A 72,089-nucleotide genomic window follows, 5' to 3' on the forward strand; every position below is an offset into this window, starting at 1 on the left:
TCCGACGCGTTCTTTGGTCTAGGCCAATCTTTCACGGCCTCTACCTTCGATGGATCTACTGCAACTCCGTCTTTCGATATGATGTGCCCGAGGAACGCCACTTGTGAGAGCCAAAACTCGCATTTCTTGAACTTCGCGTAGAGTTGGTGCTCCTTCAATCGCGTCAAAATTATCCTCAAGTGTTCCTCGTGCTCCACTTCATCCTTGGAGTAAATTAAAATGTCGTCGATGAACACAACGACGAATTTATCCAAGTAGTCCTTGAAGACCCTATTCATTAAGTCCATAAACGCGGCTGGCGCGTTAGTAAGACCAAAAGACATAACCAAGAACTCATAATGTCCATAACGAGTCCTAAAGGCTGTCTTGGGGATATCTTCTCCCTTTACCTTGAGCTGATGATACCCAGACCGTAGATCGATCTTAGAAAATACAGTCGTGCCTCGGAGTTGATCAAACAAATCATCAATCCGAGGTAGCGGGTATTTGTTCTTAATTGTTACTTTATTCAGCTCTCGGTAGTCTATGCACATGCGCATACTTCCGTCCTTCTTTTTCACGAATAGTACCGGAGCTCCCCATGGTGAATGGCTTGGCCTAATGAAACCCAAGTCTAGGAGTTCTTGTAGCTGCGTCTTTAACTCCTTGAGTTCCGTAGGTGCCATCCGGTATGGTGCCTTAGAGATAGGCTCGGTGCCCGGTACTAATTCTATCGTGAAGTCTATTTCTCTAGTTGGCGGCAATCCTGGCAAGTCATCGGGGAAAACTTCTGGAAATTCTTGTATGACTCGAACATCTCCAACTTTGAGTGAAGTCTCCTTCTCCACATTCGTGATGTTGGCTAAGAATGCTTGGCATCCTTTCTCCATCATTCTCTGAGCTTTGAGAGATGACACTAACGGTGTGCGTAGTCCTGAAGCTTGTCCCATGAAGCACAGTTTCTGGCCGTCAGGAGTATCGAATGTCACCTTCTTGCGTCTGCAGTCGATCGTTGCGCCATGCCGTGCTAGCCAATCCATGCCTAGTATGACGTCGAAGTCTTTGATCACCAGCTCTATCAGGTCTCCTTCTAGTTCCTTGTCCTCAATCTTGATTGGTACGCCTCGTACAATTCGTGATGATAGAACTATTTTGCCCGAAGGCAACTCGGTTGCAAACCTAGTTCTAAATCTTTCACTAGGTTTGTCTAGTTTATCTATCATTCCTAACGAAATATACGAATGGGTGGCTCCCGAATCAAATAATACATGACATAATTTATTGAGGATGGAAACCTGACCTGTGACCACCTTGTTGCTAGCATCCGCCTCTCCTTGGGTTAAAGCAAAAACCCGAGCAGGAACCATCTTTTCGTCCTTCTTTCCTTCCGGCTTTTGCTGAGGACAGTCTCTTTTACGATGCCCTTCTTGACCACAGTTGAAACACTCCTTGGTGTTGGCACGGCATTCTCCGGGGTGCTTCTTCTGACATTTGGCACATGGCGGGTATTCCACGTAGCCCGACCTATTTCCCCCATTACTTGGTCGTGCCCTTTTATTGTTGTCGGCTTGCTTGTTGTCAGGATGCCTTCTCTTCTGTCCGTTACCGTTGTTGTTGGACTGACTGTTGCTGGACTGATTGTTGTTCCGACTGGCCTGAGGTTGGCTCTGCTGCCTAGGTTCCGGCTTGCTGGCTTCTTCTTTGCTCACGTTGGCTTGCAACCTTTCTACTTCAATTGCCGTCTCAAGAACGTCGGCATATGAAGTGTTTCCCGGGTTTGCTAGTTTAACCCCCATCTCGATCTTCGGGCGAAGTCCTCTAACAAACTTGTTCACCCTTAGATAGTCGGTTGGAACCAACTCTGCTGCGAACTTCGCTAAGCGATCGAACTGACGAGCATATTCCGCCACTGTTAAATTCTCTTGCTTCAGATTGGTGAACTCCTCAACTCTCGTAGCAAGCACTGCTGAATTGTAGTACTTCTTGTGGAAGAGCTCCACAAATCGGGTCCACGTCATGGTGGCAGCATCGTGGGATTGCTGGACCAAGTCCCACCATATCCTGGCATCTTTCTTGAGCAAAGATGAGACGCAGGATATGCGGTCTGCATTACTAAGGTTCATGTGGGCTAGGATCGGCTCCACATTCCTTAGCCATTCTTCTGCTTCAAAGGGGTCCGTAGTCCCTTCGAAGTTCGGAGCGTGCTGCTTGCGGAACCTCTCGTACACTGGCTCCATGTGCTGAACAGGATAAGGAGCGTAGTTCGTCATAGGCCATCCCCCATACGGACCAACTTGTTGGGGTGCTGGGGCCATTGGCTGTGGCTGCGGCTGCGGCTGTGGCGGAGGCTGAGGCTGAGATTGAGCCTGTTGGCGTTGTTGCTGCAGAAGTTCCTCGACTTGCTGTCGTAGTCTGGCAATCTCTGCAGTGTTGTCAGCTGGCTGTGCCGGTGCGTTGCGGCGAGCAGTAACACGTACTCTCCTTCGGCGAACGGTAGGGATCGCATTGGTCGCTGGAACATCGTTGGAAGCGTTCCCGTTGGTGCGAGCAGATCTTCGGAGAGACATCGTAGCAGAGTTCTAACAGTTAAAAGAAACATGTTAGAACTTTTTCCTAATAGGCTCTAAGGCAAAAACTTATTCTAAAACAAACATATCTCGGACCTATTTATTATGACTTTTTATGAAAAATTATATAGGTCTTTATTTATTATTAGAGTGGGTTTCTATACTTAGAAAAACAAGTCATATTTATTTTCTAAGTGTGTTTCTAATCATCCTATATGACTTAATTCTCAGGCTCGAAACTTATCTTTGTTCCAAAGTTAACCATATTGAGGGAGGGCTGGGATCAGTAAAATCGTTCCCAACTACTAAGGCCCCCTAACTCTCAACAAGGAAACCAGGTTCATTGATTCGTATCCACCCTCACCGAACTCAGTCATTATTCATTTTATTTAGTATTTATTATGATTGTGAAAAAAAATTTCAAACTCACACATGATATTCAAATAGCATGTTTATTCATTTGGAAAACAATTTCACTTATTACAATCATAACATAAAAGTAAATAAAACAAATAAAAACTACTAATCTAAAAATCGGGATCTTCTACATCCGATCCGTCATCTAACATATCATCATCTATAGCCTCATAGTCATCATTATCATGAGCATCAAAATGTCCTCTAGGAAGGTTTGTGAGAATCCTATTCTTTTGCTCCTTGGTGAATTGAAATTCAAATTTTGCGGTGAACCTAACTAAGAGGAAATAGTATCTCATTGCTAATGGTGATTCATCCTCATCATTCATTTCTTCCCATATTTCTTCTAAGGCTGCTATTACAGGATGGAAATCTTTAAACAACCTAATCACTAATACATATTGTTCTGTTGATCTTAGCATTATTTGTTTAGTCTCTTGAAGGCCACCTATTGCTTGGTGAAACAAAAGCAACCTTCGTGTAATCCTTTCTAAGGCTCCTACGGTGTTTCTTGGCTCCCTTATTCTTTTTAAGGCCTTAATGGCTCGGATATCTTGGTAGGTTAAAGCTCCATTCATTTTTAACTGAAACATAAACACTAAAGTTGTTAGCTATACACATAGACAAAGTAACTTGTAACTTGTAACTTAAACACTTACTTGGCGGTCCGATTCGGAGCTTTGAGCATGTGTATCGAGGAGAACTTCATGCGAAGGAACCGTTTGCTCTGATACCAACTGTAATGACCCACTAATCTAGACTAATTGGACCATTATCGAAACTATACATAAAAACTTACATTTTACGAAAATACCATAATTTATTGAGTAACTTGAAAATAAGAGTTATTTACAAAAAAACGAATACTAAGAAGGATTTTGGGATCCCATTGTCTTTAAAATAAAATAAGATTTAAAATAAAAGACATTACATAATAATGCGGAAAATACATGTAAAACCATAAAAAAAAACATAAAAGGAGACTACATCCTCGAATCGATAACGCTCGGCCCCTTGACTCCATTCATCATCGATACACATCCTCCAAGCGTCACGAATCTTACCACCTCTAAACTTATTTTCCTGCACATAAACAGAAAGGAGTGAGCCTAATGCCCAGTAAGGAAAATCTAACACAAAGTCACATACATAATTTCATAAGAAAACATAAGGACTTAACACAATACATATAACATACACTTATTATAATGGCCATTATTACTTGGGGTCCCATAGACTAAACAAGCATATGCCCATGGGGTTAATGGGGTCCTACTAGCTAAGTAGGTCATATGCCCATAACCCATTTGGGGTCTTGTTAGTCATATGGGTCATATGCCCAAGTCAACATACACATATACATATCATAACACTTTTAATAACATAAACATATAGATAACATAAGCACATAACATATTAATTCTAGCCTATTTTCCTTACCAAAGTTACCGGGATAAAATGGACTGAGTTAGGACTTTTGGAACACTCCTAAAACCACAATGAACAAGGGTGAGTCTAAAGAAAGGAGATGAAATGAAAGAGAATAGGAAGACTAAACCATTAAATGAAAATATGCTTACCACCACTTAAGTGCTTAAGAACTTGGATTCCCTAACCAAAAATAAGAATAAGGTTAGGGGACTGAGTAGAAGGTTTTGAGAAAGAAATAACATAGAACACAGAAAGGACTAGAGTTTTGGGTTTACCTCAAAGATTGCAAGATCAATCTAACATCCACCGAAATACTATAGCACTCACTTACTTCCCAAGTGTTTGATAAGCTTATGATGTTTAAGCTTATAGTTTTTCCCCAAACCAAGTGTTTACACTCTCTCACTCACTTAACACTAGCAGCCTCTGAACTTAGAGCAAATGGTGAATAATGGCTGGGTACTAGGTCCTATTTATAGAGTTTGGGAATGAAAATATCTTGATTTTACTTGAATAAAAATAATGGCTTTTAAGTGAAAATCATTTGAATAATCGTTCAGCAGAGGCTGAAGACTCGTTCAGAAGATGCTGGACTGTTGAAGGCGTTTGAATGGCTGAAGGGAAAAGAATTCAAATGAATTTGAAAACATGCTGGTGGAGGCGATATATCGCCCCCTATAGGCGATATATCGCCTGGACCTTTGTTCCCGAGGCGACCGTGCATCGATTCGTGTTTTCCGTATCTACGTGCTGCGACATATCGCCCCCTATATCTGCGATATATCGGCATACGCAGAATATTTAAACACGAGTTTACACATTTTTAGCTAAGTTTGAATGGACTAAACAGCCTTGACTAAGCCCTCAACGTGCTCAAAGCTGCTGACTGACCCTATACATTCAAACTTTTACCCTTATTTAATTTAATCCTCAAAAATACTAAATCCTTAATTACCATTCAAAACATGTGCTTAAAATCCTATTGGTTGATGTCTAAACCTTATAATATAATAATATATTCCTTAATATCAGACACATTAATCAAACCTTAGGTTATACTTAATATTCTTAAACTATAGGTTAAACTTAGAAAATCTATAAGTACTACTATGAGTGTCCAAATAACTCCCGGTCTGAACCAAAAATCCAAAGTAACAATGATAACACTAAACATACTATAATACTACTAAACAATTAGCTAAGTAAAGTTCTTGGACTCTACATAGCTAGACATATAGTAAGATAGAAAAAATAAACAATAAAAACCTATTTTTTGGGACGATGACTTTGAACTATCGGCACCATATCGTTCGCCCGCTGTTGTCGCATTTCATTAATCTATGCTGGTGTATATGGCGAAGTGTTCAGCTACAAAAAATATAAAGTACAATATATTATTTAATTATTATTATTTGATTATATCGACTTTAATAATAAATAAACCGTAAACTTTTTATAAATTTATATATATACATACTTCTTTCTTCAAGTAACGTCTAGGTATATTCATATCATTTCCTATGTATATGAAAAATTAAACAATAAAACTATATAAGCATACGAAAAATTGGCCAGCATTTCCCTTATATTAGTAACCTAAACATCTATCAATCTAATCAAATAAGCATAACACAATACAAATATAATAATAGAATACATAATTCTAGACAAAATCGAGCAGCATTTCCCGTATAATAGTGATCTAACCATCTGTGAACAATAAGCCAAACAAATAAAACAACACACAATAAGTTTCTTCCTTATAGCTCCACAGTACATAAACATATTTTCCAGAACCTACTTCCCTAAAACACACAATTCTCAACCTTCTGTTATCACTGCAACACACAATTTTAATCTCATAACCTATTTCACTATGGATGAATATTTAAGATATTCAAACTTTTCTAACAAAAGTTTAATAATACTAAAACAAGAAATAAGATAATGTAATTACGTCTTGCAATTAATAGTCCTTGCTAGCAAATTTACTTCACTTTTGCAATGCGCGCACTATGTTATTAATTAAATAATAAAATATTAGTAAATCAATAAAAAAATATAACTATATATAAATAACCTACTTAAATGTTAATAAAGATTACAAATATATATAATTTTCTAATTAAATAATAATATAAATTAAAAAAATTTATAAACATATTAACTTGAATTATTATTTAGTATGTAAAATTAATTTAATTTTTATTTTGGACAAAGTTATTAAATACATTTTAGCAAAACATATTTACATATATATACTTAACAAACATTAAAAATTAATTAAAAATATATTATTTTCGGAATAAATAGTAAATAAAAATTTATAAATAGTAAATAATGTGGTAACATGTTAAAATTAAACAATGTAATATCTCAAATATACATAAAAAATATTTTTCATACTTTAAACTAATATTTCTAATAAAACCCACAAAAACTATAAAAAAAAATAAGCACAAAAACAATTTTTTCAACCATTATAACTACAATACATTGTTTAATCTTGAAATCATACCTCAAATATGCTTTAAATCCACTTTGATGAGCCAAAAATCACCCAAAACCGCAACTATCATAAAACCTAAAATCTCAATATCAATCCCTTAATATTTAGAGAAAATAAGCATAAAAATTATCCTAACTATTATACAACACTTATAAATGATAAAATCATACCTCAAATGGAATTTTATGGAATAAAATTGGCCAAAATCGTCAAAGAGAACCCGAAAAATCGCCTGAAAGCACCTCCTCTCCGCCTCTTCGCTTCGTGTGTATGCTCTCGGGGAAGAAGATGAAAAAGGGCTAAGTAATATAGTAGGGGAGGCCTTTAACGTCTCCCCTGGGAAGATGCGCCTAGCCTCTAACGTCTCCCCTTGGGAGACGTCCATTGTGGCACGTCTTCCCAGGGGAGACGTTAGAGTCTAGGCACGTCTTCCCAGGGGAGACGTTAAAAGTCTTCCCTTATTTATATTCGACCCAATTTCTGATATTTAAAAAAAATAAAAAATTATATCATATTTTTAAGTATAACGTCTCCCACCACTTTTGATGACTTACCTAGCTAGTCATCAATACAAACTTTTAATGACTTACACCTCTAGGCTTTAAATATCACTGAATACTTTTAATGACTTACACCATTGGTTTAAGTTATTATAGAGAGTCATTACATGTCAATTTTGTTGTAGTGTGGAAATCAAATATGTAAAAGGGTGAACATTGTGATTACTTGTGGAGATAGTTAATCACTTTAAGATGTCACACCATTGCACCTCAGCATGCAGTGTGAGCTCGAAGGTAAAGGTTCCATCCGAAGGATAGCTTCGAAAGTCTGATAGATGAGGATGCGACATTATTGTTACGCTGAGTTCGAAACATCCTGTAGGCTCAAAATTGCGTTGAAGCAATAACGTGTTCACGGTTATAAATCCCTATAATTGTGGGCTTAGTTGAAACTGTGTGTAAATAACCCTATTTTTAAGGATATTTATTTAATTAATACATTTAATTGTATTTTAATATATTATGTTGTATTTCAAATTCAAATGAGATATATCTTGTAACTTCCCTAGAATTAAGGGAAGAATATTAAATAAACCACATGTCTATAAATAATTTGGTTTTGTCATTTAGTATTTTAGGCACAAATTTGTAGTTAGAGCTCTGTGCGATTGCCTTTAAATCTTTAAACACATGCTACTTATTCAATAAAAGTGACTCGTGGACATAGGTACATGCTACAAAAATGATAGTAAAATATAGGGTGCATCTACAGTGCGACCAATTTACCAGTGCACCCATTTTGGGATTTCGACACTTAAATAATTTTTTTTTGTAATGGTGTACATTGTAGTCATTTTTAAGACATTTTGTAAAATTTTACGAAACAGTTTGTTGTATGCGTGTCTATTTTTTTGTATGCGCTTGTAAAATTCAATTGTTTGAATTTTGTTTTCGGTGCTGTAAAACACAAGGATGTTGCATACCGCTATAGGTAAAATCCAATATCAGGTCCCACATAATTCAATTTAATTATTATTATTATTATGGGTATCATCAATAACCAATTAGAAGGTCACACCTATTATATTCTTAGACAACTTAAAATACCAAATAACAACGAAAAAAAATCACCGGTCCCAAATTCTCTGTCCCCTTTATGTCTCACCAAACACTATACTATAAAAGTAATTTTCTCTCTCTCACCGTATAATTATAATTTTTTTAATCAAATTAATTTCTCATGTAAATATCTCTATGCATAACTTGTGAATGATGCAAGAAATATTATGACTTCACTGCATATAAAATCTTCCATTCAAATATGTTTATACTTTTGACATATGTTGAATATATAGCTTCAATTTGTTTTACAAGATTAAAATTATTAGAAGGTCTCAACACAAATTATATAGATAAGTTGTCTCCCTAGACTCCGGGAAACGTCGTCCTTATCAGGCGACTGTTTAGCTAGCCTGGGTCGACTTTTGAAGCCAATCTCCACCATCTTCATCGTTCCTGAAAAGGTCCCTGCACTGGTTTTTTTTCTCAACTTTTTGTGGTCGTGAGTCCCTCAGTCTGCTTTTTAGGTTGAAATCAGTTGCTTCATTTTTTTTAATGGCTGTAGCTTCTTCTTCAACTTTTAGTTTTTTTTTTGAAAAAAAATTTATATATGCGACACCCCACCACATAACAATGTGGCCTACTATTAGAACCAATGAGCTTTCAAAATTTATGGGCGCATGTCCAAGAAGTCTCTAGACAATATACTTCTCATTGGAGTGCTATGTCTAGCTAACTACAAATCTCCCACATCTCAACAATAGATGAGACGTATTCTTCTATATATACATGTGTAAAGGGAAGAAACTAAGTACAACATACTCTTTCCCAATCCAAGGAAAGCACTAATAATTAATCTCCATGGAGATCCAACTACCCTCTTTCCCAATCCTCTTGATCTCCTTCCTCTTTTTGTTTATGGTGCTTACCAAACTACTGAAAACAACCAAAACCAGCTCATTAAAACTTCCCCCAGGGCCATGGAAATTACCCCTTGTAGGAAACATACCCCACCTTCTTGGCTCTTCCCTACTCCATCATAAACTCAGAGACTTAGCCAAGAAACATGGCCCCCTGATGTACCTAAGAGTTGGAACAGTTCCCACCATAATAGCTTCATCTGCAGACTATGCCAAAGAGATCATGAGAACCCACGACAACGTTTTCGCATCTAGGCCACAGATTCTTTATTCCCAGATCATACTATATGATTACTCAGACATTGGTTTTTGTCCATATGGTGAATATTGGAGGCAAGTGAGGAAGATGTTTGTGCATGAGCTTTTCAGCCCACCAAGAATTGAGTCCTTTTTCAAGCCTATTAGAAAAGAAGGGTTGCTTAGTTTTGTGGAATGGATTCGTTTGAATGATGGGTTGGCTATCAATCTCACTGACAAGGTCAATTTGGCGTTTTGTAGCATCTTTTCTAGGGTTACTTGTGGTCAGTCAAAGGTGGATAATGAAGAGATCTTGTCTGTGTTGATGGGGACTATGGAGGTGTCACTAGGGTTTGAACTTACCGATTATTTTCCTTCTGTGAGTTTTTTTGGCCATATTAGTCGATCTAAGCCAAAACTCATGAAGCTGCGAGAAAGGTCATCGAGGATATTTGATAAAGTCATTCAAGAACACCAAGAGAAAAAGTCAACGGAGTTAAGTGCTGGCCAGCGTGGCGATGAGGAAGAAGATATGATTGATGTTCTTCTCAAGCATTACAACAATGGTGACCGTGGATATTCCTTGACGTTGGACAATCTTAAGGCAATAATTTGGGTAAGTTACTTATCTATTTCAAAACTCAGTTCCAAAAGTTAAGTCAGAATTAACTTTTTAATTAAATGCATTAAGTGTTTATTCCTTGATATTCGATCATTTATAGCATCCAAATAATTCCACAACCGAAAACAAAAACATCATTCAAATAAACTTGTAGCACGACAATTTTTTTTTTTTTTTATGTATTACTCTAAATTATTTTAAATTTTTGAAAAATACTAAATATTCTAAATTACTATAATATACAAAATTATTAAAAAAAATATTAAATCTGTTCACAGGTGCATCTCTTATTAGCACCAAAAACAGTCCTGATAGACATAAATTTTTGGTGCGGGTGTAAGAAATACCCGCACGGGTGCAACTTTTTTTTTCTTAGAAGTGATTGGTTGAAAAGGATACCGACTAAGCATTATCATAAGCTTGTTTGTATTTATAGCAAAGATATGTTCACTTCAAATATACACCAAAACATTGCATACAATGATGAGACAGTTTAATATAGTTAATTATATTTATTAAAACTGAGACTCATTATTTTAAAAAGCAGTAACATATCAATGTGTTTTAATATTTATGTTTATATTTTGAATACACATTACTCTTTTTTTTTTTTTTTAATGTGGCTTCCAAATAGCTAACATGTCAACATCTCTCTCCTTTAGGCTTTTAGCCTTCTCTCATAATTGTGGATTATTCTTCTTTCTCTACTCTCTTCCTACTCTTCAACAACAATATTTTAATTTCTTCTTTATTTTATTTTATATTTTCTTTAAAATTTAATCTTTTGAAATCAAGAGAAGCTTCGACATTTAAACATCTGTAGAATTTCTTCAGAAACCCAGAAACTTCTATTTCTTAAAGAAGCCAAAAAGAAAAAATATACTTATAAAAATCCTTATTCAATTTCTCTGCTTAAATAAAGGAGATGATAAGATATATTTAGGTACACTATAATTAAAGTATTCCACAAAATTAATACCATGAACGTTTACGCCCGTGACACATAATTACTTATATATATATATATATATATATATATGGAAGGCTAGTAAATAGTTTTCGGCTTAATTTTGTTAAGACTATATATATTATAATTATTTAAAATATTCTATTAATTTTTATAAAATTTTAAATAATTTAAGATATCAAAAATTAATATTTAAATATATTATTTTCTACATCTATAAAATAATAATAAATGTTGGGTTGTGTAAATTATTGAGTAACTAAAAGAGTTAGTTGCATTTGCACCATACAAATACCTTCAATATATATGTGGTATTGGTTATTCAGTTTAAACATTATCACTTGAAGCACGTGTTCATTATTGTCTAGTAGTGCACAGTCTTGTCTTTTCAAACTTCCCAAAGATTAATATATATGTATATATTTGGTGTTACGTCAAGTGTTGAAAAATTAATCAATTTCATAGTTACACTGCTATAGATTAGAATATAATTTTTTTAAGTCGGTCAAGTAAGATATAAATTCTACATGTATTGTAGTGATTTACAAATTTCTTAATTAATTTCCAAACTAAAAAGAAAATTGTCTTTATTACCTAATAATAATTATTTGAAAATTATAATAATATATTATGTTATATCTTAAAAGTTTTAAGATAATTTAATTATGTAATTAATGATACAGAAGGTTTTAATTAATGTATATATAATCTTTCAGGACATCTATAGTGGTGGAATTGAGACATCATCCACAACAATCGAATGGGCAATGTCTGAAATGATGAAGAATCCAACGATAATGAAAAAAGCACAAGATGAGATTAGAGAAGTCTTTAGCAAGAAAGGGTCATCCATTGATGAAACAAAGCTTAGTGAAATGACATACTTGAAATCAATTGTTAAAGAAACCATGAGATTACACCCTTCTCTTCCTTTGTTAGTTCCAAGAGAAAGCCAACATGAGTGTGAAATTAATGAGTTTCAGATACCTACCAAAACCAGAGCCATAGTTAATGTATGGGCAATTGCAAGAGATCCTAAGTATTGGACTGAGCCTGACAGTTTTATACCAGAAAGGTGGCTAAATAGCTCTATTGACTCAAAGGGTAACCATTTTGAGTATCTTCCATTCGGTGCTGGGAGGAGAATATGTCTAGGTATATCAATTGGTCTCGTGAGTGTGGAGTTTACTCTTGCATTGTTGCTATACCATTTCAATTGGAAACTCCCAAATGGAATGAAACATGAAGATATTGACATGACTGAGTCGTTTGGTGCAACACTGAAAAGAAAAAATCATCTAGACTTGATTCCTTCACCTATAATAATTAATGATCACATGTGGAGTTAGGTGAAGCTAGCCATATATATCATGAATGTTTTACTAGTTTGCTTGTGTTGGTTTTTTATTATTGTTAAATATTTCTTGTTATTTCTTAGTATATCACCTGTTTAATTAGTAGCAATTGAAAAACTAAATAGCAACTATGTAATCTCAAGTTGGGTTATTGGAAGATTAAAGCATTTTTTGTTTTAATGAGAACTATGTAAAACTATGTGTCTATTATCTAATGTATGTAAACCTTTACTATATATATCTACTAGTAATATATAGAAGAAAAAAAAAAGATAATTGGTCATTCCATCAACAATTTTGTCACTTTATGTACTCTTTTTCATTCATTGCTTTATAAAAACAGAAACAAACCCCAACCCCATCAAAAATAAAAAATCTACACAAAAATTTAAAAAAAAAAAAACCATGTATAAGCTTTATAAACATATTATATTCATCAATTTAACTTTAAATATGAAAAAAATGAAAAAAAAAACTCACCAAAATGGATCAAGTAAGTTGGAGGCAGCGCTGGTGTGGATGGTTTTCGCATAGAGAATTTTTTTTAGAAATTTTTAGGCCAAATGGAAATTGGGGATGAAGCTGTGTATTATTGGGATCTAACAGTGTTTGCATCAGTGCCTAACTGACGCTAATTTAAGGTTTGCATCAGTGGGGCACTACTGCTAATGTCCCCGTTAACAGCGTCATATTGCCACTAACGCAAATTTTCCCCATTAACGCCGCCAATGTTAGTACTGACGCAAATGCCCTTGTATTTATGGCAGTGCCCAACTGACACAAAAATGGCATTTTGTTGTAGTGTTATTTTTTTCTCGAAAAAATAATATAATAAAGAAAGCATGATGTTTGTGTATATAAAATATAAACACAACTTTTTAAGTGTAAATGTTTTATGTATTTGTCATATAAAAAAACTATAATTTTCATTATTTTGTGTTTGTTATATTCTTGAAAAAAAACTGATCTAATGATAAAATAGCAATATTTTAAAAAAAAAATACCAAGTATATTATTTTATAAAATTTATTATTATGGCTGAAGGTGAGTTTATTGTTGATAAAATTTGAGGTGAGGATACCATTTCTTAACAATTTATAAGATGGGGGTTTTGTTTGTGGTTGTTGAAAAACGAGTATAAAAAAACCAGTATTTAAACCAGAGGAAAATATATGAAATATGAGATTTTTTTGTATAACTTTGATAAATATGGATTTTTTTTTCCTTAAGTTGTATGACATAATTTATTTGTTTATTTTTTATGGAATTTTCCCCCATATTTTTATAATTTTATTAAAATATACCATATACTTAATATAAAACTTCAATATTGATTTTTCTTAATTACTTTTAGGGATATTTTTATTATTAAAAATGAAAATATTACAGATGAAGATAATACTGAAGTATCTGATATTTCATATCAAAAAGATTTTATGGAGAATAATTCAGAGAAAGTAGTATGACTAATGTTAATAGTAATCTATTTTTAAGACCCCATACTAGAACAATTGAACCATTAAGCAGAGAAAATTTCCCTAGACAACCAGTATATCCTTATAGTTACCAAGGAAAACCTAAGTATAAGAGTAGTAGGGGTGAGCATCTAAACCGAAAAACCGCGGCGACCGACCACACCGCACCATACTACCCCGCAAACTGCGGTGTTAAAAGTGGAATGGTTCGGTATGGTTTGTATCTTAGCTAAACCGCACTGTATAGTGCGGTGCATGGTTTGGCAGTGTGAAATTTTGGTTTGCACCACACCGCACCGTATACTTACAAATATGTTAAAAAAAATTAAACTTTACATGTATACCAATTTTTAGTAACCCGATATGAAACTAGGAGCCCACTTAAATTAAGGTATAACCTTATTCTCTAACACATCATACACAACAACAACTCCTTCCTCTCTCATCTCATTTGCGCCTCCTCCCTATCACCATCTGTATCTCACACATTTTTTAACACACTTACACCGTGGAAAACCACCCAAACCACACCGCAAAAAATGGTTTGGTTTGGTCGGTTTGGTGCAACAAAATCACACCGCACAGTGTGTTCTAGCTACTTAACCGCACTTGTGGCATGGTGTATTAAAAAATGTTCAAATTGCCCAAACCACACCGTGCATACCCCTAAAGAGTAGAGGTCAGAGAGAACCAGGACATTTAAGTATAAATTGTAATATTAATAAATAATGAAATATAACAAATATTAACCCTCAACTATGGAATTCAGTAATAATGAGTTGGAAGGCTGAAATAATAAGAGAATATATAAAAAATGAGCATAATCACACTAGAAAAGAAATGTATGCTTATTTAGAAAATTATTTAGGAGAAACAGTAAAAGCAATGTCAGTTTCAATTTTATTGTTTTTTAGTGATTCGTCTCTGTTTATTTTTTCACTATCTTATCTTGTATAAGATTTTGTGATTTAGCTAACTTATTTATCTCACAATCTTTACTAGAAATATGATAAGTATGGTAGTGATTAGAAAAATATTTCCTATTGTTATCAAATAAGCAATATTTTTCAATTATATTATTTGTATCTATTTTCATAAATTAATTTTATATTATTAAACTTAATAAAAACTGGACTTCTTTTCTTTTTAAAAATTGTAAGCTTGACCGAGAAAACCTCATAATATGTACAAGATTTCAAGGAAAATTAATACATAATACTAGCATAAGATTCAACTTTAAAATAGAAAATGTAATAGAAACTCTTCAAAGTAAAGGAATAAAAATGATAAAAACTCCCGAATACTCTTCACAACTATTAGAAGGAATAGAATGGGATGTAAAATTAAAAGAAAATATAAGCATTCCCACCAATGGAAGTATATATCAAAATAATAATAGACTTAGTATTTTATTTTCAGATTATGGAGAACAAAGTAACAAAGAAGAATTAGAAGATGATGAAAAAGATAATATGGATAAAAATATAGATGAATTTAAAAATCAAATATTAATCATCAGAGAAAAATTTTAAAATGAAAATATTACTAAAGAAAATAATACTAAAGTACCTGATATTTCATATCAAAAAGATTTTATGGAGAATAGTTCATGAGAAAGTAGTATGACTAATGCTAATAGTAATCTACTCACTATGTCTAATAAATTTATTTTTTAATAATTCATCAATATGATCTTTAAAATCTTCTATGTCTAAAGGATTAAATTTTAGTGCTTGACAAGTTATTTATAATCTGGATTTTTTATTAATAATTTACATATTGGGTTATCATTTTATTTAAAAATTTTCATACTATCTCCAATATTTCCTTGTTTTTGTAGTTTATATATTAAATGTTTTATATCGTTACTAAATATTAAGTCGTATAATTCTTTTCATGTTATTATTTCTCTATCTAGTTTTATTGCTTTTATTATATCTACTAATTCATTTTCTTCTATTAAATCTTTGCATGATCCTAATATTTTACAGTTACATTGGTTGTTTTCTAAATTACTAGGATAGCCTACACTTCCGCAACTACTCTGATTGAATGGGTATAATACTAGCCATTTTATAAATATTAGCATAGTCTTTAGTAATGTTAATGCCTCCGTTTTGTTTTAATAGAAAATCTAATCCTGTAATAATATCTATATTATTCATTTTTAAGTCTCTAAGCATATTGGGCATGATTGATATTCGTTGCTATAATCATTACAATTAATAAATAATCAAAATTTATAAGTGTCAAGATAATATTTATATTCAAAAGTATTTGTATCCATTTGTTGGGCTATTCTTGGTGTATTGTTGGGCTATTCTTGGTGTACTAGATGTTTTCCAATATTTTCTAAGTATTAGTGTACTATCCATTACTATGGAACTACATCTTGTCACTACAGGAAAAAGGGGTATTAGCGACGACTTTTTTCGTCGCTAGAAGGGACATTGTCGTCGCTAGAGGCTTTAGCGATGACATGGTCATCGCTATTTGTTGTCGCTAAAGCCCCGTTGCTAATTGTTTTTTATTAGCGACGATTATGGAAATGTCGTTGCTAGAGCCCCGCAGATTTCTTCGCTGGAGGGCTTCATTTTACCGTATTTGCATTTGCTCTAGCGACGACTTCTGGAAAATGTCGTCGCTAGAGCCCCGTATTCTCACTTTTTTTCCCTTTATTTTTTATTTAGTTTTCTTTTTTTATATAATTATTATATATTTATTTGATCTTTTTTATTGAAACATAAATAAATCTAATTAAATTTAATAATCATAAAATATTATAAATATAATTGTTATCCCCGTTTCCTTCCGGGCGCCCGGGTCCACGCCTCAAGCCCGCAGGCCGCCCGAATGAGTTTGGGCCTAGCCCAGACCCGTTTGGTAAAGAGTAAAATAGACGTTAGCAGCCCAAGTCTAGATGAGGCCCAAAGGGCATCCGGAGAGTGTCATCCGGGATGGTCATACGGGAGAGGGTATGAGCGTGGCTTCCGGTAATGACAATCAGGATTGCAGTGGATGATTTCGGAGCCTGGTAAATGGTCTGGGATCCTGGTGGAATAGTTCAAGCACCTAGTAAACGTTCTGCGCCCCCAGTAAATGATCTGGGCCCCTGGTAAACGGGACCTTGACGAACGGAGGGGGACGTGGGTAAACGAACCCAGGCCGATCGTCCGAGGTTGGCAAGGTAAAGCGTCCGTGACCCTAACTTCGTCCCATGACCCACGCTTCACCTGCAGAAAAGGCTACCTTGGAATTGCATGTCGTTAGTTCAGACCTGCGCTACCATTACTCTGACCGATCTTGTCCCCTGAATTTGCCTCGTAACCCGAGATGCCCATACCAAAGCCCTAACTTGTCGGATGACAGATGTGAGATGTCGGATGGCACAGTGGGCTCAGATTAGTGTATTTTCTATGTTTTAATCCTTTGTATTGGGCTTCCATTAGAGAAGCCAGCAATATTTATACCCTTGTTGGGCCCAGGTCAGCCCGGATCAAGTCCAGTGTACCCGTAAACCTATAAATACAGGTAGTGGGGCATTGGGTAAGGGGGACCTCTGGCTGGTAAATAGTTACTCTGCTGAAACTTGTAGAAAACTCCATTGTTATAGATTCTCTAAGCTCTAATACTATTTTCTCGTGGACTAAGGCTCATTAACGCCCCAACCACGTAAAAACCTTGTCCTTATTCCATAAATCCCTAAGCTCTCTAATCTTATATTATTAAGGTTTCTGAAAAACTCAATAAACATTTTGGTTCTTTAATTGAGAGCCTGAGAAAGCTAGAATTGATCTTGAACATCTGCAACAATGGTGAACACAAGACACACGACTTTCGACCCTACTAACCAAGAATCGGGCAATGGAGAGCCAATGCCCAACTGGCCTCTTCCTCGGAGTCCACCTGAGAACGCTCCCCATCAGATGTCCCAGCCCGACGAGTCGCAGAACTATGAAGGTGGAGCGAAATATGAGGAGGACTACTATGAAGAAGAGGGAAATGAGGGGGAATACCACGACCTAGAGCCTGAGGATCCCGAGATCCCAGAAGGAGTGAACCCTAACCAGTAGGATCCGGAGGTGACCAAACTGAGGCAGCAAGTTCTGGACCAAGAAGCCAGGATTACTGAGCAGAAGGAGGCTACTCGGCGGATGCAAAAGTCCCTCCAAGCCTTACAAGCTTTCATAGCCGCCCAGGGTTCGACGGCTAATTCCCCAGTTGTCCTGCCTCCGGGAACGCAATCGCCAGCTCCGCAGGTCAGAAATGGCGCCCCTGAGGACGCGAGCCCGATCCTTCCTCAGGGACAAGAACCCGAGCAAGGCCCGGGATACCCGGACCGAGAGAAGAGGAAAAACGTTCCCATCCCGAAAGTCGGGACCCGTCCCCGGCTGCTCCATAGGAAAGAGAAGGTGCATGTTCCAGGACAGGGCCGCCTGATCAATCTGCAAGGGGTGTGGCCACAGGGTACCAGGCCCCGGTATGCCCTAGGGCAGGCCGGACGGGAACGGGCTTTACATCCCAGCGCTTCAGTGAACAAAAGCCGCCGGGGCGCCCAAATAACAACGAACATCACGCCCTATGCTCTGGGGACGATATGTCCTGGGTAGACCTGCGTGACGGGCTGAATGCTCGAAAGGAGCGAGCCCGCAATGAAAAGATCCGCCCCCGAGATGGCAACCTTAGAAATAACCTCAACGACAGGAGGAACGAGAGGGTTCCCTTAAAAGATGGTGTGGCCAGGAAGCTCATGGAGCAGTTGGCTGCCTTGAAAAAGGTCACGGACCGCCTGGTCCGAAAACAGGAAGGAGCAGACACCGATTCTGACGAAGAGGATAAGGAGCCCTGCGCGAGGTACATTCTGGGCGCCGTGCTCCCCAAGGGATTCAAGATGTCAAGTCTAATCGCCTACACCGGGAACACCAACCCCCGGGATTATTTGTCCCAGTATAACCGATTAATGACCGTGGCCCATGTCAGCGACGACAGCAAGTGCCTCTATTTTTCAATCACTCTAGGCGGACCTGCAGAAGAATGGTGGAAGAGACTCAAGCCGGGATCCATCCAATTCTAGTCAGGACTACAGTCGATGTTTCACAAACAATTTATGGCCGCCATGAGAATGGACATGAAAATCAGTGCCCTCGCCAATATTAAACAGCTCCCCAAGGAGACATTAAGAGCCTACATCCAGCGTTTCACTGAAGAGGCCTCCAAGACCAAGGTGGACGATGGGCAGCGCCTGGTGGCGCTGCAATCTGAGATTCAGGCCGGATCACCCCTCAGGGACAATATGCAGCGTAGCAAGGCGGCTACCCTAGAAGATTTCATAAGGAGGGCCTAAGGATTTATCAACTGGGAAGAGGCCCAAATCCAGGCGTTCGGATGGCAGCCGACACCTCAGCCTAATGCCCAAGCATTTCTGGGATACGGGGTGCAGTTTCCGGCACAGCAATACGTCACTCCCCCGCTTGCACTAGGATCGGCAACCGCGCCTGGGATGACCTTCGCCATGCCCACAGTATATGGCCCTGCCTCTTCGGGGTATGTCCCGGCCCAATCCACCCCTTTTTCTGGATATGGAGTTGCACCAATCAGGTACAACGCTACCCCTTTCGAAGCTCAGTCGTCCCAGGCAGGAGGAACTGAGGCGAGTGTGAACCCCTCCCGGGGGAAAAGATCCGACACGGGCCAAAACCGGTCTAAGCCGGATAAGAAGGGAAAGAGGGGCTACGAGCCCCAATAATCGGAGTACACCAACCTAGTAGACACTAGGGAGAACATCTTCCTGGCCACAGAGAGAGCGGTTCATTACCGGAACCCAGCCCCCATGTTCATAGGAGGAAGGAATCCGAGAGATACTAGCAAATGGTGCGTCTACCATAACGAGGTGGACCACACGACCGAAGAATGCCGACAACTTAAGGATGAGATCAAAAATTTAATCAAGTTAGGGCATCTCCACCAGTGGATCAGAATGCCCATGGGAGTTCCGAGCTTGTCAGCAGTCCCCGGACGATCCACGACCCCAAGTGCACCTGGAGCGTATCCGCCTCAGGGAGGGTACGCAAAGGGCCTGGCAGCGTAGGCCCCTCAAGGGGTCCCCGCTGTGCAAGTACCTGGGCCTGGAATGCCCTATCCGTCCGGGACCGCACCCCCCCCCCCCCCCCGAGTAGATGGCCATATGGCCACCATCTCCGGTGGACCTCATCTAGGAGGGCCGTCCCGGAACGATAAAAAACACTACCTTAGCAAGCTCGACCACGATCAAGAGGTATACGCTCTGGTCCAGGCCCTGGCTCAGCGCCCGAAGCTGATGAACCTCCCTATCACCTGCACGGAAGACAACGCCCGTAACGTCCATTTCCCGCACCATGACCCTCTAGTCATAGATGCCCAGATCGCCAATAAATTAGTGTCCCGAGTACTGGTGGATGATGGAATCTCCGTCAACATTATGTTCAAGCCCACCTTCATGGCGATTGGCTTAACCGAAACAGATCTGGCCTCATGCCCAACCCAGATCTACGGCTTCAACGGGGACGCAATGTTCCCTGTGGGAAAAGTCCAGTTGCCCGTAACTTTGGGGAATGAGATGCAATGCTTGTTCAAGTTCCGTATGTTTGTAGCAGTTGACTGTCCCACTGCTTATAATATCATTTTTGTTCGGCCCGCATTTGTCGAGTTCGGGGCTATCACCTCCATCCATCACCTATGCATGAAGTTCCCTTGCGATAACAGAGTAGGAACAGTTCGGGGAGATCAGAAGAGCGCCCGAAAATGCTACCACGTGTCCGCCCGCCCTATCTACATGGTCCGGGAAGAACCCCACGAGGGAGCCGTTGACCAGGTTCCACCTCCTCCAGTTGGAAGGATTGTTCGGGAGGAGGACGAGCTGGACCCGTGGATAGGAGACGACCGCATTGTGGAACTCATGGACGAGATTGAAGAGGTATGCATCAGTGACACCGACCCGACTAGTGTAATCCAAGTCAGGAAGAATTTGACGGCAGAGGTCTGGGCTGCAATCATCGCCCAGGTAAAGGAGAACCAGGATGTCCTAGCCTGGTCTCATTCGGATATGATGGGATCGACCGCAACATCATCTTCCATGCCACGAACATCGACAAAGATGCAACCCCAGTCCGGCAAAAACGAAGGTCCCTAGGAACGGAAAAGGGAGAGGCCCTCAAGCTAGAAGTTGAAAAGCTGTCTTCGATCAACTTCATCCGTGAAGCTGTATATCCCGTATGGCTGGCCAACCCAGTTCTAGTACCAAAACAGAACGGGACCTAGATGACATGCATCGATTTCATGGATCTCAACAAGTCTTGCCCCAAAGATTGCTTCCCGCTTCCTCAGATAGATCAGATGGTGGATGCGACATCTGGGTACGAGATCTCTATGCATGTAGCAGACCAGAAGCATACCAGTTTCCAGACTGACAAAGGGGTATACTGCTACATCATCATGCCTTTCGGGCTCAAAAATGCCGGAGCCACCTATCAGAGGTTAGTCAACAGAATGTTTCGGGCCCAGCTGGGACAGAACATGGAGGTTTATATTGACAACATGCTAGTCAAATCCAAAACCTCCGGCAAACATTCTGGCGACTTGGCCGAGGCCTTCGCGGTCATTCGAAGGTATGGGATGAAGCTGAATCCCAAAAAATGCACTTTCGGCGTGGCATCCGGGAAGTTCCTGGGGTTCATAGTGAGTTTCCAGGGGAAAGAAGCCAATTCGGACAAGATTAAGGCACTGGTTGAAATGCCCTCTCCCCGGATGCACAAAGACGTGCAAAGTTTAACTGGGCAGATAGCCGCTTTAAGTCGTTTCGTCTCGAAGGCCACGAACAAGTGCATCCCGTTCTTTAACGTTCTTCGGGGAAGCCAGCGTTTCGAATGGTCAGTCGAGTGCGAATAAGCTTTTCAAAAGCTGAAAAAGCATCTAGCCCAAGCGCCTGTTAGGAGTGTGCCTAAAAGCATGTAAAGACATTTGCTTTTCTTTGAATAAATAAATACAATGGTTTATTATTATTATTATTGTTATATTTAGATTGTTAAATTATTGTTTGAATAATTTTACAAATATCAGAAAAATTCCATATTCATTATTGAGGATGTGATCTTGTATTAGTACGAGAGAATGAAGATCACATGAATGAATAAAAATAGTCAACAACAACAAATTAAAGTTATGGAATTCTCTAATTGGAGTTGTAAGTACGGTTTACTGAGTATCATAATGATACAAATAATCTAAATTCGGATTATTGATGTGGAAAGACATCTCGGTAAATGTGCTTTATATAATATGATTATATATGACATGGACCGATATGAATTAAAGTCTTTATCCAAAAACCATTTAACAACAAAGACTTGTAATTCATATCATAACTGATGATCATTTATAGATCAACCTAAATCCTGAGTGTTCATGAACTCCTATTCATGTTTATTAAATATTTTGATTCATTCGTTAAGGTCTCTTCAAAGAATGAGGCTAATGACTTTTGTTTTGGGGATATAATATAATGGATGGCTGGGAACGTGTATCAACAATACGAAATCTAATCTTTCCTAACGGGTCGTATATTAGTTCCCTTAAGGGTTAATTTTGGAACTGAATGATTTTGAGCTCAAATCTATAATTAGATTATAGATTAATTATTCACTAGTGAATTAATGGTGCTTAAGGAATAAGAAGTAAATTAGAAAGGTAAAATGGTAATTCTTCCATTCTAATTTATGAACTAATTAATTAGACGGTTGAACTATTGTAAGATGGTTATATCAATGGACGACTTAAGAAAATATTTTTGTAAAAGTATATCTATAACATAAAGAGTGCAATTCTTAATTTATAGTGGAGTAATATCATAATTAATAAATTAACTATTATAATTAAAGAGTTTAATTATTTAGTTTATTTATTGGAGCTTAATGTTATAGGTCCATGGTCCCCAAAATGGCTCAAACAAACACTGACAAAGGTAAACACAAAAAATGGGCAAAAATGACTTATGTGATAAGTAAAATATTTTGCTATGTATCAAACATAATTATTGTTTAATTATGTGTAATTAATTAATTATTTGATTTAACAAAAATAAAATTAATTTTGAATTAATTTATTTTTGGAATTTTTGGTATTTAAATAATAATAAAAATTGGGAAAAATCACATGTCATCGCTGGCATGTGGTACACGTGTAGCACAGTGCACAGTCACTGTGCTACACGCATAAGAGACTGTGATCAGTTTCTTGGTTCCACAATTTTAGTTATTTAAATATTAAATAATTAATGAGATATTTTAATATGATTAAAATATTATTATTTAAACAAAAATCTGATAACTAATCAATTATTTTAAATTGTTTAAAATAACAAATATTTTAATATATTGGATATATTAAATATAGGATATCAGTTTTATAGAACGTAACTTTTCAGGGATAGAAAAATATCTAAAATTCTCTCTCAGAGAAAGAGAACAGTGATACATACAAAAGTCACTGTTCTTCACAAAACCTAGGTCCAAACTTTATCAGATCTCATGTGTTGAGAACATCTGATAAATATTTTTTTGCCTATTGTTTGTATAGCGAGCCCACACTCGTTCTTTGTGTGCTGAGAACATTTTGGAAGATCTTGGTGTGAGATCTCAAGGATTTAGCCATACAAAAAGATAGCAGCAAGGACCTGAGGTAATTTTTCTGTTCATGTCTTTGATTCAATATATATAATTATGCATGTGAAGAAGTAGATCTATAAATCTTATGGGATTAAACTAACAATTTGATTGTTGTTCTGCTGCTTATAATCTCTGATTTGATCAATAAAAACCAACAGCGCCAATACTGGCAAAACCGGTGGACGGGGAGCCGCTGTACCTTTGTCTGTGACCGCACACGCGATCAGCGCCGCACTAGTGCGGGAGGACGGGAAAGCCCAACTCCCAGTGTACTACGTGAGCAAGAGGTTATTGGGGGCAGAGTCACGATATCTGATCATTGAAAAGTTGACATTTTGTCTGCTAATGACGTCCCGAAAGCTCCGGCCTTACTTTCAGGCCCACGCCATAAAAGTTCTGACCAACCATCCTTTACGGCAAGTGCTGCAGAAGCTCGAGTCATCAGGAAGACTCTTGAAGTGGGTTATGGAATTGAGTCAATTAGATATAGCTTACGTACCTAGAGTCTCGATCAAGGGGTAGGCCCTAGCTAACTTCATTGTGGAATGCTCCGAGATCACCGAAGGGGATGATCCCGTAGACCTCGCGGGGCCCGTGTGGAAGTTGTTCGTGGACAGAGCCTTGAATGAAAATGGATCAGGGGCCGGAATCATCCTAGTATCGCCACAAGGGCACTAGTTACAAAATGCCTTGCATTTCCACTTCAAGGCATCAAACAATGAGGCTGAGCAGGAGGCCATGCTGGCCGGATTGCATCTGGCCCGGAAAGTAGGGGCCGCGAACCTGGAGATCTATAGCGATTCCCCGTTGGTTGTCAGACAAGTCTCAGGAGAATACCAAACCAAAGGGGAAAATATGGCTGCTTACATAACTCAGACGAGAGAAATGCTGCAAACGTTCAAGAGGCACTTCATCCGCCAGATCCCTAGGGAGAAAATGTGTTCGCAGACACATTGGCAAAATTGGCCACCGATGCGAAGGCGGAGCTGTCTGGGGTGGTCTCGATCAATCATCTCCCCATACCTAGCATTCGATCCTCCACAATCAATGCCATCGACCACTCCGCGTCCTAGGTGGGACGCATTGTCCACTACTTGACAACTGGAGAGTTGCCAGCAGACAAGGCCGCAGCCAGGAAGCTTCAGTACCAGGTCCACAAATACGTCATGATGGACGGAAAGCTCTACCGCAGAGGGTTATCCATGCCATACCTCAGATGCGTATCCAGGATTGAACTGAGCGCAATCATGCATGAAGTGCGCGAAGGCTTCTGCAGAGATCACATAGCCAGATTCAGTTTGTCCAAAAAGATCATGCGCCAAGGATATTTCTGGCCAACCATGAAGAAAGACTGTGTCGATTATGTCCACAAATACGAGCAATGCCAAAGGTACACGAAGATCACCCGAGCCTCTCCAACAGAAATAACCTTGATGACGAGTCCCTGGCCTTTCGCAGTATTGGGGATCGACCTAGTAGGATCGCTCCCGACTGGGAAGGGAGGGGTGAAGTATGCCATCATGGCCGTCGACTACTATACCAAGTGGGTTGAAGCAGAGCCCATGAATATAATCACCTCGAAGAAGGCCTTGGATTTCATCATCAACAGCATCGTATGCCGGTGCGGGCTCCCTTACAAGATTGTGTCCAACAACGGAAAGCAGTTTGACAGCATCCACTTGACGGATTTCTGTGAAAGACATGGTATCGCCAAAAGCTTCTCCGCAGTCGCCAGGCCTCAAGCGAATGGGCAAGCAGAGGCCGTCAAAAAAATCTTGAAAGGAACATTGAAGAAAAAGCTCCAAGCCTGCAAGAGCAAGTGGCCCGAAGAGTTGCCCCGCGTGCTGTGGGTGTACCGGACCACCGAAAGATCGCCCACCGGATACACTCCTTACTCCATGGTGTACGGGTGCGAAGCCGTTATCCCAGTAGAAACGGCCATCCCATCCCACAGAAGAGACACATACGATCCCGCCCAGAACCACGCCTTACTCCAGGAATCCCTTGATCTCATCGAGGAGATCCAGGAAGAGTCACAAGTTCAGTTGAAGATGTACCAAGGCAAGAATACACGACATTTTAACTCAAAGGTAAAAAGTTGAAGGTACGAAACTGGCGATCTGGTCCTGCTAAGAGTCTTCCCTGCAACCCAAGATCCGGGAGTGGGGGTTTTGGGCTCGAATTGGGAAGGGCCATACGAAATTCAACACGAAGTTTGTCCGGGAACATATCGTTTAAAATGGCTCGATGGCATGGAAGTCCCAAGGGCCTAGAACGTGGAACATCTCCGTAAGTACTATTAGTAGTCAAGAGAGCATGTTTCAGTTTTATATTTTCGTTGTAAACAATGTACGCCTCAGGGCGATTCCTTGAATAATAAAAATGGCGTGTACATAACGTCATAAAGAAATATTATCAAACAATGAAAATTCCATTCTGCTTCCCTAATCAAGTGACCCAAGACTAGTCTTCGCTCACTTGGGGGAATAAGTCCGGTATGAACAAATACGAGAACAAGAAATTAAAGGCCCAGGCTTAGTCCCGACCCAGGCCGACAAGGTCCGGGAGTACAAACCCGGTTGGACACAATGCTCAGGCCTAGTCCCGACCCAGACCGACAAGGTCTGAGGGGTACAAACCTAGTAGGACCTAAGGCTCAGGCCTGGTCCCGGCCCGGACACGCGTGTCCCGAGAACATAAAATACCTAAAACTTGGTTGACCGCGCGTGGTCTGCGGTCCCAGATAACTAAATACCCGTTCGCGTCATTCCTACAACAGCATAGGATTATAAGAACGCATACCCCCAGGTATAAGTTGTCTAAAATTAGTCTTAAAAATGTCCTAGTCCATGAGAACCTAACCTAGGGTTCAAAACAAGCTAATCAGCTAATCTCTGACGGTCTAGACCATCAAACTCTCAACATGGGGAACTGGGCAAAGAAATTCAGGAATAATTATCAACTCCCTAGTGGCCTAGGCCGTTGGAGCCTGAGCAGCAGGATTAAAGCAAACTGATAGGTTAAAAGCAAGAGTAATCTAGCCCAGTCTGTGGAGGTCCGAAGACAGATCACCAGGAGAGTTCCCAGCCGTTGGAACCAAACACTCGGCTCATTCATGCATAAGTAACACTTAGAGAAAGCTTAAATTAATGAGAACGGGAAAGCAATATAAAAAAAAATAACATGGGTAAGAACACAAAAATTGTCTTAGACGCACCCGCGTCCGTAAAAGTGTTAAAAAATAAAAAGATAAAGAAAATCGAAAAGAGGTCCCGGGCCTAGGCTTCGCCCCGCCTTGACGTATCCTTGACGGCTTCAAGCGCCTCTTCCTCGTCCAGGGGCTCCGCGTCTACTTTCTCCTTGGCCTCAAATTCAGCCCTCTTCGCAGCAAGGTCAGGGTAGAGCAGGAGGTTCATATTCATGTCATGGGCCCAGGCCATGTAGATGGCCTCATCGAAGGTGACCTCCAGCATGGCATCCACCTTTTCTTTCTTGCGGCGAGTCTCATCGTGCGCCTTCACCTCCTGCTGGAGCAACTCGTCAAATCCTCTGACCCGGGACTCCAGGTCGGTGATCCTCTCCCGATCCTGGGTAGACTGGGCTACTATTGCCTCCTGCAGAGCCTTTACTCGGAGGAGCTCCGCCTCTAGACTAGCCACCATCTTGCCAGTCTCGACTTCTCTCTGGGACATAGTCTCTTCAAGTTGAAACTTAATCCGGGAGGCCTCTTCAACCTCCTTGTCCAAGGATTCCTTAACAGCTTCCCGCTGGTTCACGGCCGCCTCCAGCTCCAGCTGGATCGTTTCCATCTTCATGGAAGCCTCGGCCACCAGATCGGCGTTCCGGTGGGCCAGTAGAGAATCCTGGAACAAAGAAAATTTAGAAAGAGTCCTAACTAAACAAGAATTTAAAAAAAAAAAAAAGATGCAAAGCAAACTCACAGCGGTGGCTTGGTGGCGGAGAGCTTGGGAGATGAACAACATGTCCTGATTGGCGATAGTGGCGTACCGCTACAATTGGAGGTTGGACATGGTATTCCCCACCTGGTCCAGTAAGTCCGCCACGAACGGGGCCGTGTCCCACCGCAGTTTGGGACAGAAACCCTTCTCAGCGACCAGTCAATCCATGATTGGCTGGGGGACACTGAATGTTGCCGGACGCTCAACAAATTCGACCAGACGACGAATCATCAGGGCCTTGTAAACCTCCTCCCTTCTTTCCCGACCACTCCCCCAGGTCCGGGAAAATAATTTGGACTGCTCATCCCACAGAACTGCCTCCCCCTCCTTATGTAAGGCCGAATGGATGGGGAGAGTCTGTGCTGTCGAGAGTTCCTTAGTGTTAGGGTGACTCTCCCCGGATGAATCCCCAGCCGAACTAGCACGTCTAGTCCTGGTCCTCTTGGCTCTTCGTTCTGCCTCCATCGCGCCCAAGTCTGAGGCTCGTTTCCCGATGCTCTAGCTCGCCACTGGTTCCTACTCCAGGTCAATCACTGGAGGGTGAGTGGGAAGATCGGGGATAGTAGCCGGGTCAACTGTCGTGATCGGAACCGCTGCCAAGGCCACCTCGGTGGGTTGAAGCTCCGGCGCTGGCGTCTGCTTAGGCACATTCTTAGTGGCTCGCCTGGCCGCGGTCCTCTCCTTGGCAGCCCGGATCTCGAGGGTCTGCTTCATTTTGTCCATTGGGTAGGACATGTCAGAGTCTTCTGAAATATACACAAACAACAAAGAGTTAGTAAAATGAATGAGCGAACAAGGAAATCAAGACTAAAAGTGATCCAGGACGCACCCTTATCTAGGCCCCGGACCCGACTTAATTCTCCTAAGGCAAAATAGTTGACTCGACCCCCATGTCATCCGAGTGTAGAAATTTCCCGTATTGAAGGAAACCAGACGAATACATAAGGATTTCCAAGCCTATGGGAATGGGAGACGAAGGTCTCATTTCCCCTTCAGCCCCGAACATGGGGCCTCGGTGTGCTAGCCTATCCCTAACAAAGTCCCCAACTTGGGGAGCATAAGTCAAAATCAAAGGTTAGTTACCTCGCCCTGATACGTTAGCTTCGAGGGTCCCCGCGTTCAATTGTGCCTCGTCGAAGAGGGATTCTAGATCCTCAGAAGCGACTGCCTCCCTCTGCTGAGCTTGGTCCCTCTTTCGTTTGGCCGCGTCTGCCAGTGCCGCGGCCTCCACAGCCTTGATGTGTTCCAGGGCCAACTCCTCTGTCAGTGCAGGGTCTTTCTTGCATTGTATCCCCCAGAGGCTTGGGGCCTTTATCGTTTGATGGGCCGCAAGCATCCCAATCACTTGGAGGTTGTCAGTGGTGACGTAGCCCCCCACGTCCAAATCCTCCACGCTTAGCTCGAAGTAAAGTTTCTTCCTGTCCAGGATAAACTGGGTGAGGGGAGTCTGGGCATAGGGTCCTGCCGCCCAAGAAAATGAGTTGAGAATGGGGAATAAAAAACCAAGACAAAAATGAAAAAAAGGGAAGCCAGGGATTGGGAAACCACTTACCCACTTGCTGGAAGTCCAGCATCAGCGTGGGGTTCTTTTCTATAAGAAACTCGGACGTCATGAACCAGTAATGTCTGACATCCGGGGGATGCTTCCAGGTGCTGGTTGAAGCAGGGTAGTTGCCCCGCGGTTTATGCCTGTAAAAGTCGTCCAGGGTCTTGTCCTTGATGTTGACTTGCGGCTCTAGCTTGTAGAAGTACAAGAATTCTGCCGAGGTCATCTCCAGGATCTCCTTCGTGACACAGAAAACCCGCCATCCCCCAAGCATTCGGTATGCTTAGGGCAGAAGCTGGAAAGGTGCAATCCCCACGAACGTCATGAATTGCACGAAATAGTCGTGGAGCGGGAGCGTGGCCCCCGCACTGATGTGGCCTACGCTCTAGGCCCCGAATCCACCCACGGAGGTGTGGGCCTTTCCCTCTCTCCTAACTAGACGATTATGGAATAGTCCGAGAGTCGACTCCACGCCCAAACGCTTCTCCAGGGCATATAGCATCCGGTAGTTCCGGAACAGGTTCGGCACCACGTCCATCTCCCACCTGTTGCCTTTGGGAGTCTTGGACCCGGGCAGAATGATAGGGGTTGTGTTGACTTGCTCCTTCGAATGAAGGGTGACGCCCGAGGTCATGGCTAATGATCTCGGAGCAAAACAGAATAAAAAAAACGAACCAAGCAGTCAGTACTAGAACCCAAGAATGTTAGTTAAGGTATGGGGGCTCTCCTATGAACTGCTTGGAAGAGTCCCCTCCGGATCAGGTCTAGGATCACCAAGGATCTGCAAGATCCTAATCGGGAACAAAAAAGAAAGACTACACTCCTAAGCCGGCCCATCGCCACTTGTTCGGGAACCACCCGAACCCGAAGGGGCCTAAACAAGCCCGAACCAAGTTTTCTTTCCCTAACACTCTAATTCTAAGCACAGGCAAGGTCTAGCAACCTAAGCAGATAAGCAAAACAACATAAATCTATATATGTATATATGGATGTGTAAAGGCGAAAGTCAGGAAAGCTTACTGTAAATTTTTGGTAGTGAGAAATGGTGGTTGTCCGGCGACAGTGACGGTAGAATCTCAGTCTTGAATTGTTGGAGGCGATTCAGCAGCTCGTTGAGAGGGCAGGCTGGTGTCATCTGCTCAAGCGAGGCTGCAGATATCGGAATCTTTGGGAATTGGTGACGGTGAAGACGGATTAGACGGTGAAAGATGTCGTTGGCAATCGAGTTTCTTTTTCTGGCTCGAGAATGTAAAGGTTTTAAATGAAAGCCTAGGGGAATTTATAAGAGCTGAAGTGCTGGTTTTGATCTAACGGCTGGGATCGATCCCCCCTATCAGACGACCCAGGATCGTGCAAGGACATTAATGGATCCACTCGAGTACTGGATCACGGTACCCCCAAGGTGCAATCCGCGCTGCTCCGATCCAACATCCCAGAACGAGGAGCACGTCAAAGGCCACCCCATCCTACGGTCCTCCTTGTCGCAGAAATAATAATGGGACACGCTCGTGTGGATGGAACGCTTCATGAACCGAGCTGACATAATAGCCCTAGCATAGTGACCCTTGAGGTATTTTTTGACCTTTCAGGATCAAGTGCCATCAATGCGACAGTTGTTAGGGGGCACGTGTATCCCCCATAATGAACTGGGGCCTTGGTAGACGAACCCGGACCCTAGTAAACGGTCTGGGGCTCGTGGGACGCGGTCCAGGTCAACGTAGTAGGCGGTAGCTCCACACTCGTCTAGCGTGCAGTGCCCCTCGTCGTGGACCCGTCACTTTGGAAACAAACTGGGAAATGTCGGGAAGATTCGGGACTGAGGCAAGCCTCCACCGCGCAAGCCCAGGTGAAGGCTTGGGGGTAAATGTTATCCTCATTTCCTTTCGAGCTCCTCGGTCCTCGCCTCAAGCCCGCGAGCCACGCCGAATGAGTTTGGGCCCAGCCCAGACCCGTTTGGCAAAGAGTAAAATAGATGTTGGCAGCCCAAGTCTAGATGAGGCCCAAAGGGCATCCGGAGAGTGTCATCTGGGACGGTCATACAGGAGAGGGTATGAGCGTGGCTTCCGGTAATGACAGTCAGGATCGCAGTGGATGATCCTGGAGCCTGGTAAACGGTCTGGGATCCTGGTGGAATAGTCCGGGCACCTAGTAAACATTCCGCACTCCTGGTAAATGATCCGGGCCCTTGGTAAACGATACGGGACCTTGACGAACAGAAGGGGGACGTGGGTAAACGAACTCAGGTCGGTCATCCAAGGTTGGCAAGGTAAAGTGTTTGTGACCCTGACTTCATCCCATGAAGCGTGGGGGTTGTCCCCGCGCTTCACCAGCAGAAAAGGCTACCTTGGGATTGTAGGCCGTTGGTTCAAACCTGTGCCGCCATTACTCTGACCGATCTTGTCCCCTAAATCTGCCTCGTAACCCGAGATGCCCAGACCAAAGCCCCAACTTGTCGGATGACAGATGTGGTTTGGGCCGGCCCAGTGGGCTCAGATTAGTGTTTTTTCTATGTTTTAATCCTTTGTATTGGGCTTCCATAAGAGAAGCCAGCAGTATTCATACCCTTATTGGGCCCGGGTCAGCCCGGCCCAAGCCCAGTGCGCCCGTAAACCTATAAATACAAGTAGTGGGGCATTGGGCAAGGGGGACCTCTGCCTGGTAAACAGTTACTCTGCTGAAACTTGTAGAAAACTCAATTGTTATAGATTCTCTAAGCTCTAATACAATTGTCTCGTGGACTAAAGCTCATTAACACCCTAACCAAGTAAAATCCTTGTCTTTATTCCATAAATCCTTTCTTCTAAGCTCTCTAATCTTCTATTATTAAGGTTTCCGACAAACTCGACAAACAATATTGTTCTAAAAATATAAAGTCAAGTCTAAATGAAGTAGAATGTCATAAATAATATTTTCCTAAAGTCAAATTACATAAAGTATAAAGTCATAAATAACGTTCTCCAGCAGTCAAAATACATAAAGTAATCCTATTGAGTAGGAGGTGTCGAATCTTGACCATCACCTGGCTGAGAAGATCCAGAACTCGAGGCTCCACCAAGCCTAGCCAATCCAAGACGCACATTCCTAGGTTCCATTGCAAATGCTGGATTGCTATGGTCAAAGTCCTTCCATGCTTTCCCATCGGCAAGATGATGCATGGCACCATCCTCTTTAACATGCCCTTTATAATGCCATCTCATATGTTGAGAAATGTGCCTTGACGTGTATTTTCGCATCAATTGAGGGGTTAATGGAAAATAACGCATAACTTTTTGGGGCACTTTCTTCCCCTTGGTATTTTTATCCACCCAACGATCCTCTCCACAAATTGAACACTTATATTTTCCTGCCAAAACAACGCACAATCATGCTTACAAACATGGATTGACTCGTAACCCAAACCTAATTTCCCCATCAACCTCTTTGCCGCATAATGTGACTTCGGTATCTTATTTGGAGATGGGAATGCATCTTCTAACAACTCCAAGATTCCATCAAAAAATTTGTTAGGAATTTTCTCCAACACTTTGAAATGCATCAACTTAGCTACGAAATTCAAATATGTGTATTTTTCACACCCTGGGAATAACAGAGACGCCATCTCGGAAAATAAGTCATTATAGTATTGGCTACTACCTTTGCATTCTGATGCTGGTGGTATCTCATCATCAACCTCATTCTCATCATCTTCACAATTGTCAGGTTGTGCTATATCATTAAGAACATCCATCATCTCGTCCTCATGACATTGGTGGACCACTTTATTGGTCGATATTATTTCCTCATTTCCATGTCAGTACCAATTTGTATAACTTCGTAGAAAACCATTCTAAAAAAGATGACTTTCTAGCACACCAATCGTTTGCAACTCGATATTAAGACACTTGTTACAAGAACACTTCACTAGTCCCCTTGTATCCACAAATTGCTGAGCTCTCTCAACAAATGCAAACGCTCCAGCAATATACTCATCAGAAAATTTATTTGAATTATTAATCCAGGTCTTGTCGATCGACATTTTATGGCACACTGCATAGTGTAAGAAAAAAGTATTTATTCATCTAGCTTTACAGAACAACAATGTTTGTGTATCCTAATCCATCTTCTCACTCCATTTATATAAGGGTAAAGAACTTATCCCATTTAGATTTACTATATACATATAATGTGATTTACACTTGTTAATTATTTCATTTTAGTTAAAATTTCGGCAGCACCTCCCCACAGTTCTCATAAGTGTGCAAACTAAAATTAAGTGTGCACACTTACAAGAACAAAGGAGATGTGTACCGAAATCTCTAAAAATGAAATAATAAATGAGTAATAGATCACATTATAGGTATACAATAAACCCAAATTATCCATCCAGACAAAAAAGTCTTGGATAATTCGGGGAGGCATATTTAAGAGTCCGTACTAACTCACCCTCTCTGAACGGGGCTATGGCTTTTTCGTGAGTAAAAATAATAAAATAATTTATCAATATGTGATAAAAACAATATATCCTATCTTTGATAATAATTATCTATTATGAAAGAAAAACAAACAAATTAAATATTGTATTATGATGTCTTATTATTTTTTCAATGAATTATCATGTTTTACAAATAAATTATCAATAACTTATTAGCTTAAAGTTTATTTAATTAATAAATTAAGTGAGTAATTAATAATTAATTTAATTTTAATTTTAAATATAATTTAGTAATTACTTTTATTTGATTTAATTATTTGTTATATTATACTTATTTTATTAATTATTACTTTTATTTGTTTTATTGGTTATTAAATTTAGTAAAAAATTTATAAGTTAATGCATATTGACTATTTATAAAAGATTTATGAAAGAGAAAACCACAAAATGAATAACATAAATCTTATGGTTATTATTTATTGTATATTACTATTTTTTTTCTTTCTATTTTTAATTTTTTTTTAATGAACGCAAATTGCTTCCTCAGAATTGATTTATGGTACATATATACATAAATTTCCCTAATAAAAGCACACACATATATGTACCATACATCTTAATTAGAAAAATATCATATTTTTTCTTGGGCATTTATTATCGCACTGTTTTTATAAGATTATGTCATTGCTGCATATATTTTTTCCTAAATAAATACTATCAATATATGCAATCAAAATTAGGCTTTTTTTATTGTTATTTTAATCAATACTCATAAATCAAATTTTACGCCAAGTACAAATGAATATATAATGATTATTTCTAAATTCAATTGTAAACCCGACTCCATATTTCTTGGGGAAAAATAGTTGCATTAAGAAAAGAGATTTTTGCAAAAATATGGCTTTTATATCATCAATGTGCAAAAATATGGAAGTTATATTTTTCTTAATTTGTATGGAAAATTTATTAAAGAAAAAGTTAAAATATGGGAAATACAATTAGTAGCTAACTAAAATATGAGAATGTCACATTTTTTCATAGTTATATATATTTTTTTTAATTTTGAAGGTAAATTTATTTTATTTTTTTCCATTATTTTTTCTTTTTTTTGTCCTTACTTGTTTTTTCTTCCATTTTTTCTTTTTTTTTCCTACCAATTTTTTCCTTCATCTTTTTTTCTTTCTATTTTTTCATTCTTCTTCTTCTTCTACTTCTTTTCATTTTTATTCATTTATCTATTTTTTTTTCTTTCATTTGTATTGTTTTGTTTTGTTTTTCATATTTTTTTCAGTTTTTTTTTCATTCTATTTTTTCTTCATTTTTGTATTTATTATTTTCTCCTTCCATTTTTTTTTCACACATATGAGCTTTTTTTTTTTTTTTCTGCTTCTTTCATTTTTTTTTCTTTTTTTTTCTACCAATTTTTTCATTCTTTTTTTTCTTTTCATTTTTCCATCATTTTTCTTCTTCTTCTTTTCATTCTTATTTATTCATCTATTTTTTTTTCATTCATCATTTTTTTTTTCATTTTTGTACTTATTCTTTTCTCATTCTATTTCTTTTTTTTCACACATATATTTTAGCATTACATAATTATTTTACTATTTTATTTATTTATTATCTTTTATTATTGTAATTTTTTTTTATAGTTTTTTCTACTATATGTAAAAAAAATTCAAATCAATTTTTTCAGCATTTTCTTTTTACTGTAACACTTGTAGGAATACCAAAATTTGGAAAGAAAACTAATAAAAATATGAAAATATGAATGGGTAACTAGTTACCTTTACATTATTTGTGTGTATATTTCTGAGGGTAACTGGTTACTTTCACGTTCTGGTGTGTGTATATTTATGGTTTTTTTATGGTAACTAGTTACTTATGTTACTAAAATCATAGTTACTTCTTCTTCATTTTTAATGAAGTGTTCTTCCATTTTTTTTCCTTCAAATTTGATGTTTCTTTTCATATTTAATATGAGTAATTCGTCACCCCTCTTAGGTAACTGGTTACCCCTCTTATGGCAGAAAGTTACTCATCTTAGGATAATTGGTTTCCCTTCCTAGTGCATGTTATTTAACGTAGCTATAGGATTTTTTTTAAGATAAATCAAGTAACTAGTTACCCTAACCAGGATTTGAAAAGAAAAAAAACGTACAATCTTAAAAAAAACATGTTCATAATAAATAAATAATAATTTTAAAAACAATTCATATTACAAAAAAAAAAATATGCAAAACAACCAAAGAAAAAATTAATATAAAATTAGTAATATAAAAACAATATAAAAAACAAATAACCTAAAAAAATAATAATCAAATTACAAGCATACCCTTCCAAATTTGATTAAGAGTAAAACTATGGCATAAACCAACTTTTATACAAAAATATGGGAAAATAAACCCATAAAAGTGAAAATTCTTAAAAAATGCCATAGATTAACTTTTTTTGAAAAAAAAAGCCATATTTGTGCACACTCTATTAAAAATCCTATGTAAAATGTAATTTCCTCAATGGATAGAGTATTACAAAAGGATGGGAAGTAATTAAAGAAAAATAACATCACAAAGAACAACATTATATTTCAGATGACCAAAAATTCAAAATTAGCACCATATATATAAACTGAACAGTAATACTATTGTTTCACCCTTATCTTACTTAGTTTATTTCCCTCTGTCTCAAAAGATCTTTAAATACAAGTTTAACAATCAAAAACTTGTGAAACATAATCCATGTTTGTTTATGTTGGTTAGTTTGAGTTGTAACTAATAATCCATAAAAAATCTGAGATCTAAAAATGTCATGAAACATCACACATATATAAATATATGCTCACTTTATTATTCTGTATATTACATAATAGGACTTTGCCATAATATGTTACATATCTAATTATGAGATATGTAATTTGAGTACATATTATTCTATACGCTTTCCATGTTACCATTCATATACTCAAAACTTGTAAAAATAGTAAGACTTTTTTTTCTTCATAAAAAACAAATATACTATTTTAAATCGGACTAAATATGTGTAAATATCAATCTAGTTATAGGTAGCTATAGCTTAAACATATTGTATTAATTACATGGAATTGGACTAACAGTGTATAAATGGGCTGGGTGATCCTGTTTTGCTCAATACTACTAGCTAGCCCAAATGTTTGTATTATTATAGTTCCAAAAAGAAATACCAAACCCAATACAATAGACTTAGGGGTGGCAATTAGGATCACGACACGATGACACGACACGATGACACGACACGATTAAGGTAAACACAAACACGACACGTTTAATAATCGAGTCGTGTTCGTGTTTGAGTTTTTGACACGTTTAATAATCGTGTCGTGTTCGTGTTTATCTTAATCGTGTCATGTCATAATCGTGTTAACCCGTTTAATAATCGTATCGTGTCATAATCGTGTCAGACACGATAACACAAATAATTTGCGTTTTTCATATAGTTATGATTAATCGTGTCATAACCGTGTTATCGTGTTAGTGTCGTGTTGACCCGTTTAATAATCGTGTCATGTTCGTGTTCATATTTTTTACACGTTTAATAATCATGTCATGTTCGTGTTTACCTTAATCGTGTCATGTCATAATCGTGTCGACACGAATCTGACACGTTTACACAAATTGTCAGCCCTAAATAGGTTGTTTTTTTAGAAAGTCCACACCATCTATATCTATAACTTTAACTATAGAGAACTATGTCTAATGTCAATGCATATGAAAGGGACAAGTCATCCAATTTGGTCATTGTTTTCTTGGGCTCTAATTTATACCCAATATGGTTGTTTTCATTATATTATAAAGACTGACATAATATAAAAAGCTTTCACGTTGTTGTTGAAAACTAGCTCATTTGTATCCGTATATTGGTGGTTGTGACTGATGTTGTTAGAATCTGCAGCTTCTAACTCCAAGACACAAAATTAGTACACAAATGAAATTTATGGTATTTTTGCAATTATTTCATGCGTCCATGAAAAATGGCAAAATTAAAAACCCCAAAATGTTAAAGGCCCAGTCCAGCCCAGCATATATTACACAAGTAAAACACTGAGTTATTTAACTCAGAACTCAGAAATCAGAAATCAAAAATCCCTTTATGTCAAGAACACGGGCACACACACGAACAACAATGAAAATTAGGGCTAGAGTTCAAGAGAAACAAACAGAGGGTGAGAGTCAAAACAACAAAATTGATCTCGGAGTTCACCCCATAACGATGGGCTACGTCTCCGTCAAGCTACCTTAGAGTGCTTGAATATCCACTAATCACAACAGGTATTACACAATGCTTGCATCAGATTTCGAATCACAATCTTTGATTGATAATCTATTCTTTCTATCTCTCTGGTTTATTTTCTTTCTCACTCTTTCTAACTCTCTTTCTGATCTTTCTTTTGCATGTACATACAACTGAGCTCCTCGGAGCTTCTCTCTCTAGACTCTCTCACTAGTTCAGCTCAAAGGGAATAGAATGAAGTTTTTTCTCTGGTAGTTCTTCTCTAACTTGATCTGTTTAATATATATATGCTGAAGTAGTAGTCTAGGATGCTGAGTTGTAATTAGCTAGGCTTTTCTTGATTCTGTTAATTTATGTTGTAACTGAAAGCTGTTGTTGTTCAAGTCTTTGTATTGAGTCTGTACTGGTATTTGGCCTATGGGCAAACTTGTAAATTTTCTTGTTGTAATTTGAACTGAGCTTATAAGGAGATTTACTTAACAAATTCCATCTAGATCTCCTTATGAGCGATGATGGTTTAAAGCATTCTGAGGGTCATAGCTTGATGACCCTTAAGGTCAGTCTCCTTTGTTGATTCCTAGCAAGTTCATACAATGCTTGAACTTAGATAGGGTTACTACCTTAGTTCCCATATCAGCAGGATTGTGCTCAGTGGGAACTTTTTCCACTGTGACCTCTCCTTGAGTCACTTTGTCTCTGATAAAGTGGTATTTTATCTCAACATGTTTGGTTTTGTCGTGAAAGACATGATTCTTACAGAGATGAATACTGCTTTGGTTGTTAGAATAGATTATAGGGATACTCTTCAGTAATTTTAATTCCTTTAGTACACCTTTAATCCAGACAGCCTCCTTGATAGCTTCTGTTGCAGAGACATATACTGCCTTTGTAGTCGACAATGCAACCACTGGTTGTAATTGGACTTTCCAACTTATACAGTTTTCCCAAACTAGGAAATAATAAGCAGAGGTGGATCTTCTAGTGTCCCTATCACCAGCATAGTCAGAGTCACAAAATCCTTCTACTAGAGTTGGGTTTTGTGACTGTTTAAACACTAAACCAATATCTGTAGTTCCTATTAGGTACCTGAATATCCATTTCATAGCCAGCCAGTTCAATTTTCCCAAGTTAGACATATACTTACTTAACACACTTATAGCATAGGCAATCTCAGGTCTAGTGCTTACCATTAGGTACATTATAGATCCAACAACATTAGAGTAGGGTACTTTGTTCATCTCTTCTGTCTCTTTATCTGTCTTAGGGCATTTATCTCTAGAGATCTTGTATTGACTTATAATTGGCTGACTAGTCTTCTTAGCATTAGTCATCTGAAATTTTTCAATAATTTTCTATATGTAATCTTCCTAGCACAGCTTTAAGATCCCTTTGCCTCTATCCCTTACAATAGTGATCCGTAGGATTTTAGTAGCAGTACCTAGATCCTTCATTTCAAACTCAGACTTAAGCATTTCCTTAACCAAGTTTACCTTAGACCTTTCTTTGCTGATTATCAACATGTCATCTACATATAACAGTAAGTAGATGACATCCTTGATATCACTTCCATGAAAATACAGAAAAGTATCATAGTAGCTCTTAGAAAAACCTTGCTTAGTCATGAAGGCATTGAACCTCTTATTCCATTGTCTGGGAGATTGTTTTAGTCCATACAGGGATTTAACTAGCTTGCATACCATATGTCCTTTTCCCTTTTGTATATAACCCGTAGGCTATTCCATGTAGATATCTTCCTCTAGTTCACCATGTAGAAAAGCAGTAGTTACATCCATCTGATCAATTTCCATGTTGAATTGATTTGCTAGAGCAAGCATTAGCCTTATCGTTTTGTACTTGACTACAGGGGAAAAAATCTCTGTGTAGTCAACTCCTTCCTTCCGAGTGAACCCTTTAGCCACTAATCTGGCCTTGTACCTCACTGGTTCATCCTTGCTTCTCCCTTCTTTCTATTTGAACATCCACTTGCATTTCACTATACTCTTCCCTTTAGGTCTAGGAACATATATCGAGGTCTTGCTCTTCTTTAAGGAGTCCATTTCCTCATTCATTTCCTTACTCCATTTCTTTGCATCCTTGCATTTAATAGCTTCTTCATAAGTTTCTGGTTCTATCTTCTGTCCTTCTAGAATACTTAACAATGCATAAGCTGTATCCTCATTCCAAATATTGAAACTGCACTTAGGATTAGGTTTGGGAACCCTTCTAACCCTGTCCCTGACCAATTGATATTCTGCCATGTTCTTAGTTTGAACTTCCTCTTGGTTTTCCTGCTATTCCATCTGAACAGTGTCACCTCCTTGTTCCACCTGACCCGTATCCTGGTCTGGTTCATCTAATCCAACATGTCCTGAATCATGAGCATCTCCTGGAACAGCTGGCCTTAAATCAAAACTGATGGTGTTTCCTGCAGAATTAGTATTAGTGCTATTTCCTGAAACATTAGGGTTAGTAGTAGTACATGGAAAAATATTTTCATTAAAAATCACATCCCTACTGTTTATAGTTTTTAAACCAGGTTTCTCCCTTACCCATAGTCTGTAGCCCTTAGTACCTTCAGGATAACCCAAGAAAACACATTTTAGAGCTCTAGGCTCTAACTTACCAGTGCTTTGGTGTGCATATGCTGCACATCCAAAGACTTTCAAATGTGATAAGTCTGGTGGTTTACCAGACCACCTTTCTTCTGGTGTTTTGAATTCCACAGCACTTGATGGACACCTGTTGATCAAGTAAGCTGCTGTGAGCACAGCCTCTCCCCAGAAACCAGTAGCTAATCCAGCTTGAAACAACATGCATCTTGCTTTGTGTTAGGATAGTCCAGTTCATTCTTTCTGCCACGCCATTCTGTTGTGGTGTTAGTCTGACTGTTCTGTGCCTTTGAATACCTGTTTTTCTGCAATAAATGTCAAACATATCATTGCAAAACTCAAGGCCATTATCTGTCCTTAGAGTCTTGACCTTTTTATTAGTCAGATTTTCCATTAAAATTTTCCAATCCTAAAACTTGGCAAATGCATCATTTTTATGCTTTAAAAGAAATATCCAAACCTTCCTAGAGTAATCATCAACTATAGACAAGAAATAACTACAACCCCCATATGTAGTAACCTTTTCAGGACCCCATAAATCAGAATGCACATATTCTAATATATCTTTAGATTTATGTGTCCCAATTTTAAACTTAAGTATATGATGCTTACCCAAAATGCAATGCTCACAAAAATCAACTTTACTTACTTTATCTTTGCATAAAGGATTCTGATCACTCATTAATTTCAAACCTCTTTCACTGATGTGTCCCAGCCTCCTATGCCATAGAGTAGCTTTAGAATCCTCAGGTGAATTTTCTGCTGTGTTGTGGCAATTAGAAACTGGTTCCCCTTTTAGATAGTAAAGACCTCCCTCCTTGTAGCCTTTTATTATGGTCATGGAACCCTTGCTTAGTTTCATAGTACCTGTTTCAATTTTACTCACAACACCAAGGTCATCTAGAACACTTATAGAGATTAGATTTCTGGTTAAATTAGGTACAAGTCTTACCCCTGTCAAAGACCTTACCACACCATCAAACATTCTGAAATTGACAGTACCAGAACCTTCAATGTGACATGTTTGATTGTTGCCTAGAATGACCTTTCACCTTTAGATTCCCTGAAATCAGTAAGTAAAGATTTATCATTAGTCATATGAAAAGTACAACCTGAATCAAGAATCCATTCATTTTTAAAATCAGAAGCAACAATATAAACTTCTCCACTTTCATAGCCATCACTCAAATTTGCTGTTGTTTGTTTTTCTTTCTGTTTTGAGAAGTAGTTCTCTCCATGATTTGCATCACTGTTTTGATCATCATGCTTATTCTTATTATTTCTTTTCCATAAGTAGCAATCCCTTTTGAAATGTCCTGGTTTTCCACAGTGAAAGCAGCCATTAGAATCCTTAGGACCCCTAGATTGAGACCTGCCTCTTCCTTGTTTTCCACCTCTATTAGGATCTCGGCTGTGACTTCTCCCTCTATTGTTCCATGGCTTCTTTTGATGAGACCATCCTTTGCTTAGGTTTAGTTCCCCACTAGAACTGCCTAGCTTATCATTCTTTAATTCTAAGTCCATCGATTTTAGGGCAGAGATAACTTCATTCAAGGTTATAGAAGTCCTTCCATATTTAATGGTTGTTTTTACTTCCCTGTAGGATTATGGTAGAGAATTTAAGATGATGATTGCCTGATTTTCATCACTTAAAGACTCATTCTCACCAGAATTAGCCAGTTTTATATGCATTCTCATAAACTCATCTAGATTCTGCTCAAGATTCTTGGATCTGTTCATCTTGAAACCAAAGATTCTTTCTTTGAGAAAAATCTTATTGGTTAAAGACTTCTGCTGGAACTGTTCTTCTAGCTTTCTCCATATCCTTGCTGGAGTCTCTTCTTTGTCCACTAATTTGATGATTGCATCACTCAGATTTAAAATGATAATTCCAGTGGCAGTTTCCAAGTATTCTTCCTGCGGGATCTTGGTTGTATTTTCTGGCCATTCAATGGGTTCTTCCAGAACCCTTAGCAGCTTTTGTTGTGCCAACAAAGACCTGATCTTTCTCCTCCAAATCCTGTAGTCACCTGAGCCATCAAACTTATCAATGTCAGTCTTAAAACTACTCAGATTGATTATGTTAGAATTCAAATCAGAGATAGGGTTAGGAATCTCAGGTTGATCATTCAGTGACACATCCACTAAATCTCCAATGTCGTTGTCATCTTCTTGTGGATTCAAACCCCCTTGATTTTGAGGATTAACTTCCTCCGGTCCTTGATTATCAATTTCTTCCAGTCTTGCTTGTTAATTGTATCAATTTGTGTCTTGGATCTTGCGGAAGAACCTGGATCTAATACCACTGTTAGAATCTGCAGCTTCTAACTCCAAGACACAAAATTAGCACAAATGAAATTTATGGTATTTTTGCAATTATTTCATGCGTCCATGAAAAATGGCAAAATTAAAAACCCCCAAAATGTTAAAGGCCCAGTCCAGTCCACACATATATTACACAAGTAAAACACTGAGTTATTCCACTCAGAACTCAGAAATCAAAAATCCCTTTATGTCAAGAACACGGGCACACACACGAACAACAATGAAAATTAGGGCTAGAGTTCAAGAGAAACAAACAGAGGGTGAGAGTCAAAACAGCAAAATTGATATCGGAGTTCACCCTAGAATGATGGGCTACGTCTCCGTCAAGCTACCTTAGAGTGCTTGAATATCCACTAATCACAACAGGTATTACACAATGCTTGCATTAGATTTCGAATCACAATCTTTGATTGATAATCTGTTCTTTCTATCTCTCTGGTTGATTTTCTTTCTCACTCTTTCTAACTCTCTTTCTGATCTTTCTTTTGCATGTACATACAACTGAGCTCCTCAGAGCTTCTCTCTCTAGACTCTCTCACTAGTTCAGCTCAAAGGGAATAGAATGAAGCTTTTTCTCTGGTAGTTCTTCTCTAACTTGATCTATTTAATATATATATATATGCTGAAGTAGTAGTCTAGGATGCTGAGTTGTAATTAGTTAGGCTTTTCTTGATTCTGTTAATTTCTGTTGTAACTGAAAGCTTTTGTTGTTCGAGTCTTTGTATTGAGTTTGTACTAGTATTTGGCCTATGGGCAAACTTGTAAATTTTCCTGTTGTAATTTGAACTGAGCTTATAAGGAGATTTACTTAACAGATGCTTATCACGTCCAAACACCCTTTACTTTACTTTTCTTTCCTCTCTTCTTCAAAGTCAAACCCTTTAATTTTTTTGTTGACAATATTAACTACCTCCTGATGCTAGATCTCTGTTTTAATTGAAGGCTGAAGCAAAGTATCCGAAGCCAAGACTTCGATCCACATTAATTGCATGAATTATGAATATAAGTTGTGGGCCATTCACTATTAATTATTAGGTTGCATGTGGGTTTAGCTCTATGGTACATGTCTCTAAGTTGGAACAAACTCCAAAAGGAAAAGGACACAAAAAATGTACGAAATGAAATGGCATAAGTAAGGGCATACATTCACTTTACTCACTTTACTCGTTTTGGAAAATATGGCTGAGCTGAACTTGGAGCTTATGTTTCAATGGCAGATTAAAAAATTTACAGTGAAAATTTATTAATTAAAAAGTTCAGCATTTGAAAAACCCACAACAAAATTAAAACATAATCAATTATAAAAAAAGAAAAGGGTCAAGAAAGCAAACTTGAGGAGTCCAACTAGAAGAAGATAGCAGTAGAAGGTGTTATAGAACACTGCAAAGACAATCCAAACAATACATGATTAAGTTACTTAAGAAGAAAACTTATACCCAGACAAGATAGAGAAGAAGGGTTTGGAAAGTCAAGAATGTTCTAGGGGATTTTTGTAATTAAAATAGAAAATATACCCCAAACAAAATATTTATATAAATATATGTATATTTATATAAATATATGTATATTTATATACATATACCTGTGAATGTCGTGGGGAAGATCGGAGAGCTTGGGGCCGTCGTCTATGATGGAGCTGCCCAAGATCGGAGCCGTCGGTGTCTGCGTTTGAACCCGTCTGCGTCTGAAACTATTTTGGGGTTCGGGGTTTGGGGTTCAGTTGCCAGAGGTTTGGGGTTTGAGGTCCTTTGAGGTTTGGGGTCAAGAGGAGAGAGAGGGGTTTGAGATGTTTGGGGTATACGGTCTGAGAGGAAAATAAAATTTTGGGGTTTTTTTATTTAGTTTGGCGCATAATAGAAAAACTGTACGCGAGTCTCTGAAATTACCTCTAGCGACGAATTTTTCAATGTTGTCGCTAGAGGAGTAGTCGCTAGAGACTAATATTCTTCTAGTGTGTCTATTTTTATATCTTTATAGATGATTAATCTTTTTATTTTTAGATGGTATAGATTACTAGAATTACAAACTAAAGGTATAACATCTATTAGTTAAGCTTGCTCTTCTTAATTATTTATGGTATTATTAATATGTTGATGATTTCTTATCTCTTCTTCTAATAGTGCTACTCTATTTTCAGGTGTTCTAATTCTTTCTTCTATTATTAAATTTCTATTAAATTTATTTACTTGACTGACTTCTCCTATATTAGTTTGATATAAATTATTAATACATTTAAGGCACATTTCTTTAAAACAGTTACTACATTTATTTACTATTGCAATATTTATTTATAAAATTAGAGTTAAATCTTGCATGCTTTACTTTAGTGAAGTAGGTTCTGAGAAATTTGTTGTTGGCAGTGATATAAGGATGGAATTATGTATGTTGATTTTGTGTTTGTTTGTGTTGAATTTATATATAATTATAAAATTGGGATATGCTACAAAAACAAAGAAAACTCTGCCAATTTTTTATTGATTTTATTAATTGTTTTCCTTTTTCAATTTGCACACTATGTCGATATATTTTGTGTGTTATTTACAAATTTTTTAATTTTTAGAGATGTTAAAATGCTGTTGTTATGCTGCCGAAATTTTGTTAGACTTAGGAAAATTTAATAATTAAACTTCAATTATGTTTGATGTCCTAGAAAAAAGAACTAGGAGTAGAAGATGTAGATGGATATGAAATTTGGATAAGAGCAAGAGAAACGAAGAAGACTCTCGTCGAAGATAATTTGGACAAAAAAATTGAAGAAAGAGATGTAAGTGGTTTAAAGCAAAGTAGGAAATTTTTTTAAGTGTTGTTACAAGTTACTAATTTAATCTATCATTGGTTTGTTTCGTAGAATGTACTAAATGACAAAGTTACTAGTAGTCAAATTGGCGCCAAGGGTCGGGAGGACATCTTGCCAATCCAACAAGAATAGTTAAGCCGATTGATGACTTAAATTTATTAGTAAGACTATTTTGTTTATACATACATTTAGTTTTATGTGAATGTATATATAAATGTTTAGGTTACTTTACTCAATTACAATTATGTGAATGTATATATGAATGATTAGGTTATTCTACTTAACAATTATGTGAATGTATAAATATTTAATTTTATAAGAATTTTAATTCTAAGTGTATAAATTTTGTGATTTTTATTTCTATTATAAATTAAATGAAAATAAACTAATTCCAATTGTAAAAATATATATAACTATAAATTCATATAATTAGTCTATTTAAAAAAATTAGGGCAAAAAAATAAAAATAAAAATATAATTGGGCCATTTAAAAATAATTAGAAATAATTATTAAAAAAGGGGAGGGGTGGCTTTCCACTTCGGTTATTATGTAAAAACCGAAGTAGAAAGTGCCTAGCAAGGAAGCGTATCCCATTTTCTACTTCGGTTATTATGTAAAAACTGAAGTAGAATCCCCACTTTCTACTTCGGTTTTTACATAATAACCGAAGTAGAAAGCCTATTTTTCACTTCGGTTTTTAACTACATTTTACTTCGCTCCGAACTACTGCGGTTGCGAATTTTAGCGAAAACCGAAGTAAAAGCCCCTTTTTCTTATTGTGTATGTATACGTTCTCCAATATCCATAAATTCATTTAATATCTCATATTCTGGATTTATATCAACAGAGTATTCTTCTTCATCTGAACTATTATTTTGTCCTTCTATAATTTGGTTTAGGTCTATTTCTTCTATAATATAAATATTTGTTGTATCAGACATATCATCTTCAACATTAAGGAAATCCATATTAAATTGTTTTACTAACATTGCTTATCTACTAAAATTATTATTTTTCTTTCTGCAACTAGTAGGGACGTGTCCTATCTCTCCACAAGAAAAACATGTTATTTTATTTCAATAATCTTTTTTATCAGTATATCTTCTTACATGTCTACCCTATTAAACCTAACATTTTCATAGAATAACATTAAAAACCACTAAACTTAAAGTAAAAATTGTGCATATCTTAGTGTTACACCCATATTTTGAGAGAAGAAGTTATGACCCCGAAAACTGGGCTCGTCAGGTGTGAGCTCGAAATACATGCGGTCATTATATGGTCCAATCGTCAGACCTCTTTGAAGTAAACAAACGACCTCGAGGATGTGTGACCTCGAATGTGCACTGAGCTCGCAATGGCATGACACTTGAATATATTTTTCACCGATTGCCTTCAGGCGAGATAGCTCGAGCTCGGGAAGTGCAAGCTTGGATGCGACAACCTCGTCAGCATCTACTTGTCCCGAGCATAGCGCAAAGGTGGTTGGCGAGCTCATGATTGATTCATAGTCTCGACAGACTCAAAGCCAATTGCTGATCTCGAAGATTAGATGAATTATCCAAGATAACCCATTACATGTGAACATGTTTATTGTTGTACAATCCGAATATTTACGGGATATCATTTAATCTATTATCTGTTTTTGATCTTCATGGGACGTTTCCGTGTATGTAGGAGATAATGCATTAAATATCATTATTTTAATTGATTTACAGAATATCTTCCCGAAATATGTGGGAATGAATTATGCAACATTCTCTATAAATAGAGAAGGAATCACCATTTGTAAAGGACCGATTTCTGATTTCTTGAGAGAAAACTCTGGGCAACTCTTCTCTGAAAAGTTTCCAGAAAACTCTCAAGTCTTAATAATATAGACTCGTGGACTAGGCATAGTTAACTGCTAAACCACGTAAAAATCCTCTTGTTTTCCTCTTTATTCATTTGCGCCAGTATTTTTATTGTTTAATTGTTGTACTATTTAAGTTGACAAAAAGCGGCGTCAACACTTAGAAAACTCATAAAACACAAACATAATCTCTAAAATCCTTATAAATACCATCAACAATGGGAAAAACTCATCAAAATAGAAAGAAAAAAAAAACTAATAAAATCAATTAGAACTTAGATATAGGCATAAGAGAACATATATGATAAATCTAACACTAAAAATAAAAAAATAAAAAAACTTTACCTAAACTGAGTTGAGGCATGCTGGAGGTGGACAGAGAAACTGAGACCCTATGAAACATTTAATGAGAAAATGAGAAAGGAGAAGAGAAATGATCAGGGTTTTCTGGTATATACCAAAATCCTACAGCGACGGCACGTCATTGCTATAGGTTATTTTCATTAATGAAAACTCGTCGCTATAGAGATTTTCCAAAATTCAAGTTCCAGTGCTAAATTTTTTTGGGGGAAAGTTTCCCACCATTTTTTTTCGGACCTCTACGTCGTTGCTATAGGTTATTTGAGAAAAAAACATTAATAATAAATATTAAATAATTTGAGCGCTGTATATTCTCTCCAAAAACTTTAGAGACCTATAGCGACGACATGTCGTCACTATATGTTATTTGAAAAAATAAATAAAATATTAATAATAAATAATAAATAATTTGGACGTTGTATATCCCCTCCAAAAAATTTAGAAACCTATAGCGACGACATGTCGTCTCTATAGGTCAAGATATTTTTGAACCTACAACGACAACATGTCCTCCCTGTAGGTCTTTAATAAAAATTAGAAAACATAAAAAATTCACATTTTGTGGTTTTATGTGTTCTATTGCGACGACATCATTGTCGTCGCAATATAACTCGTCGCTATAGAGTGAATTTTTTGTAGTGGTTGTAACTCTAATTTTTTATTTTTTTTATGATGGTGTACATTGTAGTTATAGGGAACCTCACACAATTTTTTTGGAAATTATGAATAATTTAAGGTATCGAAATGAGGATTCAAACTTGTATGCGTATATAAAAATTTAAGCGAGCACGTATTCAATAGGCTATTTGAATCCTTATTTCAATACTTTAAATTATTTAGAAGTTATTGAGAATATGTAAGATGTTTTCTATAATTATGATATAAACGATGATATAAAAAAAATTATGATTACAAATTATTCATGTACCGCAAAGAGAAAAAGAATACATCATTATGTCTTTTTAAGGGACCTACTGCAGATTTTTCTTATACATTTATATGAGAAACAAATAGTCATATATTTGAAAAACTAATTATAGGCATAATGATATTAAGAATGAAAATTTCCATATAAATAGTTAAGTGGTTAAAAACATTATATGTACCCTTCAAGAAGAAAAAAAAAGTCGATTGTGGTGAAATGTGCACTAAAATTTATTTTTCCATCACATAGTTGATTAGTTATACATATAATATAAGCCTAGACCGAGGGAGAAATACAACTCAGGAGTGAAATGGTTAAACTAAAATTTGTAACTATTTTTTTCTTTCAAAATTTGTGGAAATAAGACAACTCCTAGAAACCTATATTTCATTGCAAAACAAGCTTAATCAGCCCTTGGAATGCCACACAACAATATAATAAACAAAAACAAATATAATATGCCACAGCAATATTTGCATGTAGATAAAAACGATACGTGGAGCCTAGAATATGCCCATCTCGCCACGCAAAACCAACTCCATCAAGGTGCCAAAAAGGAATGAAAAACTCATCCTCGAGGACCCTGACCATCCTATATAACTTCCACGTACTATACATCCAAACCCCTATATATACTACCACCTCAGTCCTCAACTTCCACCATAACCAAACCAAAGTACACATATCTTCTTCCAAAGCTCTTCAACCTCAACAACAATGGCGAAGCTCTCATCCACTGTAGCTCTCCTCGCAGCACTGCTGCTCGTGGCCCATGCCGTTGCCTTCCGGACCACCATCACCACCGTGGAAAGCACAGATGACGATAACTACAGTAGCTCCGAGCAAGAATGCCGCCAGCAGGTCCAGAGGCAGGGCTTGAGCCACTGCAGGATGTTCATGAGGGAGAAGATGCACGGTGGACGATACGACGAGATCGAAAACTACAGCCAACATTTCGACCAGTGCTGCGCGCAGTTGAGGAATGTCAACGAGAGGTGCCGCTGCCCGGCGCTGGAGATGGAAATTGAGCGGGAACAGATGGGGAGCCAAGAGAAACAGCTGATGAAGGAGAGTGCTCGAGATCTGCCATCCATGTGCAAAATGGGGCCTCAATCCTGCCATTTCCATTCTCGCTTCTACTGAAGTTGGTGGAGTTAAGCTTCATGGTTTCGAACCATATATATCTTTAGAGAAAAAAATCGCACATTATCGTGTGCTCACCTCCCCTTGTACTTTGTTTTTATGTTTGTAAAGGAGCTTTTTAAGGCTCTTTCTCGAATAAAATGGATACTTGTACTTTTTAGTCAGATTGGCTGGTCTTTGATTACTTATTTTATCTCCCAAAAATATTCTCTTGTTTTTTTTTTTAAGATTTTTTGTTAAATGTATAGGGAAATTTCTGTTTGTATGCATGATAAATGCTGTAATTTAAAAAAAAATGCTAGGCATATTAAAGATTTCAAAATAATACTATTTTTTAGCACTTTACCAAAAAAAATCTCTTACTATTTTCCCCACACTTCTCACTTTGCTTGATGTTGGTTTAATAGTGGCTCGATGGTGCTTTTATGCAATTTTTGCAAGAGACTCCAATTGGGGTGATTTTTTTTTATTTTGGGTATTTTTTCAAGATCTACACGTTTGGCATATTCATATGCACATTTGAGAAGTGTAACACTTGTAAAAAATACAAAAGTGCAGACATATTTTGGTATATTTTTAAGTTTTAAACTTTCCAAATGTACATATGAGCATGTTAAACGTGTAGATCTTGAAAAAATAACCAAAATAAAAAATAAATCACCCCAAATGGACACCCGAGTGAAAAATTATGTTCCTTACAAGAATCACATCGAGCTTCATCGAGCCATAATCGAACCACCATCGAGCAAAATCATTTTTTCATGAACAATCTCGATTTTGCAGGCCCCATCGATCTGGCATCGAGCAAGCATTCGTTGGGGCGTTCAAGATCGAGATTTTCATGAAAAAATTACTTTGCTCGATAGTGGTTCAATTATGGCTCGATGGTGCTCGATGATGCTCAATGGTGCTCGATGCAATTTTTGCAAGAGATATAATTTTCACTCGAGCGTTCGTTTGGGGTTATTTTTTTGCATTTTAGGTATTTTTTAAAGATCTACATGATTGACATGCTTATATGCACATTTAGAAAGTTTAAAACTTGAAAATATACCAAAAGATGTCTTAAACATGAGCTATGTTTGCACTTTTATATTTTTTACAAGGGTTACACTTCACAAATGTGCATATGAACATGTCAAACGTGTAGATCTTGAAAAAATACCAACAAAAAAATCACCCCGAACGAACACCCGAGTGAAAAATTATGTCTCTTGCAAGAATCACATCGAGCACCATCGAGCCACTATCGAGCGACCATCGAACCACCATCGAGCAATGTCGATTTTCAGTAGATTTTCAGAGTTTCAAATCTGAAAAAAATTGCAAAAAAAAATCCAAAAATCATGCCCAAATCTGTTCGAAATACAATATTTAGTGTGGTGGTGGTGTTGTGAGGTGAGAGAGAGAGAAATAAGAGAGAGAGAGAGAGAGAGAGAGAGAGAGAGAGAGAGAGAGAGAGAGAGAGGGGGGGGAAGAGAGAGAGAGAGGGGGGGGGAGAGAGAAGAGAGAAATGAGAAGTGAAAAGTTATGAGGAAATGGTAAGGACATTTTGGGTAAAGTGCCAAAAAGTAGCATTATTTTAAAATCTTTAATATGTCTAGCATGTTGTTTTTTAATTATAGCCTTTATCAAGCATACAAATTGAAATTTTCCAATGTATATTATTTTTTTTATTTCTTTTTATCGTTACTATTTTTTTTCTTTCAAAAATACAAATTTCAAAGTTTTATAATTACAAATATACATAATTATACGGTTTTTTTAGCAGAAAGGTTGGTTTTGCTTGGCAAAGTAGGTCAGGGTAATTAAGTATTAAATTTTAATATATTATACGATCAAAATATATTAAGATCAATTAGCAAATTATAAAACATGTTGCTTTTCACGCGTATAAAAAAAAAATTAGTCATGCGTGTAACAATATGTTTGAACCTAGTTTTCGGTACTGTAAACTATTCAGAATTTTCTAAAAATCGTATTGATGCTTTAAATAGTTACAATAATATACACGGTCATAAAAAAAATTGTGTCGAAAACTATTCAAAGGTCGAGAACACTAACAGTCTCACCGGTAGGGCTTAAAGTGAAACCTATATATGAGAAATTCCCTAAATTCTACAAATATTGTAATGATTTATAAATTTCTTAATTTTCAAACTAAAAAGAAAATTTTCTTTATTACCTAATAATAATTATTTGAAAATTATAATAATATATTAGGACAATTCTCCTATAGGGACTTCACTTTAAGCTCTACCGGTAGAACTCTTCAGTGTTCTCGACTCGTGAACAGTTTTCAGCGCAATTTTTTTTATGACCGTGTATATTGTAGTTGTTTAGAGCATCCTGCAAATTTTCAAAAAATTCCGAATAGTTTACAGTATTGAAAACTATGTTCAAACATGTTGTTTTTCACGCACATAAAAAAAAAAATAGTCACACGTGCAACAACATGTTTGAACCTAGTTTTCGGTACTGTAAATCATTCAGAATTTTTTAAAAATTGTGTCGATGCTCTAACTAACTACAATATACATGGTCATAAAAAAATTGTGCCGAAAACTATTCAAAGGTCGAGAATGCTGAGAGCCCCACCGGTAAGACTTTAAGTGAAACCCCAATAGATCCTAAGTTTTGGACTGAGCCTGAGAGTTTTATACCAGAAAGGTGGCTAAATAGCTCTATTGACTCAAAGGGTAACCATTTTGAGTATCTTCCATTCGGTGCTGGGAGGAGAATATGTCCAGGTTTATCAATTGGTCTCGTGAATGTGGAGTTTACTCTTGCATTATTGCTATACCATTTTAATTGGAAACTCCTAAACGGAATGAAACGTGAAGATATTGACATGACTGAGTCCTTTGGTGCAACACTGAAAAGAAAAAATCGTCTAGACTTGATTCCTTCAACTTATATTAATTAATGATCACATGTGGAGTTAGGTGAAGCTAGCCATATATATCATGAATTTTTTACTAGTTTGCTTGTGTTGGTTTTTTTATTATTGTTAAATATTTCTTGTTATTTCTTAGTATATCACCTGTTTAATTAGTGGCAATTGAAAACTAAATAGCAACTATGTAATCTCAAATTGGGTTATTAGAAGATTAAAGCATTTTTTGTTTTAATGAGAACTATGTAAAACTATGTGTTTAGCTAATGTATGTAAATCTTTACTATATATATCTGCTAGTAATATATAGAAGAAAAAAAAGATAATTGGTCATTCCATCAACAATTTTTTCACTTTATGTAGTCTTTTTCATGCATTGCTTTAGAATAAAGATTTAGATTTTAATTCTTTCCACTATTAATTATAATACATTTTATTATTATTTCATGCTTAACAACTCAAAGGGGACACATAATGAATCCCCATCATGTGCATATATACACTTGGTATATTAGCTAAAATTTGAATAATTACATTTTAGAATTTTCTGCATTATTCTCTTTCAAGACTCTCCAAGTTTTCCCCAATGAGGTTTATGTATGTATGGCATTCTTATTATATATTATCACCCTCTCAGTATTTTACTATTAATCAAAAACATTACGCTACCATTAGCTGTTAAGTAGTATATGAAAAGCTTTTTCAATCAATTTTATAACAATTGTATTGTTTTTATTAAATATAATAGCATATAGGCACTATTAATAATTATTTTCTTAAAAAAATGTTGTGTTTTGTAATCATTTTCCTAATATTATAGTTAGGATTTAATGCTCACAAGATTATTATTTTTTTCGAAAAAATAATATAATAAAGAAAGCATGATGTTTGCGTATATAAAATATAAACACAACTTTGAAGTGTAAATGTTTTATGTATTTGTCATATAAAAATCTATAATTTTGATTATTTTGTGTCTGTTATATTCTTGAAAAAAAAACTGATCTAATGATAAAATAGCAATAATTTTTTATTTTTAAAAAAAACAAGTCTATTATTTTATAAAATTTATTATTATGGCTACAAGTGAGTTTATTGTTCACAAAATTTGAGGTGAGAGTACCATTTCTTAGCAATTTATAAGACTTTTTATAATTTTATTAAAATATACCATATACTTAATATAGGGCTTCAATATTGATTTTTCTTAATTACTTTTAGGGATATTTTTATTACTATATTTTTTTAATTATATTTAGGTTAATAATATATATACAATTAACTGTATACATAAAACCATATAATTTCTTCCATCATATATATATACATATATTATTGTTAGGAAGACTTCTTAATGGTTACTACCCATAGATAGGTACTAATAATTATGATGATGTGGCAACATAGTGACTTGTTATAGCAAGTCACCAATGGGTAAATATTTTTTTTCTACTTAATTTGTAATTTAGTTATTTTTTTCCATAATTAATGTTGTTTCCAACTAATAAGAAACACTAGCTATATTTAGAAATTGACATGCATTTGAAAAATGAAAAGTTTATAATATTATATTTTCATAATAAATACACGTTTTTTATCAGGTAACCCTTACAAAAATTTGAAAAAATCAAAATTTATTTATAGAAATATTAATTAACAAATATAAATATGGATCATTAATCTTAATCCAATGATTAATATTAAAGTAACCATCTATGGGTAGTAATCATTAAGAGTGCACCCATTATTGTTATTATTACTTTTATATGTATATACATATATATAAGATTATAAAACAGTACACATTTCTACATATATATATGGATATATTATTATTTTAATTATGTTGCTTTTATATATACATTCAAATACGAGGTGATGCGATTGGTTCAATAATTGTGGTGGTGGTGATGATGTCTGAGTTACGTTCATTATACATATGTATGTTTTGGATTATTGTTAGACATGTATTTATGACATTTAATTTCATTTTAAATAATAATCGGTTACCACTATAAAAATAATTTTGGATTTTTTAGTAATGTGGCGGTAATCGGTTACCACTATCAATTTTAACTGCCATGGAAAGTACTCGAGTGAATTGTAACTGGTTATTGACAGATTTGGAAAGAAAAAAAACATATCACAATATAACCAGTAAAGAAGAAGAAGAAGGTAACCAGTTACCCCTATTAATATAACTGATTGGTAACTAGTTACTAAGCCAAATCTAGAAAAAAAACTTAAAAAATAAAAAATTAATCTAAGTAGAGGAAGTAGAAGGTGGTAATTGGTTACCCCTATCAAAATAACAATTAATTGGTAATTGGTTACTTAGCTAAATCTTCAAAAAAAAAAAAAACATCGGAAAAACAAAATCAGATATGAAAATAACCAAGAAGATCGAAGAAGGTAACTGGTTACTTAGGTAGTTATATAAAGAAAATCAAATCTGAAAAATAAAATCATATTTAAAAACAACCATGAAGAATGAGATTAAATAAAGTAACTGGTTACAACTAGGTCCATAAAAAACTCATATCTGAAAACAAAACAAATGTGGTAGTAAATGGTTACTTAGGTAGTTTTATAAAATAACCAGATCTAAAAACAAAATAAGATTTAAAAACTACCATGACGAAGGAGTTTAAATAAGGTAACTAGTTACAGCTAGGTCCACAAAAAATTCAGATCTGAAATAAACACAAAATGGTGACAGTAACTGGTTACTTAGACAGATTTGGAAAAAAATCTAATCTTAAAAAGAAAACCAGATTTGAAAAGAAAAAAAAAAGATCTAAAACAACAAAGAAGAAGAAGAAGATGATGATGATGAAGAAGAAGAAGAAGAAGAAGAAGAACGCAAAGAAGAAGAGAAATCAGAAATGGCGTCGGCAGTGATCGGAGGTACGTCATCCATTTGCCGGTGTGAAAGAGCTCCCATTGTTGTGAGAGAAAATGCTTGACTGCCATTGTTGTGAGAGAAAATGGAGAGTGTGAGTGAAATATACATGAGAGATGGAGACAAAGAGGAAAGTAAGAGAGAGAGCGTGTGTGTGTATTTTTATTTATGGTATTTTGTTCATAATATTTTATGGGATTGCCATATTTAAACCTTTTTTTTTTTTTGCTAGAATTACTATATTTTGTGGCATAAGTTTTATGCCCATAAGTTTTTTTTGCTAGAAAATATATTATTTCGTAAAAATACGAAAAATTTGAAAAAATCAAAATTTATTTTTAGAAATATTAATTAACAACTATAAATATGGATCATTGATCTTAATCCAATTACTAATATTAAAGTAACCATCTATGGGTAGTAACCATTAAGAGTGCACCCATTATTGTTATTATTACTTTTATGTGTATATACATATATATAAGATTATAAAACAGTATACATTTCTACATGTATATATATGGATATATTATTATTATAGTTATGTTGCTTTTATTTATACATTCAAATACGAGGTGATGCGAGTGGTTCAATAATTGTGGTGGTGGTGATGATGTCTGAGTTACGTTCATTATACATATGTATGTTTTGGATTATTGTTAGACATGTATTTATGACATTTAATTTCATTTTAAATAATAATCGGTTACCACTATAAAAATAATTTTGGATTTTTTAGTAATGTGGCGGTAATCGGTTACCACTATCAATTTTATCTGTCATGGAAAGTACTCGAGTGAATTGTAACTGGTTATTGACAGATTTGGAAATAAAAAAAACATATTAGAATATAACCAGTAAAGAAGAAGAAGAAGGTAACCAGTTACCCCTATTAATATAACTTATTGGTAACTAGTTACTAAGCCAAATCTAGAAAAAAAAACTTAAAAAATTAAAAACTAATCTAAGAAGTAGAAGATGGTAATTGGTTACCCCTATCAAAATAACAATTAATTGGTAACTGGTTACTTAGCCAAATCTTAAAAAAAAAAAAAAAACACCTGAAAAACAAAATTAGATATGAAAATAACCAAGAAGAAGAAGATCGAAGAAGGTAACTAGGGACTTAGGTAGTTTTATAAAGAAAACTAGATCTGAAAAATAAAATCAGATTTAAAAACAACCTTGAAGAATGAGATTAAATAAAGTAACTGGTTACAACTAGGTCCATAAAAAACTCATATCTGAAAAAAAAAACAAATATGGCAGTAACTGGTTACTTAGGTAGTTTTATAAAATAACCAGAACTAAAAACAAAATCAGATTTAAAAACTACCATGAAGAAGGAGATTAAATAAGGTAACTAGTTACAGCTAGGTCCACAAAAAATTCAGATCTGAAATAAACACAAAATGGTGACAGTAACTGGTTACTTAGACAAATTTGGAAAAAAATCTGATCTTAAAAAGAAAACCAGATTTGAAAAGAAAAAAAAAATAGATCTAAAACAACAAAGTAGAGGAAGAAGAAGAAGAAGATGATGATGATGATGATGATGATGATGATGAAGAAGAAGAACGCAAAGAAGAAGACAAATCAGAAATGGCGTCGGCGGTGATCGTAGGTACGTCATCCATTTTCCGGTGTGAAAGAGCACCCATTGTTGTGAGAGAAAATGCTTGACTGCCATTGTTGTGAGAGAAAATGAAGAGTGTGAGTGAAATATACGTGAGAGATGGAGAGAAAGAGGAAAGTAAGAGAGAGAGTGTGTGTGTATTTTTATTTATGGTATTTTGTTCATAATTGTTACCCCAAAAATTAGCATTGATGACGTGGCAAGTGATCCCTGAACACGTGGCTAACACCTGGAAAAGTTGTTCTAGAGTATCGACCAGAGGACGCATTAGAAGCAGTAAGCAGCCCTGTCTTACCTGCAACCAGTCTGGTCGATGGTTCCGCATACAAAGCAACATTACTGAGAAGATCTTTGTGAATCCCAAATTTAACTCACACAATCTCCTGAGTATCCGATTATTCATGAAAGAATATATGTAACAATCTTTTGTAATCCCCCTTGAGCCTATAAATAGCAAAAGATAGCTCAAGGAAGGGACTTTTGACTTTTGAATCATTTGAGACTATAGTAATTCTCCTAGTGATATTGTATTGTTCTTAAGAGGTTAGTGAAACTCATTGAACCCTTGTCCTATGATCACTCCTTTGATCCTATACCAATAACTGTCTAAGTGGATGTAGGTTATTACCAGATCCTAGGGCAGAACCACTATAAAAATATCGTGTTGTTATTACTTTTTGTCATTACGTTCTTCTCTACACATTCATTCATTTCAAGCATATTCTGACTCCGTGTCAGTTGACCAAATTCTGGGTCAACATTCTGGTCCTTTCATTGAGAGCTTGATTTATCGTTGCTGAGAAAACTAATGGCAAAAACTGGAAAGAAAACTGGACAGGCGGCCACCGCTGCACCGTCAAACCCGCCACCTCCTCCTCCTCCTGCAAGCGTGGCGGAGGATGAGCCACATCTGGACTTTGAGGAGGAGGAAATGGATGATGCAACATTGAAGAGTACCCTGGGCGCGTTGCAGGAAGAGCTGGCTAATCTGAGAGCCAGTCAGGAGACTGCCGCTGAAGTTATGGCGCGGCGGCAGCAAGAGATTGAACGGCAGCGCGCGGAGTTAAGCGAAAGACAGGAGGAGGTGGACCGCTGCCAGAGCGAAGCCATGGCAGCCCTCGAGGCCACACCTGCCTCACAGCCTGACCAACCTGCGAATGGGCCACCTCAGAGGGGTCCCAATCCTAGCCCACCGATCCAGCCTTCAAGTCCGCAAAGGCCCGAGCAGCCTCAGGTGCCCCGTGACGATGTCCCACTAGACCCTGAGGCGCAGCCTCCGTCCCAAGGTGCTCGGGGTAATCTCCCGCAACAGAGGCAGAATAGGGTCGAGCATCAGCCTCACAGTCCTAGACGCCGTAGGGGTGATGGGCCAAACCTACCGAACAGAGGTCAGTACCCTCCTGGTAACAGGAGGGACTCAGAGTTAGGCTCTGCGGTCCGGGGTCCCCCACGGCATGATAATGCACGGGGACACCACGACCAGCGCAGGCCGCCCTCTAACGCTCGGGACGTTTCGGCCAGAGACGGGAATAGAGGGAACAGTCTAGCCCACCATAGCCAGTCGAGGTTCAAAGATGGCCACGGGTATAATGAGGCCGACTCAAGCAAGGGAAATGCCGGTGGGGGGAACAAAGAAAGAGGTAAAGGCGGGAGCCAGGCACCTTAAAACGAGCAACCCAACAGACGGGATGCTGGGGGGCAGCCCAGACAAAATAATGTCTTCAACCGGCTCGGGGGTAGCGAGCAGCGGAGAAGAGACGAGGATTTGCGTGACGTACTTAACGATCACCGCGAGCGACATGGCGAGAACGTCCCCCCAGCAACAGAGGCCACAACGATTCCTGCCGCTGTACAGGCCCAGATAGACGCCCTCAACCAGGCAGTGCAGCAGCTGGCCGGGGGAAGGACTTCTTACATCGACCATGATAGGAGGAAAGGCACTCCTTTCGTACAAAGGATAGCTAATGCTGAAACTCCGAGCAAGTTCAAAATGCCTACACTCCCCAACTTTGACGGGTATGGAGATCCAGTGTCTCATGTCAACAAGTTTGAAATTCAAATGGACATTCAGAAAGTGTTCGAAGATGCTCGATGCAGGATCTTCCCTGCAACACTTTCTGAAGCTGCACAGGAATGGTTTTTTAAGTTCCCTCCTGCAAGCATAGTTTCCTGGGAAATGTTCGTAAGGGAGTTTTACGGACAGTTCTATGCAGGTCGTGTGCATTCGACCGAAGCGAACCAGTTGGCTGAAATTCGCCAGCAGGATGGAGAATCAGTGAAGGATTACATCCAGCGCTTTATGCGAGCGGCAGCTGGAGCAAAAACGGTGGGAGATGAAGGAAAAATGATGGCCATAACTGCAGGAGTTAAACGTCGTTCTCCCCTCTGGAAAAGTCTTCGAAAGGAAGGGGTGAGAACTACCCAAGAATTTTTGGACCGGGCTGATTGCTACATCAAGCTTGAAGAAGCCATTGCCGACGATGGAAAGCCCTCAGGCAAGGATAAGAAGACTTCCGAACCCGCCAAAGCCGCTAATGGGTCCAAACCTAATGGCAACGGCAAAAGCAACGAGAACGGCAACGGTAATGGCAAGAATGGTGGAAAACGGCCGTATAACGAGCCTTCCACCTCCGACAACAAACGAGCCAAGGGTAATCATTATGAACCTCGGTTCACTAACTACACCGCCCTCGTTGAGTCTCGGGGAGAGGTTTATCAGGCCACAAGTTCTAGTGTGCCATACAAAAAATCTGGCCCCATTCGAAAGGACATTTCGAAAAGAGACATTACCAAGTTCTGTCGTTATCATAACGACTACGAACATGACACTAATGAATGCAACCAGTTAAAAGACGAAATCGAGTTCCTTATTAAACAAGGACACTTGAGAAGGTACGTACGGGCCTCGGGAAATTCCCAACGAGAAGCTCCGGGTGGCAACGAGCAAGCGCCCACGCGCCAACGCTCGCCACCCTTACAGCCTGCCCTCGTGACTGGAACACTCTTAACCATTTGTGGAGGCCCGCACCTCGCGAGAAATAGTGGAAAGGCCAGGGAACGATATGCTCAAACTCTGCGCCACGACCAGGATATCGAGATGATGACTGTGGAGGACCGTGCACCAAAAAAGCCTCGGTCAGAGGAAGGTGAGATAACCTTCTCAGATGGCGACGCCCATCACGTCAGATTCCCACATTCCGATCTGCTGGTCGTGGACATCCAGATGGCCAACATGATGGTAAAGAGAGTACTGGTCGATACAGGAAGTTCAGTGAATATCCTGTATCGATCAACACTGGAACGCATGAAATTGTCCGTTAAAGACTTGGAGCCCTGCAACCAAACGATATACGGCTTCTCTGGAGAAGGACTCGCCCCCGCCGGATTGATCAGACTACCAGTGACGACGGGTACATCACCTGCAACAAGGACATTACTCACCACTTTTGTAGTGGTCGATTGTCCTTCGGCTTACAACGCCGTTATTGGAAGGCCTATATTGGTTTATCTAAGGGTCGTCATCTCTATGTGGCATTTGGCCATGAAGTTCCCAACAGACGCGGGGGTCGGACGCATGTTGGGAAACCAGAGGGAAGCCAGGGAGTGCTACAACGCCTCAATCACCAAGGCAAAGAGTGGAACGTCGAAGAGCACTACCTCAGACAGGTTGCAGATGACAGTTGATACACAAGCCCAATCTGGTGATGAAGTCACCAAATAGGGTGTTGCCCAAAGTGAGGATAGAGATTTAGATCCTCGCTTTGGGGATTTTGAAGAAAATGTTGGACCCGTCGAGGACCTAGAGGAGGTCCAACTCGACAAAGAAGACCCGACCAGAGTCGTAAAGGTTGGGAAAAACTTAGAGCCTACCACGAAGCACGTGTTATATTATTTTATAATATAATGTAATATTATATTATTTTATAATATAATGTTTTAGATTAAATAAATGTGACATAGAGTGTCACATATTGTAACATATAATAGAGAGTTACATTATTTGTATATATGTGAAATATCCAAACATGTAACATATTTGGTGTTACAAATTCATCACAAATTTGTAACTCCTAAATATCACCCATTATTGTGTAGATTTGTTGTTACACAATATTGAGATGAATTTCTTAAAGCCATATGAGAAATGGCTGATAGAGATGTGATTTTAACTCCTATATTGTGTATGGAAGTTACAAAATCAAGTGGGAATAAATTGGAACGTTTTGAAAAAAACTAAAAAATGTGTTGCTGAAATTGACTGAGGGCCGCGGCGCCTGGAACATGCGCCGCGACCCTAATGGCTGACAGCTTCATATAATTTCGGTTTTTATCCATTTTTGAGCGATTCCAACAGCCAAGTAACTCCCAAATCTCTATTTTAATTCCATAAAACACTCAATTAATCATTGGTAACAGCCATGGGGGTTGGTGGAATTTGAAATTCAAAGGGTGTCTCTAAACTCTATAAATAGGAGCCTAATGCTCACTTGTAAGACACACCATTTTTCTATCCACTAGAGCACTTGGCTAGAAACACCTTGAGGCATGATTATTCCAGAAAGCATTTCCAAAAATCTGAGAGAGATCCCTTAGTGCTTGAGTTAGGGGGAAATAAGATTTTGGACAAAGGTTTCAAACCTTGTTCAATTTGGTGATCCCCAATCCTCTTCACTTAGGTTGTGTAAGTGAGAGTTTGTTTGTGGTTTATGTTCTTCCTTTTATTCTATTGTTCTTCTTCTTATTCTCTTATTTTATTTACTTGTATATTTTGTTTAAGAGTTGTAATCTCTTCATTTGGTCCAAACACTTTATTTTATTTGTAACTTTTGTTTTGAGTTGTATTTTACTATTCTCTTCTTCTTCTTCATCTTCTTCATTTCCTTTGTTTTATTTGTATTTTTAGTTATAGAGTTGTAACACTTTATTTAATCAATCTTGTCCATTGTAATATTTTGCTTAGAGTTGTAACATTATCTTACCATTTCCATTGAGGCAATATTATTTTTCCTAACATTCAAAAGCTTATCCCGTTTTGTTTCAATGGAAGGGGAGACAATCAAAATCATGAACCAAGACCTAGTGGGATTGGATAGGTTTGATGGATCCAATTTTACTAGGTGGCAAGACAAGGTGAGGTTTCTTTTAACCACTCTCAAAATCGCCTACATCCTTGAGTCTTCCTTGGCACCTCTAGTCGAGCCATCCGACAAAAACACTCCCGAGGAGGTGGAGAAGAGAAGGAAGAGGGAGGAGGACAATCTTCTTTGTAGGGGTCATATCCTCAACGCCCTATCCGATAGGCTCTATGATCTCTACACCGAGACCAAATCGGGCAAGGAGATATGGGATGCACTTGAGAAAAAGTTTAAGGCGGAAGAGGAAGGTACCAAAAAGTTTTTGATATCTCAATACTTCGATTTCAAATTTTTTGGTGATAAACCTCTTCTTCCTCAAATTCATGAATTGCAAATTATTGTTAATAAATTGAAAGTGTTAAAGATTGAGCTTCCCGAGGCCTTTCAAGTTGGTGCTATAGTGGCTAAATTACCACTAACTTGGAAGAGCTATAGGAAAAGAATCCTTCATAAAAATGAGGATTATTCTTTGGAGGAGATCCAAAAACATATTCGAATCGAAGAGGAATAGATATGTAGAGATAAACTTGTGAAGGGGTCTAATGGAGAGACTTCCAAAGCAAATGCGGTGTCACAACCAAAACATCCCAAAAACAAAGGGAAAAAGGGTAATGAGAAACCTTTGGGTCCAAAAACCAACCCAAACAAGTTTAAGGGCAAGAAAGGTCCTTGCTTTGTGTGTGGGAAAAAGGGTCACTATGCTAGAGAGTGTAGACGTAGAAAAGACCAACAAGGACCTAAGGTGAACGCAACTCAAGAGGAAAACATAGTTGCTACCCTTAGTGAGGTGAATGTGGTCCAAGGCAAGGTGAAAGGGTGGTGGTATGACACATGTGCCACCGTCCATGTCACCTATGACAAATCATTGTTCAAGACCTTTGAAGAGTCAAAGGGCAACCATGAGATACAAATGGGCAATGAGGGCAAATCCAAGGTACTTGGCAAAGGTACTATTGATGTCTACTTTACCTCCGGCAAGAAAGTTACATTAGTGAATGTACTTTATGTTCCCGAAATGAGTAGAAACTTGGTAAGTGGTGATTTGCTTGGCAAGCCCGGCATTAAAGCCGTTTTTGAGTCCGGTAAACTTATACTTACCAAATCAAATGTATTTTTGGGAAAGGGATACTCTTGTGAGGGTATGGTTAAATTGTGCACCAATGATGTGACTTTCAATGTTATCAATAAAAATGCTAATTCCGCCTATATTGTTGAGTATGATTCTTTATTTTTGTGGCATCTTAGACTATCGCATATAGGTTTTTCAACCATGAAAAGAGTAGTAAAATGTGGTATGATTGCATGCAATATTAAAAACTATGGTAAATGTGAAACATGTGTTAAGGCAAAAATGTTTAAGAAACCATTTCCTAGTGTAGAAAGATCATCTAATTTACTAGATTTAATCCATAGTGATCTTTGTGAATTAAATGGTGTTTTAACTAGAGGTGGTAAAAGGTATTTTCTTACTTTTATAGAAGATTGTAGTAGATATACCTATGTGTTTCTTTTAAAGCATAAAGATGAGACTTTTGATGCTTTTAAATTGTATAAATTAGAAGTTGAAAACCAACTAAATAAAAAGATTAATGTGCTAAGAAGTGATAGAGGAGGAGAGTACCTCTAATGAATTCAATACATTTTGTGAAGAAAATGGTATAATTCATGAGTGCACTACACCTTATACACCACAACACAATGGTGTTGCCGAAAGGAAAAATAGGACTTATCTAGAGATGATAAATTCTATGTTGGTGTTTTCTAAGTTGAACTTCAACTTATGGGGTGAAGCGCTTTTAACCGCTTGTCACATTCTTAATCGAATACCGATGAAGAAAATGAGATATCTCCATATGAGTTGTGGAAAGGAAGAAAACCCAACATAGGGTACTTCAAAGTGTGGGGGTGTCTTGCATATTGCAAGAAAACCGAACCTAATAGAACAAATTTAGGCTCAAGAGCCATAAAGTGTACTTTTGTTGGTTATGCCAGCAATAGTAAAGCTTATAGGCTATTAGACTTAGAGTCTAATATTGTGATTGAATCTAGAGAAGTTGAATTCTTTGAGAATATGTTATGTGACAACAATTCTCAAGCTTCAACATCTCTAAAGGAGAATTTGTTATATGAGAATAATTCTCAAGCTTCTACATCCAAAGTTGATTCTCAAGAGGAGAATTCTCAAAAGGATGTAAAGCAACCCTTTGAACCTAGAAGAAGTCAAAGGCTTAAAAATCATAAAAGTCTAGTAGTGGATTCTCAACGAATTTCATTCTACATGGTAGAAGGAAATAGAGAGGAAGTCATTAGGAAAATTCCTATTGTACTTCTCGTTGAGGATGATCCTAAGACTTATAGAGAAGCTATGCAATCGAGAGATAGTGCATTTTGGAAATAAGCCATCAATGATGAGATGGATTCCATTCTTTCCAATAACACTTGGGAATTGGTAGACCTCCCACCGGGGTCTAAGCCAATTGGGTGTAAGTGGGTATTTAGGAGAAAATATCACACTGATGGCACTATCCAAACCTTTAAAGCTAGATTAGTAGCTAAAGGGTTTAGGCAAAAAGAGGGTATCGATTATTTCAATACCTATGCGCCTGTTGCAAGAACTACTTCTATAAGAATTTTGTTCACTTTAGCTTCTATACACAACTTGTATGTTCATCAAATGGATGTCAAAACGGCATTCCTTAATGGTGACCTCAATGAGGAGGTCTATATGGAACAACCCGAAGGGTTTGTCCTACCAAAATATGAACATAAAGTTTGTAGACTTGTAAAATCCTTATATGGATTGAAATAAGCTCCTAAGCAATGGCATGAGAAATTTGATCAAGCCATCATGTCTAATGGGTTTAGACATAACAATGGAGACAAGTGTTTGTATTCCAAAACTTGTAAGGGATATGTAATCATTGTTTGCTTATATGTGGATGACATGCTTATTCTAAGTAATAGCATGAAAGGGATAGAAGAAACGAAGAGGTTTCTATCATCAACCTTCATGATGAAAGATCTTGGAGAAGTTGATACCATACTCGGTATCAAAGTAAACAAACATAGTGGGGGTTTTGCGCTAGGACAAGCCCACTACGTTGAGAAAGTATTGAACAAATTTAACCATCTCAAGGTTAAAAATGCCAATAATCCATTCGATCATAGTGTAAAAATAGAGAAGAATGAAGGAAGAGCGGTGGCTCAATTGGAGTACGCTAGTGCTATAGGGAGTCTAATGTACGCTGCCCAGTGTACTAGACCTAATATTTGCATTTGCAGTAAGTAAACTTAGTAGGTTTACAAGTAATCCAAGTGTGGATCACTGGAAGGCAATTGGAAGAGTCCTTGGTTATCTCAAGAAAACCAAAGGACTAAGCCTTCACTACTCCAAATTTCCTTCGATATTAGAAGGATATACAGATGCAAGTTGAATATCCAATCTTGGGGACAACTTGTCCACAACTGGTTGGGTATTTACACTTGGTGGAGGTGCAATTTCTTGGGGTTCCAAGAAACAAACCTGTATATCTCATTCCACTATGGAAGCGGAGTTCATAGCTCTAGCTGCTACTGGCAAAGAGGGCGAATGGTTAAGGGATCTGTTGATAGAGATTCCCCTAATCAAAGATAATGTATCTACTATATCGATACATTGTGATAGCCAAGCAACATTGGCTAGAGCATACAGCGGAGTGTATAATGGGAAGTCTAGACATATTAGTCTAAGACATGGATATGTAAGAGAATTGATTCAAAGAGGAGTCATCTCAATATCCTATGTGAGAACAAGTGAAAATCTCGCGGATCCTTTCACTAAGCCACTAATGAGGGATTTAGTGGCTGAATCATCTTGAGGGATGGGACATAAACTCCCTAAAGAGATTCACGATTGATGGCAACCTATCTTAACACTAGTTATTCAACCAGTGTTAGGTTCAATAGGTAATAACAAGTCAATCAAGTGAATATTAGTTGTACTCAAAACAAGTCCCATCTGAGATATTGAGTACTTGTGTGTTACCAAGTGGAGGGTTAAAACCGAAAGGTTTTTTAATAGAATTCAGTCTTGTAAAGACAAGTATTTTTGGTAACAAAATACTGTAAGAATTCTACCTATATGGACCTAGGGGTGGTGCCGCCTCTCATGAGAATTGGGAGTATTCTCAAGAACGTCCATGAATGGAAAGTGCACATGGCCATTAACGGTGCAAAGCGAGACATAGAGGTCTCAAGTGAACATTGCAAAAGTGTGTGTATTATCACCGATTTGTCATCATGAAAAGATGGTTCAATGTCTAGTGCAACCAAATTTTCGACAAATTTTGTGATAATTACACTATAGTAAAGTTCAAGTTGAAAAACACTTTACTTTATGCATCAATGCAATGACTCCTATAAGAGAGAGTTCTTATTTAATCAAGTGGGGGATATGTTATATTTTTAAATATAATGATTGATTAAATAAGTGTTACAATAGATGACTATTTAATCTAGTGGGGGAATGTTATATTATTTTATAATATAATGTTTTAGATTAAATAAATGTGACATAGAGTGTCACATATTGTAACATATAATAGAGAGTTACATTATTTGGATATAAGTGAAATATCCAAACATGTAACATATTTGGTGTTACAAATTCATCACAAATTTGTAACTCCTAAATATCACCCATTATTGTGTAGATTTGTTGTTACACAATATTGAGATGAATTTCTTAAAGCGATAAGAGAAATGGTTGATAGAAATGTGATTTTAACTCCCATATTGTGTATGAAAGTTACAAAATCAAGTGGGAATAAATTGGAACATTTCGAAAAAAACTGAAAAAATGTGTCGCTGAAATTGACTGAGGGCCGCGGTGCCTGGAATAAGCGCCGCGGCCCTAATGGCTGACAGCTTCATATAATTTCGGTTTTTATCCATTTTTGAACGATTCCAACAGCCAAGTAACTCCCAAATCTCTATTTTAATTCCATAAAACACTCAATTAATCATTGGTAACAGCCATGGGGGTTGGTGGAATTTGAAATTCAAAGGGTGTCTCTAAACTCTATAAATAGGAGCCTAATGCTCACTTGTAAGACACACCATTTTTCTATCCACTAGAGCACTTGGCTAGAAACACCTTGAGGCTTGATTATTCCAGAAAGCATTTCCAAAAATCTGAGAGAGATCCCTTAGTGCTTGAGTTAGGGGGAAATAAGCTTTTGGACAAAGGTTTCAAACCTTGTTCAAGTTGGTGATCCCCAATCCTCTTCACTTAGGTTGTGTAAGTGAGAGTTTGTTTGTGGCTTATGTTCTTCCTTTTATTCTATTGTTCTTCTTCTTATTCTCTTGTTTTATTTACTTGTATATTTTGTTTAAGAGTTGTAATCTCTTCATTTGGTCCAAACACTTTATTTTATTTGTAACTTTTGTTTTGAGTTGTATTTTACTATTCTCTTCTTCTTCATCATCTTCTTCATTTCCTTTGTTTTATTTGTATTTTCAGTTATAGAGTTGTAACACTTTATTTAATCAATCTTGTCCATTGTAATATTTTGCTTAGAGTTGTAACATTATCTTACCATTTCCATTGAGGCAATATTATTTTTCCTAACAGCACGCACTGGTGGAATTCTTGCGAAAGAACCATGAGGTTTTCGCCTAGTCGCATAAAGACATGGTTGGGATAGATCCTACAGTAATCAGCCATGTCCTGAATATTGACAAGACCTTTCCACCCGTGCAACAAAAGAGAAGGCTGCTCGATAAAGTAGATCGAGAGCCTTAAAAGAAGAAGTCGAAAGGCTAAAGGAGAATGGGTTCATCAGGGTGGCATTTTATCCATCGTGGGTCTCCAATCCAGTGCTGCTTCCCAAGCCTAACGGCAAGTGGCAGACCTGTGTGGATTTTGCAGACCTCAATAAAGCCTACCCAAAAGACTGCTTCCCACTCCCGAGGATCGACCAGCTGGTCGATGCAACTGCAGGACACGAGATCCTCTCATTCATGGATGCATATTTAGGATACAACCAGATTAGCATGCATCCCCCTGACGAGGATCACACCAGCTTTCGGACCGATACGGGCTTATACTATTACAAAGTAATGCCCTTCGGACTGAAAAACGCAGGTGCGACTTACCAACGGCTAGTCAACCACATGTTTAAGGAGCAAATCAGTGTAAACATGGAAGTATACATGGACGACATGCTGGTAAAGTCTAAGAAGGCAAAAAGACATGTGAGTGATTTACAAGAGTGCTTTGATGTGTTAAACAAGTACCAGATGAAGTTAAATCCCCTCAAATGTTCCTTCGGAGTTGGATCAGGGAAGTTTTTGGGGTTTATTGAAAATTCAAGAGGAATCGAGGCCAACCCCGACAAGATAAAAGCCCTGATCGACATGAAATCTCCAGAAAGGATCAAAGATGTACAAAGTTTAACCGGGAGGATCGCAGCCCTAAGTAGATTCATTTCGAAATCAACAGACAAGTGTGTCCCTTTTTTAAATCTACTTAGGGGGAATAAGAAGTTTGAATGGACAGGAGACTGCGAGCAAGCATTCCAGGCCTTGAAAGCTCATATGGCACAGCCTCCCATCTTATCAAAACCTATCGAAGGAGAAACTTTGTTTATTTACCTGGCGATTACTGAAGTTGCTGCCAGCGCGGTACTAGTGCGAGAGGAAGAAGGCGTACAAAAAGCAGTTTACTATGTCAACAAGAGACTGATCGGGGCAGAATTCAGATATCCACCAATTGAGAGGTTAGCGTATTGCTTGATCCTGGCCTCTAGGAAGCTACGCCCCTACTTTCAAGCCCATCCTATTACAGTTCTAATTGACCAGCCCCTTCGGCAAGTCCTCCAAAAACAAGAGGCGGCTGGGCGATTATTAAAATGGTCTGTCGAACTAGGGTAGTTCGACATTGTAATGACCCACTAATCTAGACTAATTGGACCATTATCGAAACTATACATAAAACTTACATTTTTACGAAAATACCATAATTTATTGAGTAACTTGAAAATAAGAGTTATTTACAAATAAACAGAATACTAAGAAGGATTTTGGGATCCCATTGTCTTTAAAACAAAACAAGATTTAAAATAAAAGACATTGCATAATAATGCGGAAAATACACATAAAAACCATAAAAAAAAACATAAAAGGAGACTATATCCTCGAATCGAATAACGCTCGGCCCCTTGACTCCATTCATCATCGATACACATTCTCCAAGCGTCACGAATCTTTCCGCCTCTAAACTTATTTTCCTGCACATAAACAGAAAGGAGTGAGCCTAATGCCCAGTAAGGAAAATCTAACACAAAGTCACATACATAATTTCATAAGAAAACATAAAGACTTAACATAATACATATAACATACACTTATTATAATGGCCATTATTACTTGGGGTCCCATAGGCTAAACAAGCATATGCCCATGGGGTTAATGGGGTCCTACTAGCTAAGTAGGTCATATGCCCATAACCCATTTGGGGTCTTGTTAGTCATATGGGTCATATGCCCAAGCCTACAAACATACACATATATCATAACACTTTTAATAACATAAAACATATAGATAACATAATCACATAACATGTTGATTCTAGCCTATTTCCTTACCAAAGTTACCGAGATTATGGACTGAGTTGGGATTGTTGGAACACTCCTAAAATCATAAGAAAGAGTAAGTCTAAAGAAAGGAGATGAAATGAAAGAGATGGAACGACTAAACCATAGAAAACATACTTACCGACTTATATGCTTAAAAGCTTGGATTCCCTAACCAAAATAAGAATAAGGTTAGGGGACTGAGTAGAAAGTTTTGAGAAAGGAAATAACATAAAATACAGAAAGGAACTAGAGTTTTGGGTTTACCTCAAAGATTGCAAGATCACTCTAACCTTCACCGAAATACTATAGAACTCACTTCCCAAAGTGTTTGATAAGCTTATAATGTTTAAGCTTATAGTTTTTCCCCAAACCAAGTGTTTACACTCTCACACTCACTTAACACTAGCAGCCTCTGAACTTAGAGCAAATGGTGAATAATGGCTGGGTACTAGGTCCTATTTATAGAGTTTGGGAATGAAAATATCTTGATTTTACTTGAATAAAAATAATGGCTTTTTAGGTGAAAATCATTTGAATAATCGTTCAGCAGAGGCTGAAGACTCGTTCAGAAGATGCTGGACTGTTGAAGGAGTTTGAATGGCTGAAGGGAAAAGAATTCAAATGTATTTGAATTCATGCTGGTGGAGGCGATATATCGCCCCCTATAGGCGATATATCGCCTGGACCTTTGTTCCCGAGGCGACCGTGCATCGATTCGTGTTTTCCGTATCTACGTGCTGCGATATATCGCCCCCTATAGCTGCGATATATCGGCATACGCTGAATATTTAAACACGAATTTACACATTTTTAGCTGAGTTTGAATGGAGTAAACAGCCTTGACTAAGCCCTCAACGTGCTCAAAGCTGCTGACTGCCCCTATACATTCAAACTTTTACCCTTATTTATTTTAATCCTAAAAAATACTTAATCCTTAATTACCATTCAAAACATGTGCTTAAAATCCTATTGGTTGATGTCTAAACCTTATAATATAACAATATAATCCTTAATATCAGACACATTAATCAAACCTTAGGTTATACTTAATATTCTTAAACTATAGGTTAAACTTAGAAAATCTATAAGTACTACTATGAGTGTCCAAATAACTCCCGGTCTGAACCAAAAATCCAAAGTAACAATGATAACACTAAACATACTATAATACTACTAAACAATTAGCTAAGTAAAGTTCTTGGACTCTACAATTCTCCCCTACTAAAAAGAATTTCGTCCTCGAAATTTACTTACCAAATAATTCCGGATACCGGCTCTGCATGTCCTCTTCCAACTCCCACGTTGCCTCGCGTTCAGAACTATTGCTCCATAGGACTTTAACTATAGGAAAGCTCTTGGACCGTAACTGCTTCATCCCATTATCTAGGATGCTAACCGGTCGTTCCTCGTAACTTAAGTCCTTCTGGAGCGCTATGGTGTCGTACTTGAGGACGTGAGATGGGTCTGACACATACTTGCGTAACATCGAGATGTGGAAGACGTTGTGACTATCGGCTAGTGCTGGCGGTAGGGCTAGTCTATACGCAACTGGTCCCACTTTGTCCAATATCTCAAAAGGACCTAAGAATCGGGGACTGAGCTTGCCTTTCTTCCCGAACCGCTTGACACCCTTCATAGGAGATATCTTCAGGAAGACTTGATCTCCAACTTGGAACTCCACATCGCGTCTCTTGGTATCTGCATAGCTTTTCTGTCGGCTTTGAGCAGCAAGCATACGCTGTCTAATAAGCATTACTGCTTCTTGAGCTTGCCTAACAGCTTCGGGCCCTAGAAGCTGCCTTTCTCCTACCTCGTCCCAGTGCAACGGTGATCGGCACCTTCTTCCATATAGCAACTCATAAGGTGCCATCTCGATCGTCGACTGGTAGCTGTTGTTGTACGAGAACTCGATCAGCGGTAAGTACTTGTTCCACGATCCTCCGAAGTCAAGTACACATGCGCGTAGCATATCCTCTA

At 37.6% G+C, this 72,089-nt stretch overlaps 3 protein-coding genes across 3 annotated transcripts; 2 read left to right on the plus strand and 1 right to left on the minus strand.

Moving 5' to 3' along the window:
• Positions 1-9,211: 9,211 nt before the first annotated feature.
• On the plus strand, positions 9,212-12,799 carry LOC133783209 (cytochrome P450 71D9-like). Its single transcript, XM_062222756.1, has 2 exons — positions 9,212-10,235; positions 11,925-12,799. Exons 1-2 carry the CDS (start codon positions 9,324-9,326, stop codon positions 12,555-12,557), a joined length of 1,545 nt encoding a protein of 514 aa, XP_062078740.1. The 5' UTR covers positions 9,212-9,323; the 3' UTR covers positions 12,558-12,799.
• Positions 12,800-38,472: 25,673 nt separating this feature from the next.
• Positions 38,473-39,246, minus strand: LOC133786028 (secreted RxLR effector protein 161-like). Its single transcript, XM_062225241.1, has one exon. It carries the CDS (start codon positions 39,244-39,246, stop codon positions 38,473-38,475), a length of 774 nt encoding a protein of 257 aa, XP_062081225.1.
• Positions 39,247-49,360: 10,114 nt separating this feature from the next.
• Positions 49,361-50,091, plus strand: LOC133784490 (2S seed storage albumin protein-like). Its single transcript, XM_062223814.1, has one exon. It carries the CDS (start codon positions 49,502-49,504, stop codon positions 49,925-49,927), a length of 426 nt encoding a protein of 141 aa, XP_062079798.1. The 5' UTR covers positions 49,361-49,501; the 3' UTR covers positions 49,928-50,091.
• Positions 50,092-72,089: the final 21,998 nt, after the last annotated feature.

Source organism: Humulus lupulus, chromosome 6 (assembly GCF_963169125.1).
Source record: "Humulus lupulus chromosome 6, drHumLupu1.1, whole genome shotgun sequence".
In the NCBI taxonomy this organism is placed as follows: Eukaryota; Viridiplantae; Streptophyta; class Magnoliopsida; order Rosales; family Cannabaceae; genus Humulus; species Humulus lupulus.

What these genes read in the sequence shown, in the direction of transcription:
- LOC133786028 (XM_062225241.1), bottom strand. Translation starts at nt 39,246, where the DNA reads ATGACTAATGCTAAGAAGACTAGTCAGCCAATTATAAGTCAATACAAG.
- LOC133783209 (XM_062222756.1), top strand. Translation starts at nt 9,324, where the DNA reads ATGGAGATCCAACTACCCTCTTTCCCAATCCTCTTGATCTCCTTCCTC. An exon ending in ATCTTAAGGCAATAATTTGG is followed by an intron (nt 10,236 to 11,924) that starts GTAAGTTACTTA and finishes ATAATCTTTCAG; the next exon opens with GACATCTATAGTGGTGGAAT.
- LOC133784490 (XM_062223814.1), top strand. Translation starts at nt 49,502, where the DNA reads ATGGCGAAGCTCTCATCCACTGTAGCTCTCCTCGCAGCACTGCTGCTC.